Source organism: Hibiscus syriacus, unplaced genomic scaffold (genome assembly GCF_006381635.1).
Source record: "Hibiscus syriacus cultivar Baekdansim isolate YM2019G1 unplaced genomic scaffold, ASM638163v2 tig00110429_pilon, whole genome shotgun sequence".
NCBI classification, from domain to species: domain Eukaryota; kingdom Viridiplantae; phylum Streptophyta; class Magnoliopsida; order Malvales; family Malvaceae; genus Hibiscus; species Hibiscus syriacus.
In genome coordinates this window covers 9,865,826-9,937,914 of record NW_024062733.1, presented here as the reverse complement: position 1 = coordinate 9,937,914, position 72,089 = coordinate 9,865,826, and the positions used below count along the sequence as shown (strand labels likewise).

The 72,089-nt window shown below is 35.8% G+C and overlaps 3 protein-coding genes and 1 pseudogene across 3 annotated transcripts; 2 read left to right on the top strand and 2 right to left on the bottom strand.

The window, feature by feature from the left end:
- Positions 1-25,329: 25,329 nt before the first annotated feature.
- Positions 25,330-40,157, top strand: LOC120125037. Its single transcript, XM_039143551.1, has 8 exons — positions 25,330-25,483; positions 26,505-26,794; positions 27,641-27,778; positions 28,026-28,176; positions 28,353-28,449; positions 37,062-37,897; positions 38,008-39,933; positions 40,150-40,157. Exons 1-8 carry the CDS (start codon positions 25,330-25,332, stop codon positions 40,155-40,157), a joined length of 3,600 nt encoding a protein of 1,199 aa, XP_038999482.1.
- Positions 40,158-42,644: 2,487 nt separating this feature from the next.
- LOC120125149 (adoMet-dependent rRNA methyltransferase spb1-like) lies at positions 42,645-50,831 on the bottom strand. Its single transcript, XM_039143644.1, has 13 exons — positions 50,690-50,831; positions 48,501-48,584; positions 48,354-48,418; positions 46,523-47,083; positions 46,283-46,441; positions 46,128-46,174; positions 45,835-45,991; positions 45,695-45,756; positions 45,281-45,479; positions 44,921-45,010; positions 44,385-44,530; positions 44,168-44,282; positions 42,645-43,923 (listed from the first exon to the last, which is right to left on the bottom strand). The coding sequence occupies exons 4-13, from the start codon at positions 47,042-47,044 to the stop codon at positions 42,868-42,870; spliced, it is 2,553 nt and encodes an 850-aa protein (XP_038999575.1). The 5' UTR covers positions 47,045-47,083; positions 48,354-48,418; positions 48,501-48,584; positions 50,690-50,831; the 3' UTR covers positions 42,645-42,867.
- LOC120125036 (40S ribosomal protein S4-like) lies at positions 48,947-50,408 on the top strand. Its single transcript, XM_039143550.1, has 2 exons — positions 48,947-49,063; positions 49,845-50,408. The coding sequence occupies exons 1-2, from the start codon at positions 48,947-48,949 to the stop codon at positions 50,307-50,309; spliced, it is 582 nt and encodes a 193-aa protein (XP_038999481.1). The 3' UTR covers positions 50,310-50,408.
- A 1,460-nt stretch (positions 50,832-52,291) lies between the features above and the next one.
- On the bottom strand, positions 52,292-59,847 carry LOC120125035 (annotated as a pseudogene).
- Positions 59,848-72,089: the final 12,242 nt, after the last annotated feature.

Here is a 72,089-nt window from a genome sequence, read left to right as displayed (position 1 = left end):
TCGATACTAGCCCTTTTTCTATCAGCCTTCAATAAGTTAGTAGTATCCATATCCAGGGGTTAGTATCGATACCCAGAGGTTAGTACCAATACTGAGGGGCTTAGTATCGGTACCTATGAACAATACCCATGGGTTTTAAGGGATATAATTGAGGGACCCAATAATGCCAGAATGCCATGAAATAAAACTACAAGTTAGAATAGTTAGAAACAATAACAACTAGGATGAAATAAAACTAGCCTTGTTTGATGCTCGGTAAATTTTAGGACACACGAGTCACTTTATTAGACGAAGATCGTTCAGTTTGGCTATATCCCAGTCAGTGTCAACGTGCTTTAGATGCCAACTAGGCATAGGTACTCAAGAGTCGACAGAATAAGTTGATCTGGTGTATGTTTTCGATGTAGTTTCGGATCTCACCCCAAATACCTGAGGTTATTTTAGGAATGCTAGAGGGGTGTGCACTCTGAGATGCATAACCCTCAGCCACACCATGATGCCTACCCTAACATGTCATATTAGCATCCTATGTCTTAATACCTGCCACTAGAATACTCATTTAGTGAATGAATTAGTATAGTACATTTATTAGTGTGGCACTGAGCTCGTAAGCTCAACATTTGGAATGTGTTTCCGTGTGCAGGTTCTTAGGAGACCGTCCGTGGAGCGTTATCGTCACCAGATATTCCAGCTCAGCAAAAATACTCAAAGTACATCTTGATTTGTATTATAGGGCATGTACTATTGTATACCCTTTTTTGTACTCAATTGTAACTCTATTTTGATTTAAACTCAGTGCATTATTTGGATGATTTAGGAGCTCCCTTGTATTTTAAACTTAAATTTATTACTTTTTATCTTATAAGTGTATTATTTGGTTGATTTAGGAGCTTTGTTGTATTGTAAACTCAAATTTATTACTTTTTATTTTATATTGATATGGATGACTTTTTATAACATGGTTTACAACTGTTTTAAAAGAAATTTTTTTGGTTATCCACTTTGGTGGTCCCATGTGGAATTGTAATTCGTCGTTCTTCGGTCGGACTGGATTAGGGTGTTACATGACTATTCATAATGTTCCAAAACTGTCCATTTTCTTTAGAAGATTTATGACAATTCGAACTTGATTTTAATATGTTATGAGATATAATAGTAGTTTGAGATTCTAGGATCAAATTTTATCATAACTCAGACAATAGATTAACATCTAGCTTAGATTATCGTCAATTTTTTTTAACAAAAAGAACAAATTTGAAACATAATGAATTGTTGGGTGATCTTTTTGTAACTTTTAATAGTCGAGGGACTCAACAAAGCAACATGTCGAGGGATGATTTTATAACTTTTGATAGTTGAAGGACTCAATAAAACAACACTTTATACTGAGAGACTATTTGTGTACTTTACCCTAAATATAAATCGTTTTCACGAGGAATTGTGATTCATCATGTGCCAGAGTGTTTTCCTTAATTATAGTGCATGGTGTAATCCAGCCTTTGTTCGTGGAAAATGAATTTTTGCACAAAAAATGTGATTAAAGTCGAATTATTTATTAACTTTTTGTTCTAAAATAATGGAGGAATTATTGGACGTCTATTTGATTGTAAACGTAACCCATAATATATATATATATATATATATAAACGTTTCTGACAAAAAATATTTCTAATATCTGAATTAAAAATATTAATATACTTTAAATAGTTGTGTGCTATAAACTTTTTATTTTAAAAAAAGAAAACAAAGAAAAAGTGATCTTATTATTACAAGAGGACAACTGCAAAATATAAAAGAAACAGAGCTATCTCACATGTCCTTGTTCTTAATTTATTTTACTTTTTTATTTTAAAAATTAATTTTTGTCAAGTAAAATTTAGAGGGGTAAACTATGCATTAAGTACCTAAATTATAAGTTTTGAACCGTTTTAGTATCTAAACAATAAGTTTTGATCCATTTTAGTACCTAAACATTTAATTTTTTCAAATCATACCTAATTTCAATTTTCATTTTATTTTAGTACTATGTCGTTAAAAACTTAAAGCGTTTAGTGCCTAAACTATCAGTTTTGCTCCGTTTTAGTATGTAAACTTTTAATTTTTTTCAAAACTTAACGTTTAATTTTGAACAAGTACTAAAATAAAACAAAAGCTAAAGTTTAGGTATGGTTTTAAAAAAAATTGAAAGTTTAAGTACTAAAATTAACTAAAATTAATAGTTTAGATACTAAATAAATAATTTACCAATTTAGAGTTTAAATTTTAAAGTTTAGAATTTAAGATTTAAGATATATGTTTCGTAAATGTAATTTGTGCTCCAATATGGTCCAATAGAATTATTATTCTTTTTTATTTTCTCTCTCTTTTGTCATGATTCAAACAATACATAAATAATAAGATTAGATTATATAAATTTTCAAATTGTATGTTTGAAAAATATTTTTAAAACTAAAAGTATACTTTTTAATATTTTAACATTAATATTAAATATTTAAATCTTAAATCAAAAAATTGAAAAATCACTTTCTCACATCAATTTTCTACCACACTAAATTAATCTTAAATTTACGAGTTAAACATAATACATTAATTAATAATATAATTTAACCTAATAAATGTCCTTATGATTTGTAAATATAATTTACGAGTTTAAGGAAGGATTAAAATATTTAAAAATTTAGGGATTAATTTAAAATAAAAATAATATTTTGGGGACATATGTCATGTAAAATTGAAAGTTATATATTTTAGCTCGTAAATGAACCGTTTGGCCTAAAACAAGAATTTTTGTGGGAATCATATTTTTGGTACGAGATTCGTATTAAAATCTATAAAGCGATAAAGTTCGGTATAGAAATCGGGTAATCGAATCGAATCAAAATTTCACGAAAATTTGAAGGTACTATATAAAGGTTGGAAATATTATTTCCATACTTTAGATTAGTGAAATTTGGCATTGATCAGTGGAATTGAAGTTAATTTGTTGATTTGGCCGAACAATGGAAATTTAATGAATAAAATGCAATTTTTGAAGATTGCATGGCCAAAGTAGAAATTCAAAGACAATTTGGTTCATACTTAACTAAGGAATATTTTAATGGAGGATATTGCAATGGCATGGTTGAAATTATCAAGTTTGATTAATAGTAAAATGGTAAACTAGTTATAAATGAATTTTAAACTCATTTATATTATTGTAAAGACGTGTATTAGTTAATTAATATAGAAAAGTCAAGAATTGTTCTCTTCTTCTCTAGCAAACCGTGAACACCATAGCTAAAAGAGGTAAAAAATTTCAAGTTCATTTTTAAGCTTATTCGATTGCTTTTTGGATTAAGCTATAAGATAGAGAATTAATCCTCTTGAAATTATTTATCATTTGGTATAAAAATTTCATGGAAATCATGCTTTTATGATGAGTTTGGTGATTAGGCTTTATGAAGAACATGTTTGATTTTGAAGATTTAATGGAAGATTATTATGCTTTTGATATTGTAGATTAATTTCCAAGTATGTCTGATGATTAAAAATCAAGTGTAAAGTTATATAAGACATTCGACCATAACAGGGTTTGTTAAGAATGATTGGATTTTGATTTAATTTGATGTTGTGATGATTGAAATAGCATGAATTTGATGCAAGAAAGTTGAATTCATGCTTGAAATTGAATGTAAATTAAGCCCTAGATGACTGGGACATTCAACTATAAAGGGAAATTTAGGGCGGAAGCTTGAAAATTTTCCTATGATTTAGAATTGATATTAGATGTGTCCTACAAGCTTTGGAGATCAATTTGGAAGCTTGAAATAGAAAAGGGCTATTTTATAAGTTTTGAAAATTATGAGATATTATTGCATAATTGTGCTAATTGGGGTGTTCAATTTGAATTTTAATATTGAAATGCTTGAATTTTAAGTTAGATTAATTATTGAGGGTCAAAATGCAAATTTGGATAAGTGTGATTATGGAATTCGAATAGTCTCAATAGATGGGACTTAATTGTGAGTTTTTAAAAGTGATTATATTATTTTGTTATGAAAATTACAATTCTGTAAAATTTATTAGCATGCTGATTTTTAGAGTTAAAATATTATTTTGGGATCAAATTGCAAGTTTATTAAAGTAGGTGGTTGAATTAGAAAAGTCTAAGGAAAAAGAGGATGAAATTGCAAGCCTTTGAATGTTGAGGTATTAAATTGAGTACATTATCAAGGTGCTGGAATTTTAGTAAATTATGTGAAATGATCATAATGGTGAAGGATCATTATGAATTAAATGGAAAGGTTGATATGAATTCTAAAAGAATTCATAATTAGTAATTTGAATGCAAAGTTGGTAAAAGTTGAAGTTTATGATGATAAAAATATTTATAGAATTGAATGAGTATTTTGAGAAGTTTGAAATTTACGATGTAAATATGATTTTTTTATATCGATTTTATTTCTATAGACTTTTATATTATTAAGTTTAGATTATGTTAGTACGATACTAACATATAGTTTGAATATTTTATGTTATTATATGATGTTGTCATACCAAGATCAATCTAGTGACCCAAGTGACTTGAAAGTGAAGGAAAAAGTGTGGGATTGAGAAGATTATCGTAGGAAAAGTTCGATAGTGAGGCAAAGGTGAGTGCATATTTATTTTTTATTTATGTTATCGAACAAACATTGGCTTGAATGAGCCAGTGACAGAGTTACTATGGTAAGAAGTGACTCCTAAATATTATGAGACTTGTGATTCTTGTATAAATGTCCATTTGGTACGTTAATAGAATAATGGAATAAACTAAGGATGTTAATTAAGGAAAGTTGCCTAGAAATTATGATTTGAATAGTAAGTTTAGAAAATCATCATAAATTATACAGAAGTGGTTAGAGAATGATATATATGTACCGTTGGATTTTTATATCAGTCTAATTTCATTTAAAACAAACGGATACTGATTTCGATTTGTATACAAAAAGATATGAATTTTTAATCGATGATAGGGCAGAAAATAGGGCAACAGATTATTCTCAAAACAGTTTTTGTAAGTCAACTTTGCAAATTCGTTATAAATTGTACAAGTTGAACTAGAAGAAGTAACTTATATGGTTAGATTTTTATTCGAGTCTAGTTTCCAGTGGTATAAATGGAATAATTTTTAAATATGTATATTAATACAGAATAATACTTCTTTGAAGGTAGTGCAAACTGCTAGATATTGAAATTTCGATAAATTTTGTAGTAAGCAATCGAAAGCAAAGGATTAAACCTAAAGCTTAGTGAAACTTGTATTTTGATTTATAAATAAAGTGTCAAAATGAGTACAATTTGTTTATTTAATTAATTTTATTGAGTACGACTTGTTATAAGTCAATCTCGTATTATTTTAAAGTATAATATCAATTTTAAATATTCATTATTTACACAGTGTTTGTATAAAGTTTTATGGATGATTTAGGGTATGAACTGACCACATTCTATTTTGATGATGATGAAGTAAAAAATTGATTTGAATTTGAAATAATGATTATGAAGCAAATAAGATATGACCTGAAAGCCCATTTTATATTGCATTGAGAGTCGTAGGTACAATTAGCATGCCATGAGGTGGAGTGATTCTGATTATGATCTGGTACATTTGTGTACATTATGAGTAACACTGTTGGTGCAAATTATATAAATGCACATGGAGTGCATTATTCTAATACGATGATATCATCATGGAGTGCTTATTTCGCATACTCATTTGACTCACGTAGTACCTTGTATTCTCTTGCATATACATTGGGCTATGAAGGTAAATGTGGGAGTGATGATAAGTATATGAAAGAAAAGAATATGGAAAATAGAATAAAAGTTCTGAAGTATGAATGAAAAGAATATAATTGTTTATTGTATTTGATGTTAGTTTACATGATTGTAGATAAAATCATGAGATGATGATTTTCAGGTTTTCATGAGGAAAACGTCTTGAATAGCTCGGTTTGAAAGTTTAAATGTTTAATTAAATTATACATTTATGGTTTAAAGTATTTTATGATAATTATATTTTATCTTACCTTAGCTATGTTATTACCTCACTAAGTATTTCTTAGCGCGTGATGATTTTCATGCGTAGGTTCGGATAGAAAAGGAACGTGAAGTGAGGAGCCTCTTGAGCATCTTTTCAGAAAATCATACCTAATATAAATATCATTAAGACATCTTATCTTTGACTTATTAGTGACATATATATTATATATGTATGTTGCTTTATTGGATTTGTTTTTAAATGGTCTATAATTCTAAATTAGGATCATTTTATTTTGGTTAGTCTAGTTATTTTTATTTATGACTGAATAGTGTGTATATATATGTTTTAAATGGTTTTCTAATTAATTAATTTTTCAGCAATTTATACAATTTATGAAACAACAGCAAACTGCCTAATTGCTGCCTAAAATTAGATTTGTTTTAGGTGAAAATTTATTATTTTATGACTTTACGCAATTAACGAAATAATTTAAAAGTTATTAAAGGGATGTTTTGTAATGAAACAAAATTTTAAATGTCTATCATCAATGAATGTCTATAGTGTTAGTGTAACATCTTTAACTCGTATCTCGAGAAGTATAGATGTTATGGGTGTTACACCCAACGCCTCAGCTACACCACCTCCCTCACCAGTACCTCTATCCCAATCAATAGTAGCATCTTAGTAGTCCATTAAAGAGACTCTACGGATAAAAGATGACTGAGTTCTTTGGTTTAGGGGATAATGATCCCATAGCAGTAGATTAGTGGCTTAGAGAAACCCTTCACACCCTCAACAACTACATCTTAACCCTAATAGTAAGCTCGAGTGCGTCACTGTCCTATTCGAGGGTGACACCATTGACTGGAGTGAGATGATAGAGTTGGCACTAGAGCCAGTGAGGTTGTCTTGGGAGATGTTCTTGTTCGAGTTCCACCAGAAACACATAGGAGAGGCTCACACTGGTAATCTGAGGGAAAAATTTATATATCTGGCTCAAGGGGATCGTATCGTGATAGAGTACAAGCGAGAGTTTCTCAAGTGGAGTAGATACGTTCCTGAGTTGGTTTTGACAGAGGAGAACTACTTTCGTAGATTTAGAAAATGCCTATACCTTGATATTTGTTCGCTCATTGCAGCCAACTCTCCTAGGGTCTATGCTGAGTTGTCCTTCAAGGTGAAGGAAATCGAGAGGGTCTTGAGTAAGAGGGCTAGATAGTCCAGTGAGACTTTGGCACAGTGCAAGAGAGCTACTCAGTCGATAAGGCCATCGTAGACTCTATCTAAGAGGGTTAGAGATAGTCAGGGTACGTGGATACCCCCAACAGTGCAGTCGAGAAAAGCTGGTCAGAGTTCAGACCACAGAGGTAGGTTTGAGTCTATGAGGAGACCCATGATGTTAGTCTCTGGAGCAAGCATCATTGATTTAGTGAGAGTCTTCACTTATCATATATATGCTCAATAAGGAAGAGGAACCCATGGATGTACCAGCAGTGATCGAAGGGTTGCTTCAAATGTGGCTACTTTGATCACTTCATCAGAGACTGCCTAAGAACTCAGGAAGTAACTCTAGTAGCGACTCAGAGGTCGGCTTCATCTGTGTAGAGTGGCTGAAGACCAGTGAGAGGTAGTAGTACTACATCTTAACAGTATAGCAGATGGATAGCCAGATCAGTGGCCAATACAGATCTAAAGGTAACCTCCAAACAATATACGGTGAGAGCCTGTGAAGAGTGTGATGCAACAACATGATATTAGGTACATTTATAGTGTTTTCCATTCCAGTTACTACATTGATAGATCTCGGTTCCACTCACTCCTATATCTTCTCCAACCTAGTTGAAGAGATAGAAATCCCAGCCAAACACTTAGAGGTAAAAGTTTGAGTATCGAGCCCTCCAAATCTAGATGTTCTAGTAGATAAGATTCACCAGAGATGCCTAGTAGAAATTCAAGGTCAGACCTTCCTAGAAGACTTGATGAAGTTACTATTCCGAGAGTTACATAATCTTAGGTATGGATTGGTTAATTAAGCAAGATACCAGTTTGAAATAAAAAAACAAACATGATGGTAATAAGTTAGTAATGACTAGTGAGAAGTCGGGCCAATCTAAGATCGTACTAGCTATAAAAGCTCAACGGATGATCGATCGGGGATGTGAGGCCTTTTTAACTCATGTGGTCAACACTCGAATTTCAAATCCAACACTCGAGGATATCCGACCAGTGCTAGATTTCCCCAATGAGTTCCTAGAAGAATTATCGGGTTTACCACCCAACTGTGAACTAGAATTTGGCATCAAGGTAATTTCGGGTTTGCCTCTAGTGTCTATTGCTCCCTATTGTATAGCTCTAACGGAGCTGAAGTAGTTAAAGGCTCAAACTCAATAGTTATTAGAGAAAGGCTTTATATGACCGAGCATCTCTTTGTGGGGAGTGTTTGTCTTGTTTGTTAAGAAGAATGATGGGTCGATAAGGTTGTGCATTAACTATAGGCAGTTGAACAAGTTAACCATCAAGAACCGTTACCCACTTCCTAGGAGCGAATATCTCTTCGACCAGCTAAGGGGAGCATATGTGTTTCCCAAGATTGATTTACGATCAGGTTAGTATTAGTTGAAGATGAAAGATACCGATGTGTTGAAGACAACCTTTAAGATGATGTATGATTATTATGAGTTCTTGGTAATGTCGTTTGGACTTACTAACGCTGCGACTGTATTCATGGACTTGATGAATCGAGTCTTTCACCCCTATCTAGATCAATTCATAGTGGTCTTCATGGATGACATAATTATGTATTCTCGATTAGATGAGGAATATGATCAGCATCTTCGAATCATCTTGCAGATGCTTTGAGACTGTCAATTGTATGCTAAGTTTGAAAGTGTGAGTTTTGGTTTCCTGACATGGGTCATGTTTTGTCAGCATACAACATTCGAGTTGACCCACAGAAAATTCAGGCAATTGTGGAGTGTGATCCACCTAACAATTTTTCTGAGGTACGTAGTTTCCTAGGTTTATCCAGGTACTATCATTGATTTGTTTATATTTTTTATGATATTTTCCCCACTAACCAAATTATTTCAAAATTAAGTTCCTTTTATGTGGGATAAAAAGCGACAAAAGAGCTTTGATCAGTTGAAGACCATCTTCACTCAGGACCTAGTGCTGACTTAACTATAATTGATTAAGGACTTCATAGTTTTTAGTGACGCTTCGTTGAATGGTCTTGGATGCGTCTTGATGCAGAAAGGTAAGGTCATAGCTTATACATCCAACTAGCTTAAACATCATGAGTGCAATTACCCCACCCACAACCATAAGCTAGTAACAGTGGTGTTTACCTTGAAGATTTTGCGATACTACCTTTTTAGCGAGAAATGTCACATTTTCACTTATCACAAAAGTCTTAAGAATCTACTCGCATAGAAATAGTTGAAAATAAGACAACATAGGTGGGTCGAGATGCTTAAGGACTATGATTGTATGATAGAATACCATATGTGTAAAGAAAATGTTGTGATTGAAGCCTTGAGAAGGAAGTTGCTGATAGAGTTGCAAGCTCTCCAAGCACGATTGAGTTTGACTAGTGAAGGTGGGTTGTTAATTGAGTTGTGAGTTAAGTTAGAGTTAGTAGGCGAGACCAAAAGGCTACAGAGTTCAGATGATCAGTTAAGGGCTTAGTTTGAATAGGTTCATCGAAGCGAGGCTTTGGGCTTTAAGTTGCGTGATGAGGGTGTGTTATACTTTAAGGGTCAATTATGCATACCCACAGACGTTCATTTACACAGTATAATTCTTCACAAGGAACATTGCAGTCCACTCTCAGTTAACCTATGCAGTAACAAGATGTATTAGGAGCTTCGACAGTTCTATTAGTGGACGGGCATAAAAAGAGAAATGTCAGAGTTAGTCGTTAGATGCTTAGTGTATCAGCAGGTTAAAGGGGAACACCAAGTTCATTCAAGATTGCTTCAGACATTCAAATTCCTCAGTGGAAATGGAATAGGGTGACCATGGACTTTATGACCAGGTTACCCTTGATTAGACAAAGACATGACGCAGTTTGGATCATAGTAGACTATTTAATCAAATTAACTCATTTCCTCCCATTTAGATGGATTATACCTTAAAGAGGTGAGTTCACTTGTACATCCGTGAGATAGTGAGGTTGTAAGGAGTACCAACTTCCATCATATCCAATAGAGATCCTCGATGCACTTCTCAGTTTTGAAAAGCCCTTCATGAATCTCTAAGCACCAAACTAAACTTCAGTTTTGCTTTTCATCCTTAGACAAACAGTCAGACAAAATGTATCATCCATATATTAGAGGACATGCTTAGATGCACCATTATAGATCTCGAAGGTAGTTGGAGGGATCAATGGCTATTATTGGAGTTTACGTACAATAACAATTTTCAGTCGAACATTCAAATGGTTCTGCTTGAGGCCCTGAATAGACGCAAGTGTAGAACTCCACTAAGTTGGACAGAGCTCAGTAAGGGTAAGATAGTAAGTCCAGACTTGATCAGAGAAACCAATAAGAAGGTTGGATTAATTCATAATCGATTAAAAGAAGTCTAATACATACAAAAATCGTATGAAGACCTGTAAGGACATAGCGTTTGAAGTGGGGGAAAAGTGTACCTCAAGGTTTCCCCATGGAAGAAAGTGCTTCATTTTGGGCGGAAGAGAAAGGTAACTCCGTACTTCATAGGACTTTATGATATACTATAGAGAGTTGGACCGGTGGCTTACCGGTTAGCCATACCTCCAGAGCTGGAGTCCATTCACAATGTGTTTCATGTACCCATGCTTAGGAGATATCATTCCGATCCATTTCACATCATACCACTAGAATAGACCTAGTTGAGCCTAGATATAACCTAAGAGGAGGAACTGATCAGAATCTTAGCAAGAGTTGAAAAGAGATAAGGAACAAGAGGATTCCTTTAGTAAAGATGTTGTAGAGGAACCATGACCTTGAAGAAGCAGGTTGGGAAACCGAGGAAGACATGAGGCTTTAGCACCTTCACATCTTCTATCTAGGTAAATTTCAAGGATGAAATTTCTTTCTAGTAGTGGGAGTTTAACGCTCTGAATCCTAGATTAATAGTTTCAGGTTAATCCAGGGTGTGTTAGATAAGAACATTAGCCTTATAAGAAAACTTGACCCATGTAGTGCAAGTTTGGGCTTGGCTTAACCTAAGTTGTTATAAAGGGGGACACCTTTGTAATGGGGTTAAGACTTATGGGACCAAAGAAACAAATTGCCCATCACCTTTCTCAACAGTTGAATTCCCTTAATATGGGATGATGTCAATGTGGAAGAGTTTTGTCTCTTTTTCTCCACCCTTGTCTTCATCCTTCATCTTTCTCTCATTCTTCCTTCCTCTTGTGATCTTCAAAGGTGATAACTTAGTGGCCTTCCAATCCTATTTTGGTATTTTAAATGTAAAAATCATAACCTCCACCATAAAGGCTTCAATTTAAGCCCTCAATCTCTTTATTTCACCATAGTATCCAAAATATGGGTTTAGTGGGGGTTTAAAAACCTAAGTGAAACCAACTTGTTTTTTGAGAGATTCAAGCCTCAAGAAACATTCTAAACTCTTTTCTAAACTCCCCACAATGTTATTAACAATTGTGATTGGTTATTGTCTAGTAAGAGAAGTTGGATAAAGCTCTAAAGCTAAGTCAAAGGAAGAGCTAGTGCTTGGTTGAACCTTGGGTGTTTCCAACAACTTAGAAATTCAAGGTAACTCACTTCTAACTTAACTATACCACATGTAGGACACTAGGTATGCTTTGGTAGCTTGCATGAGTCATGAAGCATGTTCATAATAGATTTCAGTGTTTTGTGTTTTCAGCATGTTTATGGATTAATATGACCCCATTTTCTCATACATAACACTTTAATAACATTTGGGTACCTTAGTAGAACTCATGTGAGTGTTGGAGGGGCATTTTGTACCCAAAACAGAGTATTTCTTTGCTTGAGTATCGGTACTAGAAGAACAACATCGATATTGTTCTTTAACTAGCCAAAAATAAGGGGATTATAGGATAGAAGTATCGATACTATGGATATTGATATTGTAGGTAAGGTATCGATACTCACAGGGTGGTATCTATACCAAGTTCACTTAGTAGATTCTAGTAGCCATGTTTGGTATTGGTACTCATGGAAGTATCAATACCGATGGTAGAGTATCGATACTCTCCAATATGGATATCGATTCTTAGGTATTTTTTAGAACATCGAAGTCAAATTCGATATCGATACTCAGGAAAGTATTAATACCACATATCACAAGTATCGATACTAGCCCTTTTTCTATCAGCCTTCAATAAGTTAGTAGTATCATATCAGGGGTTAGTATTGTAATACCCCAAATAGTAGTCAGTGACTAATTTGAAAGGAATTAAAAATTTAGACTAAATTGAATAAAATGAAAAAGTATATGAAATGACTTAAGTAAGACCAATGTGTAAGAGATAGAATAATGAAAGGACATTTTGGTCCTTTTAAGTGAAATGAATTTAAAACCCATTTAAATTCTAGGGATTTAAATAAAAAGGGGAAAGTAAGCTAAAGAAGTTATTCTTCTTCTTCTTCCCCGTGGGTTTGCTATCCTCCATAGCTCTAAAGGTAAACTTTAATTATTTGATTTTTTCCCTTTTAATTATGGGTAGTTCTTGTAACCTTAAGTAATATAGAAGCTTAAGAAGGATTAAATGAGGTTAAAACTATGAAATGAAGGAAATATGATAGATTTTAGAAAATGAGTTTTGAAATGATATGTTAGTATATTGGTTTTTATTGATAGTAATTGGTAGATTTGACTTGTCAAAGAGGTAAATGAGAGAATATAAGCATTAAATAGGATTAAGAACATATTAGAAAAAGTGGTTGATTCTTAGAATTGAATGTTCTTGAAAGATTTTAGAGGTTTTAAGAGGCTAAATGAAGGAAAGTTAGTAAGGATAAGTATAGAAGAGTTAAATGGAATTGTTGGGAGTAAATATAAAGAAATTTGACCCCATTTGGCTAAAAATCGGGTTAAAAACTAGAAAATATGGGTAAGGGTATCGATACTGATAGAACAATACCGATACTATAGGCTAAAATGAGATGAATTAACTGAGTAGTATCGGTATTGATTCAATCAGTATCGATACCGAAGAGGTAGTATCGATACCATGATAAGTGTATCGATACCAAGCAACATTGAATCAAAAACTGGTATCGATATCGTAAGGGGGTATCGGTACCATAGTATAGTAGTATCGATACCATAGTAACAATATCGATACTAGGGAACATCAAACCTAAAATCAGTATCGATACCAGAAGGGGGTATCGATACCATAGTATAGAAGTATCGGTACTAGGGTAGTAGTATCGATACTATAAAGTCAGAAATGTTAAAAATAGGCTTATATTGTTATAGAAAGTTAATGATATGTCCTTTTGAGTATTGTTTAAGTTAATGGTTAGAGAAAAATACTAACTTTAGGTTTGGTGCATGTTTTAATGGATGCTTGAGTAGATCAGAACCAAGCTCCCGAGACAACTAAAACAAAGGGCAAAGGCAAAGTATCGGAGTAATAAGCCTTACGTTTTGGATACATATCAAGGAAAGTCAGGTGAGTACATTTAATTATATACGTATATGTTACGGTAAGCCTAGTTGTATGATTTATTAATGTAAGTATGGTGATTACCACATGGCACTAGGTGTGCAAAAATTTAACAAATTCATACTAAGTGTATGAATTTTTGTATGGGGACTTTGGGTGCAAAAATGAAAAATTCATACTAAGTGTAGGAATTTCAGTATGGGCACCATGGGTGCGAACTGAGAAATTCATACTAAGTGTATGAATTTCCGTATGGGAAATAGATGTGAAATGGTAAAAATTTCCTAATAGAAAGGTAAATTGTTGTAATTGTAGTGGATAAGTAATCCATGTAAATTATAGAAAAATTGTGGTATCATTGCAGTGGCATTACGGGTATAATTCATAGATTGTATAATAATTGAAAGGGTAAAATTGTATTAGGAATGATTATTATAGTAGAGTCTGCTCTAAAATAAACGATTATAGGCATAACTGTGCAAATGACAGAAATGTGTCATTTATGTCAGTTAGATGAAAGGCTAAGTGTCTTTGAGGCCTAACTGTGCAAATGACAGAAATATATCATTTATGCCAGTTAGATGAAAGGCTAAGTGCCTTTGGGGCCTAACTGTGCAAATGACAGAAATGTGCCATTTATGCCAGTTAGATGAAAGACTAAGTGCCTTTGAAGCCTAACTGTGCAAATGACAGAAATGTGTCAATTATGCTAGTTAGATGAACGATTGAATACCGTTGAGTAAAAGAATAATGGCCTAACTATGCAATTGGCAGAAAGGTGTCAATTATGCAGTTAGATGAATGGTTAAATACCGTTGAGTAAAAGAATAATGGCCTAATTGTGCAATTGGAAGAAAAGTGCCAATTATGCTAGTTAGATGAACAGTTAATTACCTTTGAGTAAAAGAATAATAACCTAACTGTGCAATTTGGCAGAAAAGTGTCAATTATGCCAGTTAGATGAACGGTTAAATACCGTTGAGTAAAAGAATAATGGCCTAACTGTGCAATTGGAAGAAAGGTGTCAATTATGCCAGTTAGATGAATTGTTGAATATCGTTGAGTAAAAGAATAATGGCCTAACTGTGCAATTGACAGAAAGGTGTCAATTATTCCAGTTAGATGAACGTTAAATATGTTGAGTAAAAGAATAATGGCCTAACTGTGCAATTGACAGAAAGGTGTTAATTATGCCAGTTAGATGTACGGTTAAACACTGTTGAGTAAAAGAATAGGGGATTAGTTGTGCATTTGATAGGAAAGTGTCAAATATGCAAGTTAAGTGAAAAGATAAATATCTTTGTGAAAAAGAATAAAGGAATTAGAATGTAATGTGATATGAATGGTATATAAGTGATATGTAGGGATAATATATATATATATATATATAATGTTCAAAAATGCATAATTAGTATGAAGGGATGTTATAAAGGAAAAATGTAAACAAATATAATGGGTATGAAAGGATACCCAAATGAAAATACAAACCGGTGTATTAACAGTATTTAAGGTGCCACCATAAGGATTATAAAAAATATATGATCAATGAGCACCTTGGTGAAATACATGTATAATACTTTCACATGTAATGTAAACTGGGCAAATAAAGAATAAAGGGGGATAATATACAAAAGGATAAGTATGAGAGATATAATATGAATAATTTCCATGATGGTATGAAAGAATTATGGTTGAACTGAGAATGACTTAATTGGTCCTTATAAATAACGAAATTAAATTCTTTATTCAGTATTCATAAGATACTGTTGTATAATTGTAATATCATTGTTGTATTATGTCTCACTAAGTAATTACCTAACGTGTGTCTATTTCACGCATAGGTAAAGTCAAGGATTAGTTGTGTAAGGAGTGTAGTTGTTGCAGCAGCTTTCATCAATTAAAGGTTGACTCACCAGTAACATTATGACAATCTTATTCATTTTGAGAACTTAGTTGGCATGTAATTAAACTATAGTAAATATTTTGTAATGTACTAAAGTGATAGTTTTAGTATGTTGCCTTTACAAACATCATATTTTGTAGTTGATCAAATTGAAACAATTTTTTACGGGTTTTCAAATGACAAAAAGTTTTATAACGTGATGTGACCTATGTATCTCGTGTACGGAAAGGTATACGGGATATGGTTGTTACAAGTATCGATACCCAGAGGTTAGTACCAATACTGAGGGGCTTAGTATCGATACCTATGAACAGTACCCAAGGGTTTTAAGGGATATAATTGAGGGACCCAATAATGCCAGAATGCCATGAAATAAAACTACAAGTTCAAATAGTTAGAAACAATAACAACTAGGATGAAATAAAACTAGCCTTGTTTGATGCTCGGGAAATAGTCAGGACACACGAGTCACTTCAGTAGACAACGATCGTTCAGTTCGGATATATCCAAGTCAGTGTCAATATGCTTTAGATGCCAACTAGGTGTAGGTACTCCAAGACTCAACTGAATAAGTTGATCGGGTGTATGTTTTCGATGTAGTTTCGGATCTCACCCCAAATACCCGAGGTTATTTTAGGAAGGCTAGAAGGGTGTGCACTCTGAGATGCATAACCCTCAGCCACACCATGATGCCTACCCTAACATGTCATATTAACATCATATGTCTTCATACCTGCCACTAAAATGCTCATTTAGTGAATGAATTAGTATAATACATTTATTAGTGAGGCACTGAGCTCATAAGCTCAACGTTCGGAATGTGTTTCCGTGTGTAGGTTCTTAGGAGACCGTCCGTGGAGCGTTATCGTCACCAAATATTCTAGCTCAGCAAAAATACTCAAAGTACGTCTTGATATGTATTTTAGGGCATGTACTATTGTATACCCTTTTGTACTCAATTGCAACTCTATTTTGATTTAAACTCAGTGCATTATTTGGATGATTTAGGAGCTCCCTTGTATTGTAAACTTAAATTTATTACTTTTTATTTTATAAGTGTATTATTTGGATGATTTAGGAGCTTTGTTGTATTGTAAACTCAAATTTATTACTTTTTATTTTATATTGCTATGGATGACTTTTTATAACATGGTTTACAACTGTTTTAAAAGAAATTTTTTGGGTTAGCCACTTTGATGGTCCCATGTGGAATTATAATTCGTTGTTCTTCGGTCGGACTGGATTAGGGTGTTATATGACTATTCATAATGTTTCAAAACTGTCCATTTTCTTTAGAAGATTTATGACAATTTGAACTTGATTTTAATATGTTCTCTGAGATATGATAGTAGTTTGAGATTCTAGGATCAAATTTCATCATAACTCAGACAATAAATTAACATCCAGCTTAGATTATCGTCAATTTTTTAACAAAAAGAACAAATTTGAAACATAATGAATTGTCGGGTGATCTTTTTGTAACTTTTAATAGTCGAGGGACTCAACAAAGCAACATGTCGAGGGATGATTTTATAACTTTTGATAGTTTAAGGACTCAATAAAAAAACACTTTATACTGAGAGACTATTTGTGTACTTTACCTTAAATATAAATCATTTTCACGAGGAATTTTGATTCATCATGTGCCACAGTGTTTTCCTTAATTATAGTGTATGGTGAAATCCAACCTTTGTTCTTGGAAAGTGAATTTTTGCACAAAAAAAGGTGATTAAAGTCGAATTATTTATTAACTTTTTGTTCTAAAACAATGGAGGAATTATTGGACGTCTATTTGATTGTAAACGTAACGCATAATATATATATATATATATATATAAACGTTTCTGACAAAAAATATTTCTAATATCTGAATAAAAAAATTAATATACTTTAAATACTTGTGTGCTATAAAATTTTTATTTAAAAAAAAGAAAAACAAAGAAAAAAAAAAGTGATCTTATTATTACAAGAGGACAACTGCAAAATATAAAAGAAACAGAACTTTCTCACAGGTCCTTGTTCTTAATTTATTTTACTTTTTTATTTTAAAAAAAATAATTTTTTGTCAAGTAAAATTTAGATGTGTAAACTATGCATTAAGTACGTAAATTATAAGTTTTGAACTGTTTTAGTATCTAAACAATAAGTTTTGATCCATTTTAGTACCTAAACATTTAATTTTTTCAAAAATCATACCTAATTTCATTTTATTTTAGTACTATGTCGTTAAAAACTTAAAGCGTTTAGTGTCTAAACTATCAGTTTTGCTCCGTTTTAGTATGTAAACTTTTAGTTTTTTCAAAACTTGACGTTTAATTTTGAACAAGTACTAAAATAAAACAAAAGCTAAAGTTTAGGTATGGTTTTAAAAAAATTTGAAAGTTTAAGTACTAAAATTAATAGTTTAGATACTAAATAAATAATTTACCAATTTAGAGTTTAAATTTTAAAGTTTAGAATTTAAGATTTAAGATATATGTTTCGTAAATGTAATTTGTGCTCCAATATGGTCCAGTAAAATTATTATACTTTTTTTTATTTTCTCTCTCTTTTGTCATGATTCAAACAATACATAAATAATAAGATTAGATTATATAAATTTTCAAATTGTATGTTTGAAAAATATTTTTAAAACTAAAAGTATACTTTTTAATATTTTAACATTAATATTAAATATTTAAATCTTAAATCAAAAATTGAAAAATCACTTTCTCACATCAATTTTCTACCACACTAAATTAATCTTAAATTTACGAGTTAAACATAATACATGAATTAATAATATAATTTAACTTAATAAATGTCCTTATGATTTGTAAATATAATTTATGAGTTTAAAGATGGATTAAAATATTTAAAAATTTAGGGATTAATTTAAAATAAAAATAATATTTTGGGGACATATGACACAATTAATTCAGTAGTTAACTAAAGATATTATCATTTTTAAATATAATTAATAATAGTAATAACTATTATACATCATACCAAAATTAAAGTGAAAAGAAATGAAGGTTCACATGATTGAAAGGGTATGGGACAAAAAACTTAAATTATCAAAAAACTTTTAACCTTCTCTCTTTTAGTTAGCAGGTCTAACGAAAACATAGATTCTCGTCGTTTCTCCGGTGATTTCAATATCCCGATTTCCTCTCCTGTCTATCTTTCTTGATAAGGTTTGTCCCTCCCTCAATGAACTGGAGGAAGTTGTTTGGGTGTTCAGCAGGGCAAAAGCTAGAGTATTTTCCCCCAAAATCAAGAGAAGGGATCCCTTCAGTTCAACCTCCTCCTGAGGTATTTGATGCTAGTATTGTTGAATGAAAGCTTTCTTTAGTTGGGAAATTTCTTGGAGCTGCCCCGAATTTTATTTCTCTGCAAAGGATTGTTGACAATCTTTGGAAAAGGACACTGCAATGAGCTCATGTTAAGGTTAGTCTAGCTGGAAACAACCTCTACATTTTTTCTTTCAATTCTGAATCAGCTAGAGATTGGGTTCTTGAAAATGGTCCATCGCACATCCTGAACAAACCTTTGATCCTCAGAAAATGGGAACCAAATCTTAAAAGGCTTGATTTTGATCTATCGAGAATCCCAATCTGGGTTCATTTATATAACATACCCCTAGAACTTTTCTCAAGAGCTGGTTTAAGTTACATTGCAAGTGCTATAGGAGTTCCATTATCCATGGATTCAATTACTGCCTCCAAATCAAGACTTGAATTTGCAAAAATTTGCGTTGAAATTGGGGCGAACGAGAAAATACCAAAGTCCGTGGATGTCATCCTGAGCAATGGGAAAGCAACATCAATCACTGTTGAAGTATCTTGGTTACCCCCTCGATGTAGAAAATGCAAAATCTTTGGACATATTGAGAAAGGATGCTACGATCAATCCATTACTGTCTCAGAAACATCGAAAATCTGGAGAATAAAAGGGAGAAAATACGACTACCTTACATGCCGGAACAGATGGAGGAATTGAAATGATTCAACAACCGGGGTCAAATTCTGGAAACGTCCCAAACGAACATCATTTGAACCAAATTAAAAATGGGACAATAGACCGCCTGGAATCAATAACCGAACAGCCCCACAATGTTTCAACATGTAGCCCACCAAACTTGGACTTTTCTTCAACTTTGAAAGGTGCAAATCACGTGGAAATTTCCACTTCATTAGCAGGAGACAAACAAGGCGACAAATTGGCTGCCCAACCAAGCGCACTACGAATTTCTTTAATTGAAAATTTCCAACCCACCGCCGATTCAGCAGTTTCAACAACGCAAGGTGACAAAGTATCCGACCACTCAACCGCACTCACCGATTTAATTATTGAAAAAGAGCTACCCACTATCGAACCAGCTGTTCCAACCGTGGAAATAATTGCTGCCAACCAATCAATTCAAAATGGGGCAGAGGAAGGCCAGCAAAGTCAAAATCAGCTTTCACGGGATCCAAAAACAGATTTGATGTCCTGCAAAAAATAGACGAAAATCCTCCAACTACAGAAGATCAAGATGAGAAAATTCGGTCGACATCTATATTTGTAGCTGTAGACACGCTTTTCATGACCATATATATTTATATATTATATTATATTATATATATATTATATAAATATTATTATTTTATTAAATTAACACATTTTACATTTCTGTATCAGGCCCAAATACACGTGGCCCAGCAGAATACATGTTGACCCAACAAGCCCGCAAGAAACCCTAGCTCGCCTCACTCTTGCTTCCAGTCGCCAGCAACAGTGACCGTTGGATCTAGATGTGATCCAACGGTCCACGATATGAGCCAGATAGGGTTTCATCCTTTCTCCACCAGCGCCACATCACACATTGAAGACTTCTCCACGTCGAAGACCCCTCGTCCTTCACGTTTCCCTCGCACAACACGCCTCTCACAGCCGGTTCCCTCGACGTCGTGATCGCAAGGAACACCAACACCAAAATAACAGAAGATACCAAGGAGCATTAGAATTTGAAATCAAATAGAACTCTGTTAAAGATAGTATTTCATAGACTATAAATACATGTAATCGATTCGTTTGTAACAACAAGAACACACACAAATACACCCAATATACTACGAGAGATCAAGAGAGATACAACAGATTCAAAGTTTTACTTTGTAACCAGATTCGAAGAGAAATAAAAGGTGAATATTTTTGTTTTTTTTACCTTGCATGTCGTTTCTTTTTCCTCTTGCTTTGCCTTCGTCTGACTTCAAAAAATCCAAGAGTGGGTTACGCCGATGATCAAAGGGAAAGGGTTTCGAGATTTTGAACCCAGATCTAGACCCGAGGCTTTTGTTTTTTAAAAAAGTTTTGATTTTTAAAAAGAGAGTGGAAAGAGCTTTCGGGATCTTTGAAATAAAAAAAAGTTTTGCCGCCGATGAACGGCGGCGGCGAGGCGGCGTGGGGGCGGCCGATGGCCATTTTCTGGAAAACTGGGTTGGTGTTCTTCATTTTTGAAGAACACCGAGAGAGAATAAGGATGGAGAGGGAGCGTTTTTTGGGATGAGAAGAGAGAAATGAATTTTATTAAAAGATTTTAACTTATATACTAAACCCGTTGGACCCGCGCACTGACCCGACCCGCTTAGCTAACCCGCGTGTTTTCGCTTCAAGATGGGTTAACTCGCTTTTGGTCGCTCTGATTTTGAACTCTTCTATATTGACCCCAAAATTGATTTTTAAAACCCCGATTTCATTCTAATTTGGTCACGCAATTCGTATTTAATTTCAATTTACCCCTGAAATTTCACAATTCTCCTCGAATTTCTTTAAATTCTGTCAGTTTTCCTCTTTTATAATTTGGTCCTTTTTCATTATATGTATGTATATATTTTTTTTTACTTCCTTTCGTTATCTGTATCATTGTATGCATTTTTTTATTTGATCTCTTTTATGTTATATATCAGTTTATATATGTACATATTTTAAATATTTTTTATAAATTTATTAGTATTATAAGTATGTTACGATTATCTCTGTTTGGTCATTTTCTATTATACTCTATCATTACATATATATGCTATTAATATTTTATTCTTACGTCTATTATTATATATATATCTATTAATTGTTTTTTCCTTTATTTCATTTTTTACTTGTGTACATTTATTTATTTTTACATAATATTTTATATCTCTATTTTTTTAAAACTATCGTTTTTACCTATTATATTAATTATGATAATTCATTGTATATATGTGTATATATTCTTTGTTTTTTATTATTCTTTTTAAAAAAACTTTTGTGTACATTTCATTTCCATTTCGTCTTTGTTTTATTTGTCGTTATTTACCTATTTTCTCTTCTTTGTTTTACTTTCTCTATCTTCGCTTTGTCCTCATCACCTTTGTTATTCTAATATATTTCTTGATTTCTTAAGGGTACGTTTTCAAAACGGTTAGAGGTAAGTAATTGGGATCGCTATTTTACCTTTTAATTTAAACTTTCAATTCTCTTAATTTAAGACAACTGGGAATTATGTAGTACCGAAAGGGCAGTGCAAGGGTGCTAACCCTTCCTTGACTGTAACCGACTCCCGAATCCGACACATCTTTGGTAAGACGCAGATCAGGTAAGAAATAAGGTATCCAATCTACACATTCATTTTAAAATAAAAGATCAGTGGCGACTCCAATCCACATTTTTCAAGTCGAAGCCCAATTTCGGGGCCCAACCGAAAGACGGTTACGACAGCTTGGCGACTCCGCTGGGGAGACAGGTAAGTGAGTCAGGCTAAGGTAATTTCCAGTTGTCTTTTTAACGAAAAGGGTAAGTTTAAATTTTAAGGTAACATTTTGATCCTTATTGCTTACTTTTGATTATATTTTTCGAGTAAATAGTCGCACTAACCGTTTTCTAATGATTTCAGCTCTTAAAGATTTTTCATCTAAGGATCTAAACCTGAGCTCCGAACCCTATTTTAAGTGGGGGTCAAAGCGACGCCTTCGTGTGAATTTATTCACCGTGCGGGCCTAGCAAGTAGCCTTTGGGATTCATATACCTTATGTCTTCGTGTGAATTTATTCACCGTGCGGGCATAAGGGAATGTGTCCTCTCGAGTTTAACTTAGTCAAGCTTGTGATAGGTTTAGGACTAAGGGTCTGGTAAGCCCAATGGGGCACCGGCAAGGAGAACTCGGGTACCGTTTTTAAAACCTAAACCGGGAGACCATGGAGAAATAGAGCCTATCCTGAAACCACATTCTGAAACCTAGGATGTTTTTACCTTAACCATGTCTTTTTGTTTTTTTTTCGTCATTTATTTATTTATTTATTTACTTATTTTTATTTTACTAACCTTTTTTCTTTTGTGTTTTTTAGCATTTGCATCATAACAAGAGGCTATTGATCCTTAAAAAGCGTTTGTTGCACACAAAATAATCTGAATTAATGGACAAAGGTGTTGTAATACAAGAGATTAAGAACGCCGAGGCACGACTATGGTCCGAGATGACTCAGAAAGAGAAGGGAGACAATCTTCAGGGGAACTATGTGTCAGAGGTGGTTAGCTACGCTTTTGTCAGCCTGAAACAGAACAATGTACAAGAGCTGCGAAACATTTGGGACAGTTGGAAGAATGATAGAAAACAGAAGTTCAGCCAACGATATGGTGATATTGCCCTCTTACTTCATGTCAAGACTGATGAGCCCCTGCTCCGAGCATTGATTCAATTTTGGAACCCAGGATATAGTTGCTTCACCTTTAACCGGGAGGACATGGTGCCCACCATAGAAGAGTATACTACACTACTGCACTGCGAAAGCATCAAACTAGAGAGGGAATATATCAAACACATCAAGAGTCAGCCTTTCAAGAACATATTGTCCAAGATTGTAGGGGTTGATGAAAAGTGGGTGACTGATCGACTCCGACACAAAGGTAGCGGGGAAGGAATTGAGTGGACCCATATAAGGCAACTAATGAAGAGTCACCCTGATGAATGGAAGACTATAGATCTTTTTGCACTGGGTCTGTACGGTTTGATTATCTTTCCGAAGACTTTGGGGTGTATCGACACAGCCGTAGTAGAACTATTTGAACAACTTCCAAGGCGAGTCAACCCAGCACCGACCATCTTAGCTGAGACCTTTCGCTCTCTTAATCATTGTAGAAGAACTGGTGGAGGAAGGTTCATGGGGTGTGTCCAGATCCTTCAAGTCTGGATTCACAGCTACTTCTGGAAGACTAACGGGGTTGACTACCGCCGATTCAGCACTACCTATTCACCGTTGGGAGAGTTCATCACTATGAAATGGCATGAAGGTGCTTCGAAGGAAAAATGGATAAAGGTCTTCACGCATCTTCAGGATCGGGATATTACCTGGAGAGCCCCTTGGTTGTTCCTCAGTGACGTCCTTTTTCGATGTGGGGATTCTGACGTTATGACCCTACTTGGACTTTGGGGTACATTTGGGTATGCTCCGTTGTTGGCACTTAGATAGTATGGGGCACGCCAGTTTGTCCCAGCAACACACGGATTATCTACATCAGAGTTTGTGTATCACGGTAACAATTATAAGAAGATGATCAAAGAGATAGCCGATTCATGGAAGAAAGTGTTCTGGATGGATATTGTGGCTGCTAAAGACATGCTTACCCCAGACTATTTAGAGTGGCGAAGATTGCGAAAAAATGACAATACCTTGGTGCCAGACTGTGAGGACACACAGACCATGGAGGAACATCTCAAGCATGTCCCTTCTGAACTTGAGATAGCTAAGGCAGAGTTTGAAGCTGTGAAAAATGAGTTGAAGCAGAAGGTCAGAGAACTTGAAGCTGAGCGTTATCAATGGAAGCTAGATGCCGACTCTCAGAAAGATAGAGCAGAAAAGTTTGAAAAAGAACAGAAAAGAGTCTGTTTTGAGCTCGAGGATCTGAGAAAGGGGTATCAAGATAAAGTCAAGGATAATTCAAAGTTGAAAGTAACCTCTGAATACTGGAAAAAGGAAGTTCATAGCCTAAAAAGAAAGTTTGAGGGATTTGATGAAAGAGCTTGGAAGGAACAGTTGAAAACTGCTCAGAGGCGCTTAGCAGACAGTCAGCATCAAAATCAATGCTTGAGAATCCAAATGGCTGATCTGGAGAAACAACATGAGAAAGATGGAAAAACAATAGCTGAGTTAGAAGCTATCGTAGATGAATTCAGGAAGCAAGCAGCTGAGCTTCAGATAGTGCCCTTTGATGGAGATCTACAGTGGTGTTTCCGTTGGGAGCAAGCACAACAAAGGGTAAAGGCTAGAGACGCAGTCATACGAGATTTCCTAGATCAAGTACAGAAGGCAGCCCGTCATCTTCATGGCCTGGCAAGGGAAGCTGGAGTGGTTCGACAAGGCATTCAACCAGTCACAGATGAAGGCAGAAGACTTGTCAACCTACTAGAAGCTGTTCGGGGTCTAGAGGATTTAGTTCGAACGTACCTTTGATTGTTTTTATGTCTCTTACAAGATAAAACATTTTTGTCTGAATAAGGATTATTTATAATAATGGACACTTTTCTGGATCAATGCCTCTAAATTGCATACATCATACATTACATACCTTGCATTTTTTTCATATTTTCCATGTTTTTACATTCGTATTAACAAACAGAACATGTCTCAGAAAGAGAAAGAACAAATACCAAGTTTACCACCGCAAGCATTAAATATGCATCACCCACACAATACTCGAGCAAAGAAGAGACAAATGGAGGCCAGAATGGAGAAACTCGAGGAGAACATGGCAAGATTGCAAAAAGAACTAGAAGATAAGATGGCTCAAAACAGTCAGAGCATTTTGAAATCCATCAAGAAAAACCAGGAGTCTTTGGTCGACCAAATCGTGGCCAAGCTATCAGGTTTACAACAAGCTAGTGCAGTAGGGGGGAAGTCCCTCCGAGGGGGTAACTATGTCACCAACTCCACAGGTAGTTATTTCACCCGAACTCTTACCCAAAACACAAGAAAATTCTTTTGTTGTCAAAGGAAAAACATCATCTGCTATGAAGGTGCAAACTTCCACAACTAATCCTGATAACCATCCGGATGTTTACAATATCCCGGATTTCGATGAAGATGACAAAGCAAGAAAGATGGAAGAGAAGATCAGGATGTTAGAAGATCGAATGAAGATGGTCCAAGGGGACCATGATTATTACGGAGTGGACGCAAGGGAACTGAGCCTAGTTCCAGATTTGGTGCTTCCACCAAAGTTTAAAGTTCCTGAGTTTGAGAAGTTCGATGGAAACAGCTGCCCATCAGCCCATATCACTATGTTCTGTCGGAAGATGACAGGATATAGAGGGAATGACCAACTCCTAATCCACTGCTTTCAGGAGAGCCTGTCCGGTTCGGCTATTCGGTGGTACAACCAGCTCAGCCGAACTCATATCAAGACGTGGAAAGACTTAGCCAAGTATTTCCTGGAGCAATACAAGCATATCAACGATATGAGACCAGACCGGGTTATGTTACAAAGGCTGGAGAAGAAACACAACGAAATTTTCCTACAATACGCGCGGCGATGGAGGGATTTGTCTGTACAGGTTCATCCACCTTTGGACAAAAAAGAGACTAGAAAGTTGTTTGTACAAACCCTGAAGGCACCTTACTTCGAACACCTGGTGGCAATTACATATGGAGGGTTCTCAGATTTAGTCATGGCTGGTGAAATGATTGAGTTAGCCATTAAACAAGGGAAAATCGTGGGAAGAGACTCCAGTAAAAAGCCTCCCATGAAGAAAAAAGACCGAGAGATCAACAATGTCAACACTTACAACGTCAACAAGGGATTTACGGTCTCAAGCTCAAAAACCATTGCAGCTGTACCGTCTGGTGCTTCTAATCAAGCTCAAAGAGAACCAAGGAAAGAAAGGGAAAGGGAGCAGTTCGATCCCATTCCCATAACATATAAAGAGTTATATCAACAGCTCTTCGACACTCACGCAGTGTCACCTTACCCAATGGATCCAATAAAGCCCCCGTATCCGAGATGGTATGACGAAAACGCTCACTGCGAATATCATGGTGGTGTGCAAGGGCATTCGATCGAAGGTTGTCTCGCATTCAAGAGGCTTGTACAGCGAATGCAGAACAAAAATTGGATCACTTTCGACACGCCGAACGTCTCCCAGAATCCCTTGCCTAATCACCCGGAGACCGGAATTAATGCAATCACCACCGAAAACGGCAGGAGAATCAAAACCAATGTTTCAGAAGTCAAAGCTCCTTTGGCTTGGGTATGGAGCCAAATGGTAAAGGAAGGGTTTTTTACACCACAGTCATGTCCAGCAAAGAATAACGGTGGTAACTATTGTTGTTACCACAACGAAGAGGGGCATAAAGTGCAAGAATGCTCCGAATTCAGGACATTAGTCCAGCTCATGATGGACAAGAAGGAGCTGGAGTTTTATAAAGAAATTCAGGATTCCCCGGAAGCATACATTTGCACTACCGGAGAATAATCAGACAAAAGACTCGGTAGGGGTAGTCCTTTGATCATTACCCCTAAGGAAAAGATGATAACAACAACTCCACAAACAAAGGTGGTGATTTCGGTACCTCGACCTTTTCAATACAAGGATAATCGGCAAGTGCCTTGGAAGTACGAATTTCAGGTAAGTACTTCCAAAGAATGTGACAACAAAGTGGGGCAGAGATCACTATAACCCTTCAAGGAAGATGTGCTGACTATCAATGAACCTATAAAGGATGAAGAAGCTAAAGAATTCCTCAAATTTTTGAAACATAGCGAGTACAGTATCGTAGAACAGCTCCACAACTTGCCAACACGCACTTCAATGTTGACACTTTTATTAAGATCAGAAGCACATCGGGAGGCGCTGTTGAAAGTCCTGAATCAAACATTCGTGCCACAAGACATACCAGTCAGCAAGATGGATCGACTGGTAAATAATATTCAAGCTGATAATCTCATCTCATTTTCAAATGATGAGATTCCATCCGGAGGAAGAGGCCGAACGAAGGCATTACACATCACTACCTACTGCAAGGGGCATGCTCTGCCAAGTGTATTGATTGACAATGGCTCAACCCTAAATGTAATGCCTTTAATCACTTTGAAGAGGCTGCCAATAGATACCTCTCATATGAGAGCTTGTCAGAACGTGTTTCGAGCATTTGACGGGACCAAGAGAGAGGTAGTTGGCAAGATTGAGGTGTCGTTGACCATCGAACCTGCCACCTATGATATCGAGTTTCTGGTGATGGATATCATGCCTTCTTACAACTGTCTTTTAGGAAGGCCATGGATTCATCAAGAAGGTGCAGTACCATCCACGCTGCACCAAAAAGTTAAATTTGTTATTGACGGAGCCTTAGTAATTATTAATGCTGAGGAGGATATCGTGGCAAGCGTGACCACGGAGGCCCCATACATCGAAGTAGATGAGGAAGCAGAGGAGTGTTCATTCTGTTCCTTGGAATTTGTGAATGCCACCTTTGTGGCAGAAGGAAGAACGCTTCCTAGACCCCGGCTTTCCAAGTGTACCAGAATGGAGATCATGCAAACATTGGGACAAGGTGCCAAAACTGAAAGAGGGTTTGGGAAATTTCTGCAAGGAAGGATTGATCCAGTCATTCCTATTTCAAATCCAGACCGGTTTGGGCTCGGCTTTCAGCCCAGTTACCATGAGAAGAGAAAAGAAGTTCAGAAGAACCGAGAAAGAAGACTAGCCAGGTTGACTGGAAGTGAATTTCAATGGGAACCCATGACATTCCCACCTCTCTGCCACACATTCAAGTCAGGTGGTTATGTATTTGAGAACACCTTGTCAGATTTAGAAGCGGCTTTGGAAGATTTGAGCATCAATGCCGTAACCACTGGAAATGCTGACAACGAGGATAGATTTGGGATGTGCCCTCTGCCACCTGGGTTCGTGCCTAGCAGTTGGTCAGTCGAAGAACTACATGTGGTTTACAAGAATCTTTCAGAGTAATATTCGAACTATCCCTATTTGCCTATACCCGGGGCAATAGGTGATCTTTTGTAAGGTTTAATAAACATTATGTTTAAGTTCAATAAAAGATGCATTTTCTTTTCTCTTCTCATGGAAAACAAATTTTTCCTTTATTTCTTTTATGAATTCATTGTCTATCTTCTACATTTTGTACTTCATTTCCACTTTCTCTCGAATTTAATTCTTGACTATTTCGTGTGGGATATATTCCTCTCACACATGCACATTTTCCCTTCTTTCAGATCCACAGATAACAATAATGCAGGCACTAATGATCCTGATCCGGAGGTGGATTTTGAATCAACTATTTGTCTCGGGGAATTTGATGAATGCGACATTGAAGAGGAATGTAACTTGCCTTCCGAATTGTTGAGAATGGTAGAAAGAGAAGATAAACAAATACTGCCCCATAAAGAGACGATCGAAATCTTGAATCTGGGTAGTGAGGAAGACCGAAAGGAGGTTAAAATCGGCACAACTCTTTCGACAGAAGCAAGACACAACCTGATAATCTTACTTCAGGAATACAGAGAGGTGTTCGCCTGGTCGTATCAAGACATGTCAGGATTAGACACAGATATGGTAGTCCACAAACTGCCAATCAAACCAGAATGCAAACCAGTGCAGCAGAAACTGAGAAGGATGCGACCAGAAATGCTCCTTAAGATCAAGGAAGAAGTCAAGAAACAATTTGATGCCGGTTTTCTTCAAGTGACCAAATATCCGGAGTGGGTGGCCAACATAGTGTCTGTACCGAAGAAAGACGGGAAAGTACGCATGTGTGTCGATTACCGGGACCTAAACAAGGCAAGTCCCAAAGACAACTTTCCTCTGCCACACATAGACACTCTGGTAGAAAATACAGCCGTGAACAACTACTTTTCATTCATGGATGGATTTTTGGGGTACAATCAGATCAAGATGCACCCCAAAGACATGGAGAAGACCACTCTCGTCATAATGTGGGGAACTTTCTGCTACAAAGTGATGCCTTTCGGATTAAAGAATGTTGGGGCAACATATCAGAGAGCTGTGGTGACCCTGTTCCACGACATAATGCATAAAAAATCGAGGTTTATGTCGACGACATGATTGTCAAGGCACAGACCGAGAATGAACATATCGAGCATTTGAGAAAGCTCTTCCAGAGATTGAGGAAGTTCCAGTTACGATTGAACCCTAGCAAGTGTACCTTCGGGGTAACATTCGGAAAACTGTTAGGCTTCGTGGTCAGCAGAAGAGGCATTGAGGTTGATCCTGACAAAGTTAAGGCTATCCAGAATCTACCTCCACCTCGAACACAAAACGAGGTCCGAGGTTTTCTGGGCAGATTGAATTACATAGCTCGGTTCATATCTCAGTTAACCGATAAGTGTGATCCAATCTTTCACCTTCTCCGAAAGAACATCCTTGGAGCATGGGATGAAAACTGTCAGATTGCATTCAAGAAGGTGAAGGAGTACTTGTCTCATACTCCTATCTAAATGTCCCCCATCCCAGGAAAACCTATGTTCTTGTATCTATCTATATTCGAGAACTCAATGGGATGTGTCCTGGGTCAACATGACGAATCTGGAAGAAAGGAAAGAGCCATATATTATCTGATCAAAAAGTTCACCGATTGCGAGGTCAGATATCCTCCTATCGAGAAGGTTTGTTGTGCTTTAGTCTGGGCTACAAAAAGACTCCGACAATACATGTTGTATCACACCACTTGGTTGATTTCCAAGCTAGATCCACTAAAATACATGATGGGTGTACCCGCTCTATCTGGAAGGTTAGCTCGATGGCAGATGCTCTTGTCTGAATTCGACATCGAGTACGTGAGTCAGAAAGCCATAAAAAGAAGTGCCATATCAGATTTCTTAGCAAGCAGAACCGATGAGAATTATGAGCCATTAGACTTTGATTTTCCAGACGAAGACTTGATGGCTTTATCCTTAGAAGAAACAAGTACTTCAACAGACAGTTCCTGGAAAATGTATTTCGATGGGGCATCAAATGCATTAGGACATGGCATCGGGGCAATACTGATCTCTCCAGAAGGGAATCATTATCCATTTACCAGCAGACTGAATTTCGATTACACCAATAACATGGCAGAGTATGAAGCCTGTGTCTTGGGACTTCGAGCTGCACTGGGGAAAACCATAAAGACCTTGCGGATATACGGGGATTCAGCATTAGTAATCTATCAGCTCCGTGGAGAATGGGAAACCAAAGATACAAAACTGATGGAATACCGGAAGCTAATACTGGATCTGCTCGAAGAATTCGATGAAGTCACCTTCCACTATGTGCCAAGAGAAGAAAATCAAAAGGCTGACGCTTTGGCTACCTTGGCAGCCGCATTCAAAGTTGGCGGAAAGTCTGAAATGATGGCAATTGACATGCAGTCGTATGAGTACTCGACTCATTGCTACCAGATTGAAGAAGTAAAGGACACTAAGCCTTGGTACTATGACATTTTGCATTATATCAAGCATCGAAGTTATCCAGAGGAAACCACTGAGACCGATAAAAGAACCATTAGAAGGATGGCAGCTGGATACGTCCTTGATGGGGAGGTCTTGTACAAGAAAAGCCATAACCAAGTTCTGTTAAGGTGCATCGATGCTGAAGAGGCAAAAATGATAATGGAAGAAGTACATGATGAAGTTTGTGGAGCACATGCAAATGGACATATGATGTCGAGACAGATAATGAGATGCGGATATTTCTAGTCCACACTGGAAAGCGATTGCATCAACTATGCTAGAAAATGTCATAAATGTCAGATTTACGGAGATAAAATAAATGTTCCACCTCATCCGCTTCATGTTATGACGTCACCATGGCCTTTCTCTATGTGGGGCATGGATGTAATTGGGCAAATCCATCTGAAGGCTTCGAATGGTCATCGTTTCATCCTTGTAGCTATCGATTATTTCACCAAGTAGGTAGAGGCTGCTTCCTACGTCAATGTCACTCAATCTGTTATCTGCAAGTTTTTGAAGAAAAAGATCATATGTCGGTATGGTTTACCTGAAAGGATCATTACCGATAATGCTACAAACTTGAACAATAAAATGATGAAAGCTGCTTGTGAGAAATTCAATATAAAGCATCACAATTCTACTATCTACAGACCAAAGATGAACGGTGCAGTAGAAGCAACAAACAAAAACATCAAAAATATAGTGGAGAAAACGACCGAGACCTACAAAGACTGGCATGAGAAGTTGCCTTTCGCTTTGTTCGCTTACCGAACCTCGGTACGAACCTCAACTGGGGCAACTACATTTTCACTAGCCTATGGAATGGAAGCAGTGATGCCCATTGAAGTAGAAATTCCGTCACTACGGGTCCTCACAGAAGTCAAACTGGATGATGCAAAATGGGCCCAATCCCGGTATGATCAACTAAACCTGATAGATGAAAAGAGGCTGAAAGTCATTCATCATGGTCAGATTTATCAGAAACGAATGATTCGAGCACATGACAAGAAGGTGCGCCCGAGAATATTCCGTAAAGGAGATCTGGTGCTAAAGAGAATTTGGCCAGTCTAGAAAGATTTTCGAGGAAAATGGACGCCAAATTGGGAAGGACCTTATGTCGTGAAAAAGGCCTTCTCCGGAGGAGCTCTTGTCTTGGCTGAAATGGACGGACCCGAACTGCCACATCCCATCAATTCGGATGCAGTCAAGAAATACTTCGCTTAGGATGAAAACCCGAAAGGGCGTCCTAATTCGAAAAAAAAAAACAAAACAGAAAAAACAAAAAGTGAAAAACGTTTAGGGTGAAAACCCGAAAGGGCACCCTAAATTGAAAAAAAATGAAAAGAGAAAAAAGAACAAAAAAAGAAAAAAAATAAGGTGGGTTCAAGATGAAAACCCGCAAAAGGCGTCTTGCAACCAAGGATGGGTCCAAGTTGAAAACCCGAAAGGGCGATTTGGATAATTCAAGAAATCCAGACAGTTGAAACTCCCCGGCATCTGAATTTTCCACAGACTCAACGAGTTGGAGAAAGGTTGCACTCTCCTGAATGTTGTCTCATTTTCAAAGATCCCTTGGCAAAGACTGTATTCAAGGTCACCTAACGGCTTTTTAGCTCAGAAGTGCCCGCATTATTGAAATCTATGACATTCATTTATACCTCATCATGTCTTCATCTTCCAGAATATTTGCCATGTATTATTTGTTCTTTTTTTCCTCATGAATAAAAGACAGTCTTTTTCTCTACACCGATTCCTTTTGAGCATCTTGGATTGAGCTTAAACTTAATGATCTATTTACTTATGCAAAAGATATTTGCATATTACTGTACAAAGATTCATTGAAAAGTACAGGTACTCGGAAGCCGATCAAGGCTCATGCATATACTTGAGATGGTCGAGAAGCATCAAGGATAAAAAAACAAACATCAGATTTGAACATTTGAAGAAATTCCAGACCAGGGATCGAAACTTCAAGATTCCAGACAGGCAACCGGAGATCGAGATTTCTCTCCAAAGCCCCATATAACATATGTTCATAGCATCACATATATGTTAGAGTCAACTTCAACTTCGTGACGAAGGATATTGAACTCGAAGCGACACAATTGGTTCGAGAGTAGATTTCAACTTCACGACGAAGGATATCTAGCTCGAAGCCAAACTTCACAATAAAGGGGTCATCCACGGTTTCAACTTCACGGCGAAGGGAATCGTGTCCACCCGCAACATACAATACTTGGATTTCAACTTCACGACGAAGGATATCCAAGTCAAGGCTCAACTTCACGAAGAAGGGGCCATCCGCGATTTCAACTCCACGACGGAGGATATCGTACCCACACATCAGCGACTTCAACTCCACGACGGAAGATATCACGCCACTCGAGACAACACAAGTTCAACTTCACAATGAAGGGACGGCTGGTTGTCAACAAACCACTTTTCAGTTTCATTCAGAGTCAATTTCAACTTCACATCGAAGGATATTGGACTCGAGACAACACAAGTTCAACTTCACAAGGAAGGGACGGCTGGTTGTCAATAAACCATTACCCAGTTTCAGAGCCAATTTCAACTTCACAGCGAAGGATATTGGACTCGAGACAACACAAGTTCAACTTCACAACGAAGGGACGTATGGTTGTCAATAAACCATTTCCCAGTTTCAGTGTCAATTTCAACTTCACATCGAAGGATATTAGACTCGAGACACCACAAGCTCAACTTCACAGCGAAGGGGCAGTTGGCTGTCAACAAACAATTTCCCAATTTTAGAGCCAATTTCAACTTCACAGCGAAGGATATTGGACTCGAGTCGACACAAGTTCAACTTCACAACGAAGGGACGACTGGTTGTCAACAAAAAACTTCCCAATTTCAGAGTCAATTTCAACTTCACAGCGAAGGGTATTGGACTCAGGACAACACAAGTTCAACTTCACAACGAAGGGACGGCTGGTTGTCAACAAACAATTTCCCAGTTCCAGAGCCAATTTAAACTTCACGGCGGAGGATATTGGACTCAGAACAGTACAACTTACTTGGATTTCAACTTCACGAAGAAGGATATCTAATTCCCAGGCTCAACTTCACAAAGAAGGGGCCATACACAACTTCACAACAAAGGGTATTGTACCTCAGCAGATTGACCCAACTTCGCGACGAAGGAGTCATTTGTAACACACAACACCAAAGTCTTCAGGTCAAGTTTCACCTTCCTGACGAAGTATCTTGAGCCAAGAGACGATTCAGAGGCCACTCGACAACAACTTTGAGTTCAATTTCAACTTCACAACGAAGGACATTGTGCTCAGAAGCTTCCAGTTCAACTCAACCTCGCAATGAGGGAGTCATTTCAAATCAGTCTTAATATCGGATTTCAACTCTACGACAGAGGGCATTCGATAAGAATGAAAAGTGTGTCTTTCAATCTTTGCCCTATCCCGTTACACGACTATGGGCAAAGAGGGGCAGCTGTAGACACGCTTTTCATGACCATATATATTTATATATTATATTATATTATATATATATATTGTATAAATATTATTATTTTATTAAATTAACACATTTTACATTTTTGTATCAGGTCCAAATACACGTGGCCCAGCAGAATACATGTTGACCCAACAAGCCCGCAAGAAACCCTAGCTCGCCCTACTCTTGCTTCCAGCCGTTAGCAACAGTGACCGTTGGATCTAGATTTGATCCAACGGTCCACGATATGAGCCAGATAGGGTTTTATCCTTTCTCCACCAGCGCCGCATCACACATTGAAGACTCTTCCACGTCGAAGACCCCTCGTCCTTCACGTTTCCCTCGCACAACACACCTCTCACAGCCGGTTCCCTCGTCGTCGTGATCGCAAGGAACACCCACACCAAAATAACAGAAGATACCAAGGAGCATTAGAATTTGAAATCAAATAAAACTCTATTAAAGATAGTATTTCATAGACTATAAATACATGTAATCGATTCGCTTGTAACAACAAGAACACACACAAATACACGCAATATACTACGAGAGATCAAGAGAGATACAACAGATTCAAAGTTTTACTTTGTAACTAGATTCGAAGAGAAATAAAAGGTGAATATTTTTGTTTTTTTTACCTTGCATGTCGTTTCTTTTTCCTCTTGCTTTGCCTTCGTCTGACTTCAAAAAATCCAAGAGTGGGTTACGCCGATGATCAAAGGGAAAGGGTTTCGAGATTTCAAACCCAGATCTAGCCCCGAGGCTTTTGTTTTTTAAAAAAGTTTTGATTTTTAAAAAGAGAGTGGAAAGAGCTTTAGGGATCTTTGAAAAAAAATAAAAAATAAAAGTTTTGCCGCCGTTGAACGGCGGCTGTCGTCGTTCAACGGCGGCGGCGAGGCGGAGTGGGGGCGGCCGATGGCCATTTTCTGGAAAACTGGGTTGGTGTTCTTCATTTTTAAGAACACCAAGAGAGAATAAGGATGGAGGGGGAGCGTTTTTTGGGACGATAAGAGAGAAATAAATTTTATTAAAAGATTTTAACTTATATACTAAACCCGTTGGACCCGCGCACTGACCCGACCCGCTTAGCTAACCCGCATGTTTTCGCTTCAAGATGGGTTAACTCGCTTTTGGTCGCTCTGATTTTGAACTCTTCTATATTGACCCCAAAATTGATTTTTTAAACCCCTATTTCGTTCTAATTTGGCCACACAATTCGTATTTAATTTCAATTTACCCCTGAAATTTCACAATTCTCCTCGAATTTCTTTAAATTCTGTCAGTTTTCCTTTTTTATAATTTGGTCCTTTTCATTATATGTATGCATATATTTTTTTTACTTCCTTTCGTTATCTGTATCATTGTATGCATTTTTTTTATTTGATCTCTTTTATGTTATATATCAGTTTATATATGTACATAATTTAAATATTTTTTATAAATTTATTAGTATTATAAGTATGTTACGATTATCTCTGTTTGGTCATTTTCTATTATACTCTATCATTACATATATATGCTATTAATATTTTATTCTTACGTCTATTATATATATATATATATCTATTAATTGTTTTTTCCTTTATTTCATTTTTTTACTTGTGTACATTTATTTGTTTTTACATAATATTTTATATCTCTATTTTTTTTAAAACTATCGTTTTTACCTATTATATTAATTATGATAATTCATTGTATATATGTGTATATATTCTTTGTTTTTTATTATTCTTTTTAAAAAAACTTTTGTGTACATTTCATTTTCATTTCGACTTTGTTTTATTTGTCGTTATTTACCTATTTTCTCTTCTTTGTTTTACTTTTTCAATCTTCGCTTTGTCCTCGTCACCTTTGTTATTCTAATACTTTTCTTGATTTCTTAAGGGTACGTTTTCAAAACGGTTAGAGGTAAGTAATTGGGATCGCTATTTTACCTTTTAATTTAAACTTTCAATTCTCTTAATTTAAGACAACTGGGAATTACGTAGTACCGAAAGGGCAGTGCAAGGGTGCTAACCCTTCCTTGACTGTAACCGACTCCCAAATCCGACACATCATTGGTAAGACGCAGATCAGGTAAGAAATAAGGTATCCGATCTACCCATTCAATTTAAAATAAAGGATCGGTGGCGACTCCAATTTACATTTTTCAAGTCGAAGCCCAATTTCGGGGCCCAACCGAAAGACGGTTACGACAGTAGCATGTTTGGTTAATGACCTCAAATCAAAAAAGAAAATTTATCTCGACAATGCAAAAAGTCCATCATGTAGTAATGGGGGTGTGGGCTATCCTTCTCTATGATTATTAGCTTCTGGAATAATAGAGGATTAAACAATCCTCTAAAACAAGAAAAAGTCCTACAAAGGGATATTCAAAATAAAGTTGACATCCTCTGTCTACTCGAGACCCGTGTCAAATTGGAGAATTCAGCTGAAATATTCAAAACCAAATTTACACAATGACATACCTGTTCAAATTATGACTTTGCTTCAAACGGGACGATCTGGATCCTCTGGAAAAAAGGTTTAGACATCTCCTTTTGTCAAGCTTTTGCTCAGTCAATTACTATCAGATGCACTTTTAAGAGTGTTCCTCTCATTATTACAGCTATCTATGCCAGTAATGATGGTGTAACTAGAAGACAACTCTGGCAACAACTACGTGACATGGAAGCATATTTCGGTTCTTTACCTTGGATATTAGGAGGAGATTACAACGCTATCTTGCATTCGAAGGAAAGTTCAGATTATGAGCACACTGGTCCAATATTAACTCCATACATGAAGGACTTCCAAGATTTCACTCATGATCTTCTTCTCCAAGACCACCATTTCTTTGGTCCTTCATTCACATGGAGCAACAAACAACAACAATCTTTTCTTGCAAAGAAGCTTGATAGGGTGCTTATCAATTCCACATGGGTAAATACTTTTCATAACTCATTTGTGGAATTCCTTGCACTAGGCGTATCTGATCATTGTATGGCTCTGGTTTGGATCAACAGGGAGGTTCAAGCAAATCGACCTAAACCATTCAAATTTTTCAACTTCTGGACTCTTCATCCTAATTTCTTAAATGAAGTTCGACAGTCATGGCAACCACCTATTCAAGGAAATCTGATGAAGGTTCTTTTCCTCAAGCTTAAACGTCTAAAAACAAGCCTCAAGACCCTGAACAAAGAATATTACAGTGATCTTTCTGCTCGAGTACGTCAAAAGCAAAGTGATCTGGAACAACTGCAACTATCTACTCTACGAGGACGGGACACTATTGCAAAAGAGTTGATGCTACAGAATGAGCTTTTATCTCTTGAAGAAGCAGAGCGTATGTACTTGAAACAAAAGGCCAAAGTGAAATGGTTAAAAGAAAGGGACAAATGCACAAAATTCTTTCATTCCATTATCTCCGGTAAAAAAAAAGAGACACCATCCGAATTCTTGTTAATGACCAAGGTAAAAGGATTGAATCTTTTGATGAAATGGCTTCCGAAGTGACTGAATTTTACTCAATACTTTTAGGCACAGAAGACTCCGGTGTTAGAAATTGTGCGCCTAATCTTTTGAAGGATCTGCTGCAATTTAATTTGCCTTCAGATGTTTCTTCTAACCTTGTCAAGGAGGTAACAGACGAAGAGATCCAGAAAGCAATTTTCATCCAAGGGAATGACAAAGCACCCGGTCCTAATGGATTCACACCATATTTTTTCAAAAAATCATGGTCAGTGGTTGGCAAGGACGTTGTAAATGCTATTAAATACTTCTTCCAAGAGACTTTCATCCTTCCAGCTTTCAATGCTACAACCATTGATTTGATTCCAAATGTTCCTAATCCCAATAAGGTTAGAGACTTTCGGCCAATTTCCTGTTGCTCTGTTATTTACAAGACAATTACAAAGATTTTAGTCAAAAGGTTGACTACACTACTTCCAGAAATAATCTCCCTCAACCAATCGACTTTTGTAAAAGGAAGAAATATTGTTGACAACACTCTCCTTGCTCAAGAATTGGTGAGAGAATATGGAAGGAAAGTTATCTCTCCTAGATGTGCCTTGAAAGTTGACTTACAAAAGGATTTTGACACCCTACACTGGGTTTTCATTTCTGCAATGCTTAATGCACTACAGCTCCCTAATACTTTCATTGGATGGATTGAAACCTGCTTTAAAGAAGCAAGATACTCCATCTCTTTCGATGGAAGCTTGATTGGCTTCTTCAAGGGTGCAAGGGGAATAAGACAAGGTGACCCTCTATCTCCTATCTTATTCGTTCTTGCAATGAATGTGCTCTCTAGAATTCTAAACATTGCAGCAACTAAAGGCTTGTTCGCATACCACCCAAAATGTAAGAAGATTGGCCTCACTCACCTCTCTTTTACAGACGACCTACTTATCTTCTGTAAAAGAAATATTGAATCTGTTTCCGGAGTCATCAGCGCCCTTGACCAATTCTACGAAATGTCTGGTCTTAAACTTAATGCTACCAAATGCGAACTTTATACTGCTGGAATCTCTTTCAGAAATCTTGAACATATTTTACATTCCACAGGATTCAAACATGACAATTTGCCAGTAAGATACCTAGGGGTTCCTTTAGTCACAAGGAAACTCACTGAAAAAGGCTGTGTGGTTCTTCTTGAAAAGATCAAATCCAAGCTCCATCACTGGTCGGGAACACACTTGAGCTACGCTGACAGACTTGAACTTATCAGAGTTATTCTCTTCAGTATTGCAAACTTCTGGTGCAGGCAGTTAATTCTACCACAAGCCATTGTTAATAGGATTGAACAACTTTGCTCTAGATTTTTCTGGAAAGGTGCGGATGAAGCCGCTACTAGAGCCAGAGTCAGTTGGCAGAAAATCTGCCAAACGAAATATGAAAGAGGACTCGGACTAAAAGATACAAAAACATGGAACAAAGCATGTATGATACAACTCATCAGGAACATCCTTGCGGGAGAGGGATCTTTTTGGGTAGCTTGGATCAAAAGCTATGTTATTAAAGGTGCAGACATCCTGTTAGTCGATGACATAGCAAACTCCAGCTGGTGTATCAGGCGCTTACTTAAACTAAGGGCAACTGCAATCCCTGTTTTATCTACAGGAGCTACGAAGACAAAAGATTTCTGGAAAGAATTACGGGTAAAAGGAGATAAAGTCTCATGGCACAAATTGATATGGTTTCCTCTACACGTCCCCAAACACATCATTATAACATGGATGACTCTCCTGGATAGACTCCCAACTAGGGAAAGGCTCCGAAGAATGGGAATCGTTACTGATGTTTCCTGCATAATTTGCAATGATGCACAAGAGACTAGGGACCACCTATTCAGTGAATGTCCTATGGTAGTTTCCTTATGGAAGGCCATTTTGAACCTCTCGGGCTTAAGCAACACTAATTTACCTTGGATGAGCATGATAGACTGGGCCAATGGTGCTTGGAAAGGTAAGTCCCTGCTCACTACTATCTTGAAACTTGCTTGGTGCGCTTTAATCTATTCCATATGGGAGGAAAGAAATAGAAGATTGTACCGAGGAAACAAAAGAAGTGAGAACGAAATTTTGAGTTCAATTAAAGAGATTGTATGTATCCAATTAAGAGGAAGTAATATAAATAGAGTAGATAGTCTCAATACTTACCTTTGTACTATTTGGGGTGTAGACTATTAAAATTTTGTTGTAAGTAGGTTGTTCATTATCCCAATTATGGGATCTTTTATGTAGCAGAATTCTGCACCTTGGGTAATAAAATTAAAATTATCCAAAAAAAGGGTATGGGACCACATATTATTATTATTATTATTTTTGAATGGGAGCCAATACATCACGAAACTATACGAGAGTAAGGCGGCCGTGTGAGTCTCTAAGAAGAATTGAAAGCAGACGATCCGGAAGAGGGTCGACTTTGACAGTTTCATCTGAGGGAAGGTCATCGAACTTAGCTAGAAAATCAACAGCCATATTTGTTTATCTATAGATTTTCCGAAAAAAGAACAACCCAAGCTTGGTCAAGAAGGCGAGCGATAGCTCCAACAGCAGCAAACGGACTCGAAGCTGACAGCCGTGAAAGAAGTTGGATGGCATCCTCACAATTGCTTTGAACAATTACTCTTTCAAAACCAAATTGCCAAGCTGAACGGATCCCTTCATATATGCCCCATAATTCTGCTTCAAAAATTTTTGATGTCCCTAGCAATTTGTGAAAAACACCTAAACAATTCCTCGAATGATCCCTGAAGATACCCCCAATCAAAATTAAACCATTTTGGGGTGACACAGCCCCATCGTTATTAAGAGCGACCCACCCCAAATCCAGGGGGCAGTCTGTGTGAACTCCGAATGGCGCACAGTCATCATAAAGTTTGCTCCAGGATATGCTGACTTGAAGTATAGCTTCCGAACAAGGAGAGGCATCTTGAAAAACGAGAAGATTTTGATCCTTCCAAAGCTTCCAGACCAATGAGGCGAAAAGAACGCACCAAGGGCCATTGGATGCGGCACAACGGAAAGAAGAACTGAGATTTTCCATGAGCCAAGCTTCACGATCGAAATCGAAGAAAGAGGGAAAAGGATGAGCTTGGAGGAGTCTCTGCCAAATGCTCCGAGCGGTGATGCAATCTCAAAGGATATGGAGCAAAGTTTCATTCTCAGCTCGACACAAACAACAAGAGGAATCATTTCCCATACCTCGTCGGCATCGGTTAGAGTTGGTGAGCACTCTATTTCTCATGGCGAGCCATAAAAAAACTCCTAATTTGTTCCGGAACATGTAAACGCCAAATTACAGAATAGCAAGGATTCGTAGCGGCCCAAGAAGAGGAGCATAAGGATTTATAAGCACTTGAAACAATGAAAATCCTCTTTGGTGAAACCGACCAATAAACAATATCTGAACCAACCGTAAAAGATGGAGCAATAATATTTCTCATATGATGAATAGCTACCGGGTCCAAGAGAGTGTTCAAAAGATCCCAATCCCAGCAACCATCTGAAGACACATCAGAGACAGTTAAGTAAACAATTAGTCTTTGCAACGTTGAGGAGTGAGCCAATCGGGGGAACCCAATTATCAGTCCAGAAATTAATAGAGCGTCCGTCACCCACTGACCAAGCCAAATTGGTGTAGAAAGAACGCTATACGTTTACCAAACTACGCCACAGATTAGAACAAGTGGAACGGTAGATCGAAAAAGGGCATAGTTCGATGATCTTATATTTCTCTCGCATGAGGAAGATCCAGGAAACCGAGGGGGAGAGAATGAGATCATTGCAAATTTTGAAGAGGAGAGCAATGTTCTGAAAATTTATTCGACGAAGGCTCAGACCGCCTGTATGGAGAGGTTGACAGAGGTCTTCCCATTTAGCTAGAGGGATGAGATTAGTCAAGGAGGGGGAGCCCCAAATAAAGCATCTGACCATTCGCTCAATCTCATTACAGAGAGATGTCGGCAATTTGCAAGCTTGCATAATGAAGGAGGGAATACAAAGAAGAACTGATTTTGCAAGAGTGACCCGTCCGGAGAAAGAAAGAGTTTTTGCAGACCATCCATCGAGTCTTTGGCGAATTCTGTCAAGGATAAAGTTGTAAACGATGTCTATGTTGCAGCATGCACCATCAGTGCCATAGACGATCCTCGAACACTAGACTTTGTATCTGAGACCCCTGGGGAATGCATGCTCCATGAATCAGCTGTTAGCAATGTGGGAGGATAAAATGGGTAAAAAAACTCGAGAAGATTTATGTACAAGAAGGGGAGATCTTCGGAGAATCAAAGGTACGCGTAATGCACCATTATCGAAAAAGATTATCGAGAACTATTACTTGTTATAGCTTTTACTTGGATTCGTTTTAGTGGTAGATTGGTTCTTGTTTGGAAGTGTACTAAAGTTGTCGATTTTGGAATTTGCAGAGTTCATATCCGGATAATATGGAGATGACTTTCATATATTCAGCGTTGATGGGAACAGCTCTATCCGCACTTGAAATTCACTTCTGTTAGTGAGCATTTAAACACCTTAGTGTGAAACTCTATCCCCCCTACTTAAGTGTTTAACTCGAGTTAACATAGAATATAGTCGAGATTCATTTGACTACCGAGCATCCATCCCAAGTTAACTTCGAATATAATCGTGATTCATTTGATTACCGAGCATCTATCGAACATCTATGTAAGGTACAATTTAATAAAGTAATGTTCGGTACAATTTAATAAAGTATTGGAACTCTTTAAGCTACTATGAAAGTATTTGATTCCTCAACACTCGGCCATTGTACTTAATTTTAATGAATCAACTGTAACAAAAGAAACAAAACAGTCCTAACATTTGTATAAATTGTTTAATTTCATCCAAAATTGTGCCTTTCAAAACTTAAGTTGCTTCAGTCATGCATGCGCGCTCCTTTGTTTCCCTTGCCCCCTGAAGCCTTGACAGATCCTTTACCTTTCCGCGCTCTTCCGTTCTTTCCCTTCTTCGAACCACCTTTTCCTGGTTTTCCAGTTCCCCGTGCCCGGGCATCCTTTTTCATCCGACGATCAACAAGGACTTTCCCCTTTCCGGCCATAACTTGAACCCCTTTCCTCGCGACCACGTATTCCTTCTGGGGCTTTTTGGGCGTAGCCTTCTTGTAAAGTTGTTCGATTTGCTTCCCTTTTGACCGCTCGGAGATGTCGGCTTGGTCTGATATGCTGTTTGCTTTCTGGCGGACCTTGTCTAGCTTTTTCATTGCAATCCGCTTCTTTCGAGCCTTTGCCTCTGCAACTTTCTTAACCGGTCGAGCATTTATCTCTTTGAATTGTGCTCGCATTGCAGCAATTTCTTCCTTTGTAACAGGCTTAATTGGTTGACAATGCCTCTTTTCCTCATCTAAGAACCACTTGGGTAGACCATCATCATGAAACATATATTTACCGTACGCATCGTCGAGAATTTGATCCCTTCGCATTTTCCTGAGCATCTTCTTAGCACAAGCTAATATCTCAGTTTTCGTCTCAACGTCATATTCTACCGAGTCATCTGAGGACGAGTCATCACTGGAATCAGTAGCTGGAGCCAGGACAATCTCAAAATCATCCTGTGTCTTGGAAGCCAGGAGTTTGGTGCTTTTGGGGCCTGCAGCATTGTTTGCTTTCTTTTCCTCGGCCTTGTTCGGAATATCGAGTCTTTCATCCTGTTTTTTCTTTACTTTGGACCTCTCTGGAATAGCTGCCCTTTCCTTTCGTTTATCAGTCTCCATTTCATCATCACTGTCATACTTCCCTAAATCCCCTTGCTCTACGGCATCAGCAAAAATATCCTGACCGAACCACCTGTCTGTAATCTCCTCCTGAGTTGGTCCTTCCCCGTCATCTAGCGGTATCATAAGAGGATTTGCTTCAGGATCAGCCTCTTCCATATCCGAATCATGATCAGAAAAAATAATATCACCATAACCACCCTGAACAGCCATGAACGGAAATTCAATAAACAACTATTCGCCATTATCTATTAAAAGCATAAATAAATAAGGGAATGATACTAGCACCGCGAAAACAGGATTTCTATTAACAAAAGAGAAGCATAGGGAAGTAGTACTTGATGCAGAAAAGAGGAGGCTGTTAACACTTATTAGTTAAAGTTGCTACAAAAGATCAAATATTTTTTAGTTCTAAATTCTAATACACACTTTAAGAGCTTCATACCTCTAACTTGTCATAGGCTTCTTTTGCACGCTTCCTCTGCTTCGTACTTCCATCCTTTTTCGACACATACTCTTCATACGCGTGATCAAGGATCTCTTCTATTTTTTCATCATATCTAGCATTAAAATTACAAGGTTAACAAACAGAGAATGTTAGAAATTATATATATATATATATATATATATATATATATCAGTCATGAGAAGCAGATACTAACCTTCTGCGTTCTTCATCAGAATCGATATCACTGGGTGACTCATCCTCGGTGCTTTCTTCTCGGTTTTGTTCATCTTCGCTACCCCTCAGATCAACGTTGCCACCATCATACTCGGTGGAATCAACTGTCGCAAGATCTTTCTTACCCTAAAGATGGTAATTGACTGACATCAATGAATGTTTCTACCAAATTATAAAGCTTAAAAGACAACCTAAGTAACATTTCAGGAAATATCAAAGAACCACAACTGTAAGCAACAGTTTAGTATTGCACAGTAACACATGCCAGAGCATTGTTTCCAATAACAAAGTGCAAGTAAACCGAAACGATGTTAAGAATAAAACTTCTCAGTTCAGAAACAGTAGATTAATAATCAATAAGGTTAAACATCAACTATGCCCCTGGTTCAAATGACATAACTGCAGCCTTGTGACGAGTGTTGGTTTTGGTCTTTTATACTTGCAGTAATAAATTGTATTTTTACTAGTTACAAACATTATTGGAGTTATCCAGTTCGCAGCCTTGGTAAAACAAACCTTAATGGAAGAAAGAGAGAACAACTCATGATCAACGTAACCATCTTCCAGGGCATCTATTTGCATTCCTGTTGCCTTCCGTGATTTTTCCTGCAAAATAACAAGGTACCAAATCAGCAAATAAACGAGTGCGCATCGAAACATCCTACAACAAAGTGGAACACCATAAATATCTATCACCCCGAAAAGATGGAAGCGTAATTCTTTCAAAAAGATTACCAGGCATCATTTAATCACTATATTGTAGATACATAATCATTGGTACAATCACAAAATTCGTTCCATTCATGATTTGTTGCATGGTAACATGCACTAAGACATAAACATAGGGATCACATTTTTCTTAATAAGGCAATAAACCTTTGCTCGTCTTTTTGCAAGAAGCTTCTTTTCTCTTTTCTTCTTACGCTCCATGGCATATGTGAGCTCCTCCATCTCATTGAGTAATTTATCATCTTCGTTCTCCTCATCCCCTTTATCATCATCTTTAGCAGTGGTAGGAGTTGGAGGAGTAGCCTTTTCAGAAGGAGACAGAGCTTTTCTCAATTGCATCCGCCACCTAAATCAAGGTAATCAATACACATCACATTCATGCGCATAAATCTAACATATTTTCATCTGATGAACAATAGGAATTCAAATCAAGCTCCTCTCAAAAGATCAAGGACCCAGTGCACTGATTATAGCTTAACTTTTACATATTTTCATATTACCACAAATTGTTTAGACTAAAAAACTCAAAAGGGAAAATCTGAAAAGGATTATGTTTCTTACTTCAAAAGATGCTTGAAATCCTGCTTTCGTAGAACTCGCAAATCATCACAAAGAGCTTTGACCTGTCAATACAGCAACAAAGTAAGTAATGACAAGTATTAACGAAGGTAATGATTAGCAATACTGTAAAAGATAATCACCTCTTCTGTGGTAGAACTGTGATCCTTAATAGGCAATGAAGCTGGATCCCCAAAGGTTATGGTAGTAACTGAACCTAGGATTTCGAGAGGAGAATCAGACCAAATGAAATCAGCAGCAGTAGACATCTTCTTTGAGATTGTCTCCCCGTCTTCATAACTGAAATCGGCATGTACTTAGAAACAAAGCATAACATAAACCTTAAAATCAGATAGCAGAGGAATCAATTCAATAAAAATGTTCAATCATTATCAACAAAGCAGTAACATTGCTGTATGATAAAGGGAAAGCTTACCCATCACGGTGTCTCTTCTGTTTTGTTACCCTAAGTACATCAATCACCTACATCAAGTATGTGGCAGAAAGAACAATAATGAGCAGAGATGCAATCAATAGGAGAACAAAAGTAGTCAGTTAAGAGATTTTGAAACCTAAAATGAAATTAAAAACCTTCTTTTGTGGTTCTATCGATCCCTGAAACAGATGTTTGAAATCAAGAAGGCGTGGATCAATCTTTGCCGGGGCTTTATACCTTAGCCCCAAAACATAAGTCTCAGCTGATTCTGGGCGACTAGCATGTGGTTTCCAAACTTTAACCTCCTCAAACAGCTGCAGACCAAACCAAACACGCGTGTCAAAGGAAAAAACAAAACTTCACAGAGAGATATATCTTATGGTTTTGTTTATCACCTGCTTGAGACAATATAGAACGGAACTGTAATCTTGGGACCTAAAAACCTTGGTGACAAAGGTGCCTTTAGGGGCCAAAAACTGGGTAGCCAGCTTAACAGAATCAATAACCAAAGTATTTTGGCTCATTTTTTCTTGAGCCCAAGCACCACCAACATTAGGGGATCCATCATGCAAAACGACATCAAAAGCCATAACCCTGTGCTCTTCCATGACTCGTTTAACCTTGGACTTGCAATCGGATTTGGTTATGTCTTGTTGGAGAGCGATGGCACCTCGTATAGGAGCAATGGGAACAAGATCAAGACCGAGTACAAGGCTGCCGATGGGTGTATGCTGCACGGCCACTTGCATCCAACCACCGGGGGCAGCACAAAGGTCGAGGACAGCATGCGCTGATTTTAGAAATCTGAAATTGTCATCCAGTTGTACTAACTTCCATGATGCTCTGGAACGGTAGCCGTGTTCTTTGGCTAACTTATAGTAGATATCTAACCTATGCTTCCCTTTCACTTTACCCATATCCCCTCTTCAATTGAATCCAAATTAAACGCCAAACAGCTGGTGGAGAAGAAGGAAAAGGGAAATATGGAACGTTAAAATGATTTTTTTTAATTCTCCCAAACCCAAAGGCCTAATCCCTAAACCACAAATAACTAAACCTATAGCTTTTCAAAATAATATATATCTTCTCAAAAAAGCAAAATAAACAAAGGGAGACAGAGTAACAAACATAATCATCAAAAAACAGAAAATCAAATATAGCAGAGCAATGCACAAACAGAGGCAGAAATCAAATATCCCCAATGGTCTTCACCTAATACCTTGAGCTCTTTTTCCAACTCATTTATCAACCGAAGATTCACTACTATTTCCAAAGGTAATTACGATTTAAATGACTAATGAAATACCCTCAATATTTTCTTAATCTTGACATGCACCCATCACAACAAACATGCCCTCAATATCTTCTTAATCCATCATAAGAATTACATATAAACATACCTTCAATAACGGTCTCAAATAGCAGTGTAATAGAAAAATAGATAAATCGAGAGCTTTAATACACAGTCCTTCTCGACAAAGTAAACCAGTAGGGCCGAAAACAGAAAATCAAATATAGCAGAGCAATTTAGATGCATATTGAATATAAATCAAAATCTTATGACCCAAAGTAGAAATCAATATTCAAGTTAAGCTTGGGTCAGAAGAGAAGACGACGAGTGAATAGGTTTAAAAATTTTACCTTAGGGCTTGGGTCAGAAGAGAAAAAGACGAGACAATAGGTTTTTAAAGAAAATTAGAAAAAAGGGCCTATATATAATTTTAGGATAAACTACGGATTTAGTACCTAAACTATTAGTTTTGGTTGGTTTTAGTATCTAAACTTTCAATTCAGTTTCAAAATCATACCTAAAAGTTTGATTTTTGTTTCATTTTAGTACCCCTCTGTTAAAAACTTAACATTGAATCCGAAAATAGGTAACACTGACCCCATCGAGTTAATGCATTGAACATTCCCTATCAGAATACATCCCAACATGACATGCAAAATGACGTAAAATCCGAAGTCCGATTCGATTAAGAGGTATCACATGATTAGTTTCCAAAGCATATAATCAGTTTTCCATTATTTTCATGCAATCACATATTTGCACGCACATCACATAATCCACATTTCCGACATTACATCTTGCATCACATAACTTATTCTTTCTTAATCATAATAAACACAACTAATTTCATATTTAAACATATTTTCAAGTCATTATCAAACAACCAAGTAAACAGACAAACAAATCAAACATATGTAGCACCGATAGAGACACACCTCGATAAATAGCTAAGGACGGTGATAACACTTTCCTCGGTCGGCCGGTCGATCCGAATCAGTGCCTACAACAATATTTAACAATTAATAAATTATTTTAAACTTCCCAATAAGGCTAACAAACTAAAATAATAAATTCACACTCACAGGTAACTCAAGCAGCTCGAGTCGGTTCGATGTTAGCATGTAACGGTGACGAAGGCGGTAACTCGATTCCCGGATCAGAACTCCCTGCAAAAATCACAATGCATAATTTTAGATTCCAATGACGAATTTCAGAACTTAAATAATATTTTTTACGGTGACGGAAATATTTTTTTCTTGTTCGAATCGGTGAACCGACAGTGGAGTTTCGCTCGATTACGGATGCTGCCAGTATAAAAAAGTGGGACTGCCGACGACGAGGGTGTACCGACAGCAGCCCCAAGGGACGGCGAACTCACAGCCACGCTCGCCGTGGCCTTAAACGGCTGGCCACCAAGGCCATTTAGCTGCCAAACGGCGAAAGTATATAAAGAAAATAAGGCTGACGAGGGTCTGCCCAGTGAATTTCCGACCAGATAGGCTTTCCCCATGTCACTTCCGGCCACACCATGGCCACGGACGGTCAAAGCAGGCCGCGACGACGGCGCATTCGCGAGCAAAGCTCGCTGGTTTCGAGCGAACGCGACTTCGGGTCGACGGCAGCAGGAACGGAGTTAAAGGAGACGGTCGACAAGCTTACCTGACCGGTCAGATGGCGTGAAGGGCAATGGAGGAGTGAGCGGCGGCGGCTTAAAGGGAGATGGGATTGCTGCTAGGGTTTTAAAAATAAAAGGGGAGGGCTGCGCAGAGTTATAAACGGGGAAGGGGAGAGTTTGATATCAAATAAAATTGCTCTAATTTGAAGGTAAGTCATAATTTTTCCTAGGGTTTTGCAACTACGACTTCAATCTTTACCAATTTACAGTTTGATCACTGATTTCAATTTAAGAATTTTAGGTCAAAATTTCTCAATTACTAGTAGAAGTGTATTCGGTTCGGTTCGGTTTTTTACTAAAAATTGAACCGAACCGAAATAAACGGTTTTCCAAAATTTAAACCGAAACCGAAATCAAAACCGAATGGTTAAAAAACTGAATTATATGAAACTGATTTTTTCGGTTCGGTTCGGTAAAACGGTTTTTCATAAACCGAAAACATTTTCAATGAATACACGTATACTCTGCTTACTTGAACTGATATTTAACCTACTCCACCTCCCAACTCCCAACTATTCATGACCAATGTTAATGGTAAACACCATAATGCATGGACTATATATGAACTATAAGATTCCAAGACAGAAACAGAAACTAGAAAGCTGCAACTTAGTCCACAAATAATGATTCAAGGCGATCAAGTAAATGAGTTTCAGTACAACTTTCGAAAATGCAAAACATATAAAGATGGCCATTTGAACTATGATTTATTCATTTTATACATTTCCAAACTCTACTCTGATGATAAGAGAGTAGTTTTCATGCCATCACTGGTGATGAAACCAAGTTTAAGCTGTGCAAGGTTCGATCTGTCCAATTTGGCCAGAAAGGTATTCCATACCTCAATACATATGATGGGCGTACTATCCGCTACCCGGATCCTCTTATAAAGGCTAATGACACCATCAAACTGGACCTCGAGAGCAACAAAATTGTTGATTTCATTAAGTTTGATGTTGGAAATGTCGTCATGGTGACTGTAGGAAGGAACAGAGGCCGTGTTGGAGTGATTAAGAACAGAGAGAAGCACAAGGGTAGCTTTGAGACTATCCATGTTCAAGATGCTGCTGGGCACGAGTTTGCAACTCGTCTGGGCAACGTCTTCACCATTGGAAAAGGAACAAAGCCATGGGTATCCCTTCCCAAGGGCAAGGGTATCAAGTTATCAATCGTTGAGGAAGCTAGGAAGAGGCTTGCAGCCCAAAATGCTGCTTGAACATTAGCACAAGATATCCAGATATGTTTTGCTGTTGTAGTTTGTTCTGGAGTTGATAGATTGCTTGTTTTCTGTTATGAGAAATTTTGAGAACTTTTTTCTTGCAATATATGTTGTTCTGGAGTTAACATTGTTCCTTTAGGTACCGTTATCTTACTTGGCAAAGCTAAAAGGATGCTACAATAACATATATACTGACTCCTATAATAGTAATTTATTCAACATATTTGTTGCCCAAAAAAACATACAAACGGTGAAGAGAACTGACAGAGGAGAGCATGCAGAAGCTTCATTTTCAATAAAGTTTCAGGATTTCTATCGGCAGAAATGGAAAAACAAAGAAGAAATAAAAGACAGTCCAACGGAGAAGAGAGACATACCCGATGGTTGGCAGTCGGACTGTGGCGTGATAGTACCGGTGGCTGCGCCTGCGCTGTGATAAGTGCCTGCGCCTGCGCTGTGATAAGTGACTGCGCCTGGGTAGTGCCGTAGTGGAGAGTGGAGAAGAGAACGGCTGTGCTGAAGAGTGAAGAATGTTAGGGTTTTCTACATTGTGTTAACTTTAATTGGGCTTATGGGAAGTGGGTAACCGGATATTTGGTTCAATGCCCGTCAAATGGGTTCCATATGGAAAATCCGAATCGAATCAATAAAATTTATTCTTTAAATCAACCCGAAACCGAACCATTTATAGGTGAACCCGAATCGAACCGAACCGTTTTACTCGGTTCGTGTCGGTTTTTCGTTTTTCTCAGTTTCGTTGTTCAGCCCTAATTACTAGGGTTTTAAATTGTGGATTTTTCGATGTGTTACACCATCCGTAAAGCATGCACAATCAATCTATCCCTTCCTATTTATCTCAGTTTCCTCTTGGCGGCGACAATGTATGTCGAAGAACACAATTTTTTAGCGATAAATAGAGTTGTCAACGATTGTTTTTTATGGTTACTACTGGAAAGATTTTGTAAACTTAAATAAGTTAAGTGCTCCAATCCTAAATAAATAAAATTTTCTAAAATAATTATAAAAAATATAATTTAATTATATTACTACTAAAATTTAAATTAAATTACTACTAAAATTTAAATTAAATAATAATAAAGGTCATTATATTTTTTCATATTTATTTAATAAGAATAATTTAATTAGTGGTGTGCATTGGTGTGTCATATTAATGGTTGTTTCGGTGTGCGATGTGCGCTCTAGATTCATCCTGAATTTGATCTAACTCATACTAATAAAGATGTAAAATTAAAAAAAATAGAGAAAGTAGGAAATTTAATTTGATTGAAAGTAATAAACATATTTTATTTTATGTTAATTAAAAGTAGAAAACGAGTCCGTTTGGTTTTATAAAATATTGGCTATTTTCATTTTCATTTTCTTAGAAAATAGAAAATATTGAAAAAAAACTGTTTGGTTGTAAAATTAGAAAATGATTTTTGGAAAATAAAAAAATAAGTGAAAATATGAAAACATAAAAAAATATTTTCAGTATTTTCATTAAAATTGTTTTGGAAATTTGAAAAATAAGGAAACATGATATTTAGATTTTATAACTTAACTTACACAAGTTTAAATCATTCTAAAAATAATTTTTTGATTTAATGATATTTGAAACCCTCAAACTTTTATAAAAAATCAATATGGTCCCTAAATCTTTTTTAATCTCAATGTAGTCCTTAAATTAATTTTTTTAATAATTTAATTTTGTAGTATTTTTATATTTAATGTATTGAGTACTTTAATAATTTTTTATCTTTTATATTTTTAATCTAAATAATTTTTATTTTTTTAAATGAAATAAGTCCTCAAACTTTTTAATAATCAATTAAATTTATCTATCACATCATCGTCTATCAAGTATTACCACAACAGTATCGTGAACTGTTACATCAAAATTGTAGATTACCATGTAAGTTTATGAACAATCATGTAAGCATCATTACTATCAACGTTTGATTCTTCACAAACATCAGTTTAATGATCTTCATGAATACCCTCTTTCATTTCCTTACCACAAGTAATCCACGAGGCCAGACAAGGCAAGGTGTCTACACTTTTGAGCCAAAAGGGAGCGGTTTTGGTTTAGGAAAGACAACGAGAGAGCCTGCTTCAATTCAAAGTAGATTGTGCTTTTTACGAGGATTGACAATCACCATGGGAGAGTTTAAGAAGAAACTATCCTCACAACTAACTTGAGAGTTCATGGTGGCGCTCAAGGTTCCGAAGCACGATTTTTGCATATATTTTGGCCTGAATAGGGGTTGTTGATGCAGCAGCGACACCACGTAAGACTCTCGGTGCACCTGCATTTTGAAGGAGGCTAGAATGGTGCATTGTATGCCGTCCTCCAGGCAACGTAAACTGCAAAATGTATTGTAAAATGAGAAGAGAATAGGTACTTTCCTGCAAAAGAGCAAATGCAGAACAGGACTTTAGTATAGAAGAAGGGTCCCTTAACATTCTGAGAAATCTGTCAATCTCGGCTCCACTGGAGTTAAACGTAAAATAAATAAATAAATAAATAAACAGAACATTTTTAGAATACACAGATGAATCAAGAAGGTAAGCTATGAACATGAAACTTGTGAAAATTTCGTTTCCAGAGATAGGGGAGGTAAGTAAAGTAACTATCTTGCAGAAAACATATAACATAGCACCTAACAAACTTTTTATGCAAATGGAAAATCTTGTATTTATAAAGATGCATGTGGAAATGGATGCTAAAATTTACAAAGCTTGAACAATTGAACCGTAAATTCACTGCCTAAAGCTAAATATTACTGGAACTTATCTTGCTTTTTTTTTTTGAAGTATAGTGTCCAACACCCTTTTCTGACATATATTTGGACATCAGTAGGGGATATGACCCTTCAAGAAATCTCCACATACATGGAAAAACTGGAAAAAAAAGGATATACCTATGTCGGTTACATATCTGTATCCGACCCTAACACCCAAATCAAAACAAAATAGGCAGGAACTCCTCAAAGTGTTCTTTGGTATTTGCAGGCATACTGCAGCATGCCATTGAGGAGGATCAATACAACCTTGGTGTAAGATTGGCAGCATTTTCATCGTCATATACTTTTTACCCATTAATTTGTCTTCTCAAGCCAATAATTTAAAGCCTGATTTGATTTCCTACAAACAGACTTGTGAAGGCATTTCCTACAAAATGTTCTGAGTAGACATACTGAATTTCATACAAAAATGACAGAACAACGTTCAAAACAGTTGATCTCACCTATAGAAAGGCCGGAATGGTGTTTGAGTCACTTACTAATCAAGTGCAAGCATTAACTTTTACAACAAAGGCCAGTTTGGTCTTATTAGTTACTGGTACAAATATTGGTGTTTCAAGAATGCACAATGGGCAACATAAGTCTCACATCAACAAAGTCTAACATCTTAGGGTAATTTATAAAGTCCATAGGCTAGCCTCCCTTCAGCAATTTCCTAGTGAGATCCACTTCTCTTCCTATGGGGTTGGATCTAGTTGACTATTGAGAGAAAGAAAATAAGGGAGAGATGAATGTGATGACAGAGGCCATGGGTAGTGACCAGTGCATGTAAATATCATGTTGTCTACAATAAGTAATTTACTATATGGTAGTAAATAGATTAATACACTATGTAATTTACTACCATAAACTCATTCAAATTTACCAGTTGAATGCCAAATGCTAAGGCCAAAACATTAAAACCTGCATCTTAGATGTCCTGCTTCTTGTATTCTTATGGCTTCTGCTATCTGTGCCAAAGCAGTGGGGACCAATGATGAAGCTGCAGTATGAAAGGATTGTGGATCGTAGAATGAGTTTACAAAGCCTTCAACATGCTTTAAGGCGATCCTCCCAACCCCATCCGTGTTCAGAGTCTTTGAACTTCCAGATGCGTCTATCCTGTAAATAGTTAAGCCAAAAATAAGATCTCAAAACTAAATTTTTGAAGCATTCTCCTACAAGTCAATACCACTTTTTACCAAAGCTTAAATATTATTTTTGCTTCATTTTAGACGCTGTCTGGTTATCCATCCATGAGAACTTTCAGAAAATAGGATCTTTTTATCTATATATTTGAGGCTCCCAACCATTGAAACTAGGAATCCAAATTGCCAACTAGCAAAAAGTAGTTTGACATACGTTCCATCGAATATGTAAACTAAGGCTAATGCAGCCATAAAACGAGCCATTTTTGATATTGATGAAGAGCATAGATGAATGAGAGGTTTAACTCCACCATCTTGTACTATATGGAGAGCATTTTCACGATAAAACGCCTAATTCCAGAGTGCTCCAGCAGCAGTCTCGTGGACATCCTGAAAACCAATCATATACTAAACCTTAGTTTATGGTTAGAATATTGATAAGAACCTAGGGTTCTATCGAAAGAGAATTCGGAAAACTAACAAGAAAAAGTAAAATTTGATCATTTCGAGGGGATCAACGTCCAAACAATTGCCAAAAGGCTTTTTGTATATTTTATTGTTTGAGAAAAATAGTCAAAGGACATTACATATTTATAGGGTCCATAATCCTTGGTATTGTACAAATACCCCTTATTGGCCAAACTCTTAAGGATAAACACTGAAGTTAATTCTCTAAATACCCCTTATTGGCCAAACTCTTAAGGATAAACACTGAAGTTAATTCTCTAAATACCCCTTATTGGCCAAAGCCTAACATTAATCTAACCTGTCAATTTACATCAACTTTAGATTCTCGGTAATCAGGGCCAAAAGCAATTGCACTAACAGTAACATAGAGAATATTCATAAAACCACAGTTAATGCTAGAAAAATCTTAAACTAGTTTTGAAAATAATGAATAATCTAAGCAAGCAAAGAGTGAGAAGCTTACTTCAATATCTGAACGTGCTAAGACAATAAGTGGAGCAATACCACCTTGTCTTCCGATAGCAATGCTGCATTAATAGAAAATACAGCAATTAGAATCATAAATTGCTAAGATATATCCTTCAAGAAAAATTAATATACACTGCTATAATGTATATTGAAAAGGCTATCTATAACCAAAAAAAATAAATCAAAAAGAAAAGAGATTGCTTCTTTCAGTTTGACATAAACTGAGGCCTAAATAATCGTAGATCAAACATTTTGTCAAGACACGGAACTCTGAAGATGAATTACGTCTAGAGTTTTAAGGTTTCACACATGTAGTAAATCCCTCAAACTCTAAACTAAATAGCATGAACACGGTCTAGGTTACTCGCATTTGAGTTACAAGAAAAGATCTTTTTACAAGTATACATCACCAAAGCAAAGGGGAACTTTCACCTAAGAACTTGTTCAGCAAATATTATCACGTAAGTTGAAACATTAAACAATTACGGTCAAGAAGTTTCCTCAAATACCTGTTAGTTTCTGATACCGACAATCTCGAAAGGGCACCTGCAGCTCTTTCTTGAAGACCTCGGGAAGCACTCGAGCTAGATTGAGCGAGGGCAACCTAATGATGCAAACCAAAATAAAAGTTTCAACAACCTGCAAGAGCTGATAGCCGAAAAATAAATATATTTGTGCAAAACCACAACCTAGGTGAGGGTTATCAGTTCAAGAAGTGGAATCATAAATTTTATTAATATTTGGAGTTTTTATAGATGGTGTTGCTAATAGAATCATCAAGGCAGAGAACATTAACCTAAAAGCTTCTCGATATCAAACAAAATTATCTTTAGCACCTTCATTTCCTTCCATTTTTATCATCAGACACGCCTATGAAGCTTCTCAATATCAAACAAAATTACCTAGTATCGCCATAGATAATGCAGCAATGCTGCCACATCCATTATAAAGAAAAGAACGATTATCATAATATGAGTCTCTTGAACTGCTGCTTTGCATATTAATTATTACCTTATTTTATGTTTGAAATCATGCATATTGAGTCTATTTTAATTGATTCAAGTCATGAATTCTACAATAATTCATAAGAAAATATAAAGAGGAGAAAAGAAAGGCAAATTGACAATATTGTCAACATTCATATTGTTAGAATAAAAGTAATTAACTGCAAACTAGAAATTTGCATGGTCAAAACCATTTAATAGCTTTTAACAGGCAACGGAATACTTGAGATAATTTAATAATTGATGCATCATATGTAAAACAAAATAGAATAATAGTTTACTTGAAATTTGCAAATATGAAATGATCAAAGTTTTGACATGCAATTCATCATACCAGTGCCTCAACACCACCAGCTGCCGCAATTGCTTCTCGATTTTTGTCATCAAATGAAAAATTCCACAAAGCACCAGCAGCTTCCTGCCTGCTTGTGAGTAGGTATGAATAAATGAAATGGCATTTGGAAAGATGGATTTATGAGTCGAGCATAGCTTAGTACATGCAATTACTTACATGAACATTTAAGGTAAAATTCCAAGTGTCATAGTCGACAGTAATAAATGTTTAAAACATGCAAGATGCATTGACATTTACTTGAGTTTCACTCAGAAGCGGTTAGGATTGCCGCAGGCGAAATGAAGCAAAGTAGATTACCTAACACCTTCATTTTGAGAATAGGTAAGTTGCACCAGGGCTTCCAGCGCACCTTCCTCTTGTCCGATAGCAGCACTATTGCTGTTGCTATCCCCATGAGCAGCCAAATTAGCCAAGGGCCAAGGCACGAGCAGCCTATCCAATAGAGGAGAAGAAAGTTCTATTTAACAAGAAAAATTAAAAGCTATCTTTTGAAACATTAGTTTGCATAGAAATACATAATTAGGCTGATACTCAAGAATGGTTGGGACGCAACTGAATGAAGTTAAGGGATAAGTCTTCACCTTAAAAAGACATTCCATTTTCAGGCATATTATTGACCAGGGATAGCACGCCAACTTAAAATTGAAATATAACAAATTTTCAAGTCTTAAAATAAGAAACTTGATAAGGGATCCAGCTAAATATTGCATTACCCCATTCCACGCTGCATAATCATACAGTAGAAGGAGCTATAATCTTTAGGCATTCTGAGTGAAAGTATTAGATGCATATTCATGGTAAATGCAAAGGTACTCGCAGTTTAGTGTCTTAGTTTACTTGGCATTATATCAGCCTAGCATGGAAGTGTAACCGAGAAACCCAAGAGATATGGAAGAGATAATTCTTCTCAATTGCATAATTAATCTGGGAAATACAAGTCTATTTATATACAATTTATGGAGTAAGTTTCCTACTAGAACTAGAATACCTTACAGTATTGTATTCTAATACAACATGCTAATAGTTAGGATTAGAATTGGAATTAACTTAAAATACTAGGTAATCCTATACAATCGTACAACTAACACTCCCCCTCAATCTGGGGAGTAAATGTTAAAAAGACCCAGCTTGGATACGATCTTATCAAATGTGGTTTTGGGAAGCGCCTTGGTGAGGATATCCGCCCATTGGTTTTTGGTAGGAATAGGGTGAGCATTCGATCGAGTCAAGTCGAGTCAAAAAAATTTCGAGTTATTCGAGTTGATGAATTGTATTTTACAACTTGAACTTAACTTGAAATTTTCTCGAGTCGAGTCGAGTTATTCGAGTTTCTATACTAATTGTGTTATAATTATTTATAGTATTATGGCAAGGATTTGTTTCAATTTTTCGACTTTCTCTAACCATATAAGATATATATATTCTTTTCACATTATAATATTATTTAATATATAAATAAATCTAAAATTATAAAATATATTCATAATATTATATTTCAAATAAAGTATTTTGAGGGTAAAATATTGATGAGAATACAAATGAGTCAATGAATTGATGAAAGAAAGAATTTGCAAACAACTGTAGTCAAAAGACCAAATTGAATAAAATGCAAAGTTAAGGGACTAAATAAAAAACATAGAGTACATTTTTAGTAAAAAAGTAGAAATTGAAGTTACATAGGTATTCTATTGTGGTATATGAGCACGTGGTTCAAATTTGGTAAAAGCGAACTTAAAATAAATGATGAATTGAAGAAATAAGGAAATTATGGAAAATTCAGGGCCTAAATTGAAAAATAAAAAAATATTATAAAAAAGAGGAATTGAAAGTACATATGTATTATATGATGTTTTAGGAGAATGTGGTTAAAATTTGGTCAAAATGGACTTAAAATGAAGGAAGAAGTGAAAGAATAATGAAATCATAAACTAAATCGTAAAACTGTCAAAATACTTAGTCAAATTTTTTATTTTTCGAGTAACTCGATATTTCAAAATTTCTACAAAACTGGAACTCGAAAAAAATTGATAATTTGAGTTAAACTTAAATAACTCGACTGAAATAATTCAAAATTGAAAAAATAAATCGATTTTTAGAGTCGAGCCGAATTTTGCTTACCCCTAGGTAGGAACATAATTTAGTCTTACTAGTCCACCATTCACCTTTTCTGGGATGAAATGTCTACCAATCTCCACATGCTTCGTTTGACCATGATGAACTGGATTCTTCGCAATACTTATTGTCGATTTACTGTCACTTTGAAGTTCAAGATACTTGTTTTTACATAAACCCAACTCAGTTAACAGTCTTTGTAACCAAATTCCCTCACAAATACCGAGTGTCATTGCTTTATACTATGCTTATGCACTACTTCGAGAGACCATAACTCGCTTTTTACTTCTCCATGTGACAAGATTTTCCCGAACAAAAGAATAATAATCGGTTGTAGATCTTCTATCAATTAATTCTCCTGCCCAACTTGAATCAAAGAAGATTTTCACCGTTCTATCTTTACTCTTCCTAAAAATCAATCCATGGCCGGTGTCATTTTCAAGTATCTCAGGATTCAGTTCACGGTCTCCAAATGTTCTTCTCTTGGATCGTTCATATATCGACTCACAATACTGACAAAAAAGGCTATATCAGACCTGATAAGTGATAAGTATATGAGTTTGCCTACTAGCCTTTAGTATTGTTCTTTATTATTGGACTTCCCAATTCTTCTCTTTTTAACTTAAGATTTGCATGCATCGACGTTTCGGCTGGCTTGCATCTCATCAATCTTTTCTCTGATAGTAGATCTAGAGTGTACTTTCTTTGATTGAACATTATCCCTTCTTTTGACCTTGCAACCTTCATGCCTAAGAAATATCGCAAATTTATCAAGTCTTTCATCCTAAATTCCCTTGCTAGTAACTTCTTCAATCTTTCTATTTCCACAGAGTCATCACCAGTTATGATGGTATCATCTACATAGACTATCAACATATCCTTCTTGTTTAAAACTATTTTGGTGAACAATGTATGATTTGACTGACTTTTCTTGTATCCATCCTGAATAATTACCTTCGTGAATCTGCCAAACCACACTCTTGGAGATTGTTTGAGTTCATATAAAGGCTTTAGTAGTCGGCACGCTTTTCCTATACCACCCTTCACACCTGGTTGGATTCGCATATACACTTCCACCTCTAAGTTATCATTTAAAAAGGCATTCTTGATGTCTAGTTGATGAAGCACCCAGTCCTCATTGACTGTCAACGATAGTAGCACCATCACAGTGTTCAATTTTGCTACATGAGCAAACATTTCTTGATAATCAACTCCTTAGGACTGAGTAAACCCTTTCGCCACTAGTCTCACCTTGTATCGTTCAATACTGTCATTCACCTTGTATTTCACTGTGAACACCTATTTACATCCGACAAGTTTCTTGTCTTTCGAGAGATCAGCTATAACCCACATGTTATTTTTTAGTGCGATTAGTTCTTGCTCTACACCTTTTTCCACTTAGGGTCCTTCAATACTTCTTCCACCCTATTTGGAATGATAATGTTGTCTACATTGGTTGTAAAATTCTTGAAACAAGGCATCAATTTTTCATATCCAACAAATCTATGAATCGCATGGTTTGTGCATCTCCTAACTCTCTTCCTCTAAGCAATCTACAAATAATTGTTATTAATCAAGGCATTTAATTCATTATAGGGACTCGAGTTAACTTCTTCATCTCCCGAGGGATTTGGTCTTTGTTCTGGTTAATGAGAGTATTCATGATGTGTGGGAAACTCGAGTCAAGGTTTGAAAATAGGCCCATGCACTGTTTTTGTCTTCTCTTGTAAAAAAACAATTTGGTATGTTCGATTTGAGGCAAATTGGGGTTGTTTGGTGCTACTGGTCGGTCTAGGTGGGATGGACTTGGTAAATTTTATGGTTTTGTTGGGTTCGGTGATGTTGGCTAGTCAAAAAGGAGCGTGGTTGTTCGGTCCAAGGATAGTTGGTTTGGTGGCGTGGCTAGTTGGTTCAAATTTGGTTGATTCAATTTCGTTGGTCAGTTCACATAAGATGGCTGAAGTAACTAAAATTCACTATATGACTCCCCTGAATTACAGTTTTATGGAAAAAATGAGTTTTCTCAAAGAAGGTGACATCTATTGTAACAAAAAATTTCTTAGTTTGAGGATAATAACATCGAAAACCCTTTTGAGTGGAAGAGTAACCAAGGAACACTGACCGAAAAGCTCGAGGATCTAACTTGGATCGAGAAGGAACATTATTATGTGTAAAGACAGTACAACCAAAGACTCGAAGTGGTAAAGAGGAAGCCATAGGTTTAAAATTGAGAAAATATTGAAGGAATACCTTTCGTGGACACTGAAAGCGCAAGGGTTTGTTGGGTAGTCGATTAATCAAGTATGTAGCGATTAAAAGAGCATCCCAAAAAGAACGATGAACGTCCGTAGAGAACAAAATAGAACAAGTGACCTCAAGAAGATGCCAATTTTTCGCTTAGCTACCCCACTTTGTTAGGGAGTGTTAACAAAAGCGGTTATATGAATAATCCCTTTTTCCTGAAAGAAAGAACTCAAAAATTTGGCAAAAATACTCACTGCCATCGTTAGAATGAAATATTTGGATAAAACTCTGAAATTAAGTTTCAACCATCTTATGGAACCGTTTAAAGTATCACTAGCCCCAGACTTAGCTTTCATGAGGTATGTCTAAGTGGTTCGAGTAAGATCATCAATGAAATAGATAAACTACCAGAATCGATTTAAAGTTTCTACTCGGGATGGTCCCCAAATGTCATTGTGAATCATTGCAAATAGTTTGGATGATTTGTATGGCGAAGGTGGATAAATGTTTTTTGTTTGTATTGCGAGATGACAAATATCATAAGAAATTTTTTTTGGACTTTTATTGAAAAATAAATGAGGGAACAACTTTGCAAGATAAAAGAAACTTGTGTATCCTAAGCAAAAATGTAATAACATAACATCAGTGGAGGTATCTAACAAAGAGGTTTTTGATGCAAGACTTGGAGGGATATGTTATGTGATAGGTAAGGTTACAGGAAGGAGGTAAATGCCCCCACAAAGCTTAGCACTCCAATCACCTTCCCCAAACTCGAATCCTATAATTCTCACGTATCATACTCAAATATCTGGTACAATTTAAATCGACACATAACTTGCTAATGGAAATAAGATTACATACAAGATTGGGAACATAAAGAACATGTGGTAGTAGAGTGTCTGGATTAATCCGAATGAACCCATATCTGGCAACACGCGAAAGGGAACCATCTGTTGTTCGAATATGATAAATGGATGAGTTCCTATTGATGGATTGAAAGAACTGAAGATCACCTGTCATATGATCACTTGCACCAGAATCCACAATCCACATAGGAGTGTTGGATTTTTTAGCCAAAGTAACAAAAGAGATGTTACCTGTAGGAGAGGAAGATGTCGGTACATAAGGAGGATGTAGTTGGCCAAAGAGCTTCTAGAATTTTTCTATTTGTTTCGTACTAAACGAACTTCCCTGCAATCCATGGACAATGTACAATTACCTTGAGCATTACGTTGTTAATGTTGCTTGAAGATTTTCCATCATTTGGTTTGCCATGTAGTTTCTGTTGAACTATGTTTTGATATAACAATTTATGCCAAAATGTTTTTGTACTTGAATTTAATTTATTCAAAGTTTTCAAAGTTTACAAAAATAATTCAAAGTCCATTTAATTTGGAATTGAGCACAAAAATGTTTTTATGAATAGAACTGTATTGTATGAATAGTACCGATATTGTATGAATAGTACCGATATTGTGTGAACAATAATGAACAGTACCGATGCTAAAAAATTCCAGAATGCAAAATGGGTATCGATACCTCTACAGTAGTATCGATACTGCTACATTAATTTCAAGCCCAACGGTCATAAAATTCAAATATTACAAAGGTAGTATCGATACCCATTGAAGGAGTATCGATACTCTTTGTTCTGGGGAGTTTTATTTTGCAGAAAATGAATCCCCAATGGCTAGATACGACTTCAAACTCATTCCAAGCTATAAAAACAAGTTGAGGACACTTGAAGAAAGAAAAGAACACCTATCCAAGCAATCAAACACAAGAAAAGAGTTTTCCATTCTTATTTCATATTTCTCTTGTAAATATTGTGTTCTTGTGAGCTTAATTCTTGTAAAGGTGCCTTAGAGAGGTTTTCTTGTTTAAATTTCCTTTTATTGTAAAGGGTAAAAGTTCTAGTTGATCCTGTGAAAAGCTAGGGAAAGGTTCTAGTTTAGCCCATGAAAAACTAGGGAGTTTGTAAAGGTTATCTCTTTTTCCTTGAAAAAGAAAGAAAAAAATTAGTGAATTTGTTGGAAAATCCTTGGTGAGGAGCTAAGGTAGTGGATGTAGACTTGGTTGAGAAGTCGAACCACTATAAATCGCTGTACAATTTTCTACCTTTCAATCTCCTTACTCCCTAAACACAAAAACCGTTCCGACCCTCTTTGCAAACCATTCCGGTTGTCGATTTGAGCTTCCGCAAAACCCAATAATTGGTACCAGAGTCTAACTCATTAGAAGGTTTAACCACCTTGAGACGATCCTAGAAGACGCTCTACCAATTTCTGACACAACCGAGAAGAAGACTTTCACCTCCGGCTCGTTCCACATGGAAACTCCCTACCAACCGACAAGCCTCCATACTTCAATGGATCCAACTATCATCATTGGAAGAAATTAATGAAGGTATTCATCCAATCCAATGATCTTGATGCATGGGAGATAATCGAGAATGGGTACTCTTCTCCAAAGAAGAAGGAGAAGAAGTGGAGTGACAAAGAACGGAAGAAAGCTCAACTTAATGTCAAGGCCATGCACATGGTGTTTTTTACATTTGGTCCTGAAATCTATGAAGGAGTTTCTTCGTGTTCAAGTGCCAAGGAGCTTTGGAATAAACTCGAGGAAATCCATGGAAACAAGAAAGAAGAACCAACAAAGGTGGTGTCTCTATTGGCTCGTGAAGAGCCCTAGGTATCTTCTAGCTCAAATGAATTAAATTCATATTATTTTGATGAGTTACAAGCTGCCTGCGATGAATTGTTTTCGGAGTTTGAGACCATGAATTCCAAATATAGGAAAATGATTTCAAAATTTAAAATCAAAAACGATTTTCTTTTGAAAACAAAATTAGATTTTGAAAGCCAAAATAAATTTTGAAAAGGGATTTAGAGCTTTCAAAAATGAAAATTGAAAGTTTTAAAAAAAGAAAATTTTGATTTGAAAGTTAAGCTTGAATGCTTAACAAAAGAAAAAGAAATCATTTTAAATAATTCATCTAGTTCAATAATGGCAATATGCTCACATTGTCATTATCATGGTCATTTGGAACATACTTGTCCTTTGAAGAAAGGAAAATGTTTTAAAATTAGACAAGTATGGGTTCCTAAGGGAACAAGGGGTATTGAAACTAACGTCCAAGGATCCAAAGCAATTTGGATACCAAAATCCAATTAAATGTCTCTTGTAGGTGTTTGGGAGCAATGGTGATGAAAATGATGATATTCAAGATGCTCTAGCCACATATGAAAAAGGAATGGGTAACCTCTAAGCTTAATGCTTTTGATTTTGGTTATTTGGTTGCTCATTTGAGTTTAAGCATGCATGAGTCTTAATTTTAAACAATTATGTTTTAATTTTTAATCTCATGTATGTTGAAAAGATGTTTATGATGAACATTTTTAATGATTTTTCATAATTTTAGTTCATCATAATAAATTTTGGTCAAAATTGGTTTTAAATGCAAATGATATCTCTCTAACAATTGATATCAAATACTTTGATTTTATAAATTTTAAATTTTTGACCTAAATTTGAATGTTTATTCATGTGGTTTAAATGCAAATGATATCTCTCTAATAATTGATATCAAAATGTTTTTCAAATGCATAACATTTTTAGAAAACTTTATGCATATGTACTTAATTTCAACTATTGGTATTGCATAAAGTATTTTAGACTTGGATGTATTGAATTTCACGTGCTACTAACATGTTTGTTATTCTTTGTTGAAATTCAATTTTGTTTAAGTGTCAAGTTTTTAAAGCTAAATGTTTTTTTGGAATGCACTTATTGAGGGGAGCTTTGATTTTTCAAATGATTTTTAAATGTCAAATTTATCACTTACTCTCCAATGTTATTTTAGAATTTTAAAGATTGAATTATTTTTGATATAACAAAAAGGGGAGAAATATGGTTTGAAAAATTCAATTTCTTAATGAAAAGGAGAGCTTAACATTTTCAAATATTTTCCAAAAATTGGCAACAATTGATATCTTTTTCATTAAATATTTTATTAAGGGGGAGTTTTGCCAAAAACAATTTTTCAAATGTTTTGTTATATCAAAAAGGGGGAGATTGTTGAAATATGTTTTGATATAATAATTTGTGGCAAAAAGTTTTTGGACTTGAATTGAATTTATTCAAATTTTTCAAAGTTTACAAAAAATAATTCAAAGTCCATTTAATTTGGAATTGGGCACAAAAATGTGTTTATGAATAGTATTGTACTGTATGAATAGTGCCGTTACTGTATGAATAGTATCGTTACTGTGTGAACAGTAATGAGCAGTACCGATGCTCAAAAATTCCAGAATGCAAAATGGGTATCGATACCTCTACAATAGTATCGATACTGCTACAGTAATTTCAAGCCCGGTCATGGAATTGTTTTATTAAATTAAGAAGAAAGGATGGATTAAATTAATAATTATTTTTATTTAATTAATTATAACCAATCAAATACTACCACGGGGCACATGGAATTGTTTTATTAAATTAAGAAGGAAGGATGGATTAAAACCCCAACCACCTATGGGATTTGAACCTAGGTCTGGTGGATAAAAAGCTCAAAGCCTAACCACCATACCAACTCACTTGAATAATATTATCATGTTAATAACAATATTTAAAGTATATTGTAGCCGTTAAAACCACAACACAAACAATTTATAAATTTAAGTTTATAAATTTATTTTTTATTAAATTTAAATTACATACTTTCTAATTAAATTATATTTTAAATTTTAATTAGTTTTAAATATATAAAGTTGAAATAGAAAATAAAAAACTTTAATGTTTTATTTTAAATTTATAAAAAATATTTATTTAGTCTTATGTCCAAAAGATAAATTAAAATAAAAGTTTATAAACACAAGCACTTTAAAATCTTTTATTTTAAATTTATAAAACATTTTAATTAATTTTAAATTTATAAAAATTAAACAGAAAATAAAGTATTTTTAATTTAAATACACTATTTAAATTATAAATTAATTAGAGATTATGTAATTTAAATTTAATAATTTATAAATTTAAAATTAATTAAAATTTAAAATATAAATTTAATTACAAAGTATGTAATTTAAATTTAATAAAAAAATAAAAATTTACAAATTTAAGTTTATAAAGTTATTATGTTGTGGTTTTAATGGCTATAATATACTTTAAGTATTGTTATTAGCATTATAATAGCATCCAAGTGAGTTGGGCTGGTGGTTAGGCTTTGAGCCTTTCATCCACGTCAGTATTTAGTCAATGTGGATATGCCACATCATCATGTACCATGAGTTGGACAAGCCACATCAGCATCTTCATCCACGTGTACATGTTTGGACAACAACAGGCGTTGACCGTCAGTTGACTAATGGTTTCCATCCACTGAGGGTTCTTTTTAACCCAAAATGATACGAGTAAATTTGACAATACTATCAAACGTTAGTGTTATTTTGTTGCATTATGCTAAATTATATTACATATAATTTATAAAAATATTAAAAATTCATAATATTTATTAAATCTCGCATTAATCCCGCCCGACATCAAATTAATGTGATTCAAGAACAGTTGGAAAGCTAAGAGATAGATATTTGTAACTCCAAAAGACATGTTGACCAAATAACATCAGGATCCTATCCAAAAAGCAGTCGCAAGTATGTTACTCTGTTGTTCTTCTTTTCCAATGCTTTGTCGTGTGGATCACTTAGAAGCGTTAGTCTATATTCCTTTGATGTGTGTCTTGTGATGCATGTATCAGTTGCATTGAAATTAATTTTATAAATTTTTTCTACACTATATGCTCATGGGTTGGATGGATACTAACACGTGCTTTTGGTTATTCGTGTTATATGTTTGATGTATTTATAGAGAACAATCAAAATCGATATCAAACTAACAACAAAGGAAAAGAAAAGGATCGATCTTAAAGCTTAGCGAGGCTTAAATTTTGACTTGTATAAAAAGTGTCAAGGTGAGTGTAATGCATACATAACATGAAGCATGAATGTTTTATACATTATTATGAAGACTTGCGATGAGTCGACCTTATTTATATTGGCATGATATATATGTCATTTATCATGTATTTAACATGTTCTAGTTATGTCAAAAGTTGAATATAAATGCATGAATCACTAGTTTATATATGATGTTTATCATGAATGTTATTTCTGGTATGAACTGTCCAATGTTAAATTATGTTGATATACTTTGCCATGGATAAAATAAATATAGACTATATGTACAAGTATTTCATTGAAGGACAATGGTATAATTGGCATGCCATAGAGTCTAGCAGCAGGTTGCATATTTAAATTAGCATTATAGTGTATATAAAGGAAACTTAGTGTATATGGTAGGCACGACCTTGTGTGTATTATGGTGGGCACAACCTTATGTGTCTTAGCACTTCGGTGCATATTTTGATTCGTATAATCAGGGTTCTCATAGGCTTATATTTGAGATATGGTTATCGGTTAATAAATTATAAACATGTGAAAAAGCTTATGAGCTTTTGGAATGAATGACAAGTATATTAGTAAGAAATTTTATATATGATTTATATCATGTTAATATATGTTAACATGACTGAAATATAGGTAAAGTGATCATAATGAATTGAGTAATGTTATTTATTTATATTTATCTGTTGTATTGCATTGACTATTACTATGATTGTCTCACAAGTGTATTCTTGCATGTGATGATTTTCATGTGTAGGTGTTGAAAACATTTTGATGTTTCGATATAACAAATTAAGTGTTAATGAATTTTAAGATTTTATATTGAAAATTAAAATATATATTCGATTATAAAAAATATTACTCCGAGTTTTCAAATATCTTTTTCAATCCTTACTCAAGTGTAAAATTAAGTTTCAATCTTAAAATAATTTTGAAACAATTTTTACAAAGTATTTCGAGCCATATTCGAGCCAAAAATAAGTTTTATTTAGTATGGTATCGATACCCCCCCATATAGGGTACCGATACCCCTATGAACATTTTAGTTCCGAGAAATAACAGAATGTTCGGATGGTACCGATACCCCTAGTAGGTATCGATACCCCCATGCTATGGTATCGATACCCCCACCATAGGTACAAATACCCTCAGGCATTTAATGGTCGAAATATTTGAATTTTACACTATAGGTACTGATACCCTATGAATGGGTACCGATACCCCCCGCTCCCAGCAGACAAATTCAAGTGGATTTTCACACTACAACGACTCTAACTTCACCCAAATGGTTCCTAACGGATAGAATCATCTTAAGGGGTATTTATACAAGTTCTGAAGCCATTGATCAACAACAATTGATTGAGAAACAAGAGAGAAAGCATCAAACACCAAGTTTGTGCAAATCAAGCCAATTTTCCTTCAATATTCATTTTGCTTTCAAGAACACATATTGTGCTCATATTTAATCATCTTTGAGTGTTCTTTTCTTGTTCTAGAATTGTGCAAACATCTTACCTTGTGAGGTTTTCTTGTAAGTTTACGAATTTGTGTATTTATCTTTTGGAAAGAGTGTTCTCAAGAATTGGGATATAATTCTTGAGGGTGTTGTAAGGTTATCTCTTTGGCCTCAAAAGAAAGAACAAATTAGTGAATTTGTTGGAAAATCCTTAGTGTGGATAGCTAAGGTAGTGGACGTAGACTTTGGTTGAGAAAGTCGAACCACTCTAAATCGTTGTGCAAATTGCTTTCAATTTTCTGCAAAAGCTTCCACCAAAATTTTAATTGCCAATTCACCCCCTCTTGGCCGATTCCATCGATCGATTAACTCAACAATTAGTATCAGAGCCTCACTCATTTGAAGGTTTAATCGCCTCTTGAGTCGATTCAGGAAGAGTTACATCGATAATCAAGTCATCAATGGCCTCCGCTTCAAATTTCGACCTCGGTCTCGATTCTATGCCCGTCAACAAGCCTCCTTTCTTCAATGGAGCTAACTATGCCTATTAGAAGAATAGGATGATGTACTTCATTCAAACAAGTGACATGGGAGCATGGAATTCCATAGAAGAATGATACATCAAGCCTCTCACTCATCCAAGATTGTGGAGTGAAGGAGAGACAAGAATGTTCCAGCTCAACTCCAAAGCCATCCATATCATATTTTGTTCTCTTGGACCAGATGAATACGGAAGAGTTTCATCTTGTACAACCGCCAAAGAAATATGGGACAAGCTTCAAGTCACTCATGAAGGTACCGATGAGGTAAAAAAATCTAAAATTAGTATTCTAACGCATAGCTATGAAAATTTCAGGATGAAACCAAATGAAGATATCAAAGCTATGACGGATAGATTTTCAACGATTGTCAACGGTCTCAAATCATATGGAGAGATCATTTCAAATGAAAAGCTTGTGAGGAAGTTAGTTTACTCCCTTCCAAAAGCGTGGCAATCAAAGAAGATGGCAATCATAGAGGCTAAGGACCTAACGTCCTTAACTCTTGAAGAGCTAATCGGTTCTCTCCTCACTCATGAAATGATGCTTGAAGATGAGGTGGACCTCAATAAAATTGATGAGACACCAAAGGAGAAAGAGAAGAAGAAAAACATTGGAGTTGCTCTCAAATCCACAAAAGATGAGAGTGATTCGAATGACGATGATGATGACGACGAGGAAATGACATTATTTGCCAAACGATTCAGAAAATTGATGATGCCCAACCGAGGAAGAAAATTCAAACGCAATGATGGCTTCAAAACTGAATCGAAGGAGAAAGACCCAATCATTTGCTACGAATGCAAAAAGCCGGGGCACGTCAAATACGATTGCTCTCAATTGAAGAAGAAGGGTCAATCCAAAAAGAAACACAAGGCTCATGTAGCTACATGGAGCGATGAAGAAGGTTCCGATGAAGAGGAACAAGAAGTAGCCAACTTGTGTTTGATGGCCATCGGGGAAAACTCTCAGGTAACCTCTAACTCATTTGATTCAGATGAATTATCCTATGATGAGTTATTAGAGGATTATAATGGTTTGGCTTCGGATTATAAGACTCTATTTTCAAAATACAAAAATGATGTTTCAAAATTGAAAATTGAAAATAGTCTTATATCCAAGACCAACAATGAGCTTGAAAGTAAGATTAAAGATTTGCAAATCAAAATTGATGATTTTGAAAAGAAAAATAAAGATTTGCATAACTTACTTTCGAAAGTTCATGATGATCATCAAAAGGAAATTCATGATCTTAAAACTTCTTGTAATAAAGTTGGACCAAAACATTTTGAAAAAGGTGAGAATTCAAAATCCAACTTTGTTAGAAAAAGTTTTAGAAACTACAATCATAGAGGTCCTCAAAGAACCTTAAATGGTAAAATCGTTAGAAGTATATGGGTTCCTAAAGAACTCATTACTACTAAAGATAAGGATATCCTACACAAATGGATACCTAAGGGGACTAGAATTTTAGAAACTAATGAATATGGACCCAAAAGAATTTGGGTACCAAAAATTAGAAATTAATCTATGTTTGTAGGAAAAGGAGCATTGCTACAAGGCACGAGAAACAAATTCAAACTCATGGTACCTTGATAGTGGATGCTCAAGACACATGACCGGAGACAAAAGCCGGTTCATTGAGCTTAACGCCAAAAATGGAGGAGAAGTGACTTTTGGAGATAATTCAAAAGGTCATATTGAAGGTATTGGTACAATAGGTAATACATCTTCCATACAAATTAAAAATGTTTTATATGTGAATGGATTAAAGCATAATCTATTGAGTATTAGTCAATTATGCAATAAGGGATTCAATGTCTTGTTTGAAATTAATGGTTGTAAAGTCATTGACATTGCATCTAATCGGATTATGCTTATTGGTCATAGAATAGGAAACATATACATGGTGCATTTAGATTCTATTGACATGACTAATTTATGCCTAGTTGCTAAGGATGAGCATGATAGTTGGTTATGGCTTAGGAGACTAGGACATGCTAGTATGAGTGTTTTGCAACGATTAATTCAAGGAGACCTAGTAAGAGGGTTGCCTAAGCTTAAATTTGATAATGATAAAATCTGTGATGCTTGTGCTAAAGGAAAACAAAAGTGAGTTTCTTTTAAATCCATTAATGATGTATCAACTAGTAGAGTATTACAATTGATCCATATAGATCTTTTTGGGCCAACTAGGACTACTAGCTTGGGTGGAAAACAATATGCATTTGTCTTGGTAGATGACTATTCTAGATATACTTGGGTTCTATTCTTAAGTACAAAAGATGAATCATTAGAAAATTTCATCACATTTTAAAAAATAATCCAAAATGAAAAAGGTTACTCTATAACTAGTGTTAGAAGTGACCATGGTACTGAATTTGAAAATCTTGGATTTATTGAGTTTTGTAATTCTAATGGTATTAGCCATAATTTTTCAGCACCTAGAACCCCTAAAAAAAATAGAGTTGTTGAAAGGAAAAATCGAACTTTAGAAGAAATGGCTAGAACCATGCTTTGTGAAAATAATTTGCCAAAATATTTTTGGGTGGAAGCCACAAATACCACTTGTTATGTTGTAAATTGAGTAATGATTAGGCCAATTTTAAAGAAAACTCCATATAAAATTTTCAAAAATAAAAAGCCTAACATTAGCTATTTTCATCCTTTTGGATGTAAATGTTTTAAACAACGGTAAAGATAATCTTGGCAAATTTTATGCTAAAAGTGATGAAGGAATTTTTTTGGGTTATTCCTTAAATTCTAAAGCTTATCGTGTATTTAATAAAAGAACTTTAGTTGTAGAAGAGTCTATACGTGTTATTTTCGATGATAATCCCCTTCCGAGGAAGGATTCTTATTTGAATGATGATGTAGGTATCATAAATACAAATGACGTTAGACATGACGTTGGAGAATCATCATCAAAGGAAGAAACAAAAGATGAGGAAACTCAAGATCCTCTCGAAAATCCAACCATTGAAGAAAGGGAAGTATCGTATCCAAGAGAGTAAAACTATGTCAAGGATGGTGAAATTATAGGTGATCCATCAAAAGGGGTAACAACTCGATCTTCTCTTAGAAATATTTGTAATTATGTTGCATTTATCTCATGCATAGAGCCAAAGAATATTAAAGAAGCATTAAAAGATGAACATTGGATTATGGCTATGCAAGAAGAGTTAAATCAATTTGAGAGAAGTAAAGTATGAACATTAGTTAAATCAAAGGTACTAGATGGGT

Bases quoted from the DNA above. Each gene is read 5' to 3' on its own strand.
- LOC120125036 (XM_039143550.1), top strand. From the start codon at position 48,947: ATGGCCACGGACGGTCAAAGCAGGCCGCGACGACGGCGCATTCGCGAG. The intron at 49,064-49,844 runs GTCGACAAGCTT...TGATGATAAGAG, and splicing joins GAACGGAGTTAAAGGAGACG to AGTAGTTTTCATGCCATCAC.
- LOC120125149 (XM_039143644.1), bottom strand. From the start codon at position 47,044: ATGGGTAAAGTGAAAGGGAAGCATAGGTTAGATATCTACTATAAGTTA. The intron at 44,283-44,384 runs GTTAGTATCTGC...TTTTAATGCTAG, and splicing joins TCTGATGAAGAACGCAGAAG to ATATGATGAAAAAATAGAAG. The intron at 43,924-44,167 runs GTATGAAGCTCT...ATGGCTGTTCAG, and splicing joins AAGCCTATGACAAGTTAGAG to GGTGGTTATGGTGATATTAT.
- LOC120125037 (XM_039143551.1), top strand. From the start codon at position 25,330: ATGGCTCAAAACAGTCAGAGCATTTTGAAATCCATCAAGAAAAACCAG. The intron at 25,484-26,504 runs GTAGTTATTTCA...ACACTCACGCAG, and splicing joins CTATGTCACCAACTCCACAG to TGTCACCTTACCCAATGGAT. The intron at 28,450-37,061 runs GTTCGTGCCTAG...AATTACTATCAG, and splicing joins ATGTGCCCTCTGCCACCTGG to ATGCACTTTTAAGAGTGTTC.